Here is a 60,948-nt window from a genome sequence, read left to right as displayed (position 1 = left end):
ATAAACCGGCCCACTGTCCAAACCGGCCCTTTTTCTTAGTCCCGTAGCAGGCCGGTTTATACAGGTTTTACTGTATAGCCAAATCTTTGTATCTATGAAAGAATCTAAGAATTTTTTTTAGGGTAACGAAATCCCTGACTTAATAATTTACCAGTTATACATAGATTACGTTTATTGAAATCTAAAATATCAATTAAGACACATGCATATCAAACAATTTTGGAAATAAACACACTGTAAGAAGGGCTAAACGAACATCATCTTACAAAAAAGGAAAATAACAATAGGGAACAAAAAATTGCCTATTTTGTCATAAAAACATGATTCAGAAATTCCAGATAATACAAGTATTGTTTCCTAAAACTTTTAATTCCATTCCAAAACTTAGAAATAAACAGCTTCATAACTTTCTTTCCAACATTTAAATGCATGCTTCAGTATCAAGTCTGTATAAATTTTAAATTGCCTTTATTCATGATACCATATATGTATATATACAAATGTTTTATTTACTTTATTCATTTTCACACATGACAAATTCTATAACAAACAAACAAAGGTTTCCTCTAAAAAATATCTAAAACAACATTTATACAAGTAAAAGTTAAAAAAAATTTCTCAGTATTACTTTGTCACTTCTATACTGTATCATCTAATATTGCTTCTGACTAATTATATAACTAATGTCTCCTAAATCTCATATTGAATAAAAGTATTTTGTCAATCAATACTTTACGTTTCTGACAACCAGAAGCTAAAAAATCATGATAATAAACATTATATTTTTACATGGATTTTTAGTAATTTTTGTGTAAACAAGTCTGACAAATGAATGAAAATATAAACAACATAAGGATCACTGAAGTTATATACCCAACCAGTTAAGATGGGGTCAAAGATTTTGACATCAATAAAAGAAAGCAATTCTTTCAACAAGTTTTGAGAATCCTGAATGTAACTGTAACATTGCTAAAACTTTTCTGGATGGCAACTGTTAAACAAATAGATAAATATATCAAAGCAGATATATGATTTCGTATAGTTCAGTTCAAATGCTTTATCTTCTTTGTAAATAGCAACATGCAATTGTAATTTGACAGTATCTATATATCCAACTTCGATTGCACTTGACTACACCAAACAAAATGGCCCAGTTCCATGTACTTCATGTCTTTGAAAACATTCAAATAAGTCCAACTTTCTGTCACAACATACTTGAATCCACATCTGAAATGATAAATCAATTAGATGATGTCTGTGTAACAAAAGATTCACATTTACAAAAACGTTGCACAGCCAGGAACTATACAACTACACTAGAAGAAAATATTATTCATAGGTTTCTTAGAAATATAGACCTTCACATTAATTTTAACAATTTACACAATTCTAGTTGATTAAAATCTGTCAGCAAGCAATGCACAACTGGCAGTAATACTGAAATACATTACAACTTCACACTGAGATGACAGTAAACTGTAAGGAGGGTTGCATAACAGTATTACCATAGGTTTTTGAATGGAATTAAAATCAAAACTTAACCAGTGTCTGGTATGTATGTCACAGTATAATAATGTTGCTGAATTGTATTGTTCTTGCAGGAGAAATGGAGCTGTGAAATATACATGTATCATAATTCCCACTCATTTTGCAATAAATAATTCCTGGTTTGTCAGGATTTACCTCAAATTATTCATGTATTTTTAAGGATGGTATCATAAGACATAGATGAAGAAACAATAAGTTACTTTTCACCTTTAGGTTGCAATTCTGTAAATATAGACAATGCAATTTCCCATAGGAACTCCCTTTGTGGCTAAAACTGTGCCACTTTTAATAGGAAGTTTCGTGAAAAATTATATCCCAGAACGAAAAGTTGATATGCACTACTATTTTATTCAAAGGTCAAAATATAGGGCTGTGCGGCATATTTTCAACATTTATATGCCCTGAACTTTTAAGAGTTTAAACTTATACTAAAATTCTATACTAACCCTACCTCCACTTTTGGACCTCCTAAGAATTAAATTTTAGACGCTACCATTTTTTTCTATACTGGTAACATTCTCAAGTTATGTCTCTATGAGATGAAACACAGAGATGATATCTGGGAACCAGTACGTTAACAAATTAACATATCTATGAATATTATATATCTCTCCAAAAGAGGCTCGGCTTGTGAAACAGCTGTATTTACAAAGTGCAACCTTTAGACAAGTATAAACCGCCCAACAGAATTACAATATATAAACTGTGAGATTTGCAAGAATTTCAAATGCATTACCCTATTCCCCCATTTGTATGTTATGCAAGGGGAAAGCCGCCTAAAAACATCAGGATTAGATATTACAAGAGTGCACAAGCTGAAATGTCTCGCCTTCTTTACTAATCATTGATATTATGTTGATAGTCCTAAATATAAAGCTTTATTACAACTGTCACATAAACTTAACATTAACCAAGAAAACTAAACATTGACCAATGAACCATGAAAATGAGGTCAACGTCAGATGAACCATGCCAGGCAGACATGTACAGTTTAACAATTCTTCCATATAACAAATATAGTTGACCTATTGCTTATAGTTTAAGAAAAACAGACCAAAACACAAAAACTTAACACTGAGCAATGAACCTTGAAAATGAGGTCAAGGTCATATAAAACCTGCGCGACTGACATATAGATCATAAAATATTTCCATACACCAAATATAGTTGACCTATTGCATATAGTATTAGAAAAAAAGGCCGAAACTCAAAAACTTAACTTTGACCACTGAACCATAAAAACGAGGTCAAGGTCAGATGACACCTGCCAGCTAGACATGTACACCTTACAATCATTCCATACACCAAATATAGTAGACCTATTGCATACAGAATAAGAAAAATAGACCAAAACACAAAAACTTAACTATAACCACTGAACCATGAAAATGAGGTCAAGGTCAAATGACACCTGCCAGTTGGACATGTACACCTTACAGTCCTTCCATACACCGAATATACTAGACCTATTCCTTATAGTATCTGAGATATGGACTTGACCACCAAAACTTAACCTTGTTCACTGATCCATGAAACGAGGTCGAGGTCAAGTGAAAACTGTCTGACGGGCATGAGGACCTTGCAAGGTACGCACATACCAAATATAGTTATCCTACTACTTATAATAAGAGAGAATTTAACATTACAAAAAATGTTAACTTTTTTTTCAAGTAGTCACTGAACCATGAAAATGAGGTCAAGGACATTGGACATGTGACTGACGGAAACTTCGTAACATGAGGCATCCAGGTCTTCCACCTTCTAAAATATAAAGCTTTTAAGAAGTTAGCTAACGCCGCCGCCGCTGCCGGATCACTATCCCTATGTCCAGCTTTCTGCGACAAAAGTCGCAGGCTCTAAAAAAATGGTGGTTTAACAAAGCTATTAAGGCAATATAATATTTATTGAAATTTTCACTAAATTCCAGGCTGCTATGTATTGCAGATATAATGTCTGGATGGACAAATAAATGTAACAAGAGTGCACACACTGAAATGTCTCGCCTTCTTTACTAATCATTGATATTATGTTGATAGTCCTAAATATAAAGCTTTATTACAACTGTCACATAAACTTAACATTAACCAAGAAAACTAAACATTGACCAATGAACCATGAAAATGAGGTCAAGGTCAGATGAACCATGCCAGGCAGACATGTACAGTTAACAATTCTTCCATATAACAAATATAGTTGACCTATTGCTTATAGTTTAAGAAAAGCAGACCAAAACACAAAAACTTAACACTGAGCAATGAACCGTGAAAATGAGGTCAAGGTCATATAAAACCTGCGCAACTGACATATAGATCATAAAATAATTTCATAAACCAAATATAGTTGACCTATTGCATATAGTATTAGAAAAAAAGACCAAAACTCAAAAACTTAACTTTGACCACTGAACCATGAAAACGAGGTCAAGGTCATATGACACCTGCCAGCTAGACATGTACACCTTACAATCATTCCATACACCAAATATAGTAGACCTATTGCATACAGTATAAGAAAAACAGACCAAAACACAAAAACTTAACTATACCCACTGAACCATGAAAATGAGGTCAAGGTCAGATGACACCTGCCAGTTGGACATGTACACCTTACAGTCCTTCCATACACCAAATATACAAGACCTGTTGCTTATTGTATCTGAGATATGGACTTGACCACCAAAACTTAACCTTGTTAACTGATCCATGAAATGAGGTCGAGGTCAAGTGAAAACTGTCTGACGGGCATGAGGACCTTGCAAGGTACGCACATACCAAATATAGTTTTCCTATTACTTATAATAAGAGAGAATTTAACATTACAAAAAATGTTAACTTTTTTTTCAAGTAGTCACTGAACCATGAAAATGAGGTCAAGGACATTGGACATGTGATTGACGGAAACTTCGTAACATGAGGCATCCATATACAAAGTTTGAAGCATCCAGATCTTCCACCTTCTAAAATATAAAGCTTTTAAGAAGTTAGCTAACGTTGCCGCCGCTGCAGGATCACTATCCCTATGTCGAGCTTTCTGCGACAAAAGTCGCAGGCTCAACAAAAAATTGACCTGTATTTATTTTACTAAAGCCTTGATCAAGGGGATAATACAAATTTCAACCATTCTTTGGTCATTATAGTTTGGAATTTGATTTTACCCCATATCTTTGTGCTTTTAAAATGGAAAGATGTAGTATTTATTATCAACAGCTAATAAGATCTACTGAAAACAGTGCTAAGGGCCATCTTGAATTTGCAGTGAGTTGTGAATTTCTCTTTGCCTTGAATGCTTCACTGTAACTTAAAACACAAGAGCAGCAAAGAAAGAGCTGTTATATGCTAATGTTTTACTTATGAATACCGGTAATCATATGGTCAAATCTGTGTAGGGATTTTGTGTCATAAATTCATACACATTTTCATTAAATCAAGCAAAATGCAATGTAAAATAGAATGGAATCATTGTGAATTTAATAAATTCATTTAGTCTTAATTAATAATACAAGCTGATCAGCTATAAATTCTGTTTCAATTTTACCAAAAATTCTCTCAAAGGTTATGTATCATTTTCAAAAAGATAATTTACTATCTGAAAAGAACTACTTTATGAAAAAATTCGTAAGGGTTCTGCGGAACCCAGTGTCTCGCCTACTTTTGCTGTTAATCGCAGGCTCAACAAAAATGAGAAAAAAAATCTACAAAAATATTCCTTTAGATACTATATTTTAATTGTAAGAAGCTTCTGTCAAAGTTTGGTATAAATCCAGGATAGTTTATGAATCTAATAAATGTTTTAAAAACTTTAACTGCAGACTGTATTTGATGTTAACTGGAAGAAAAACTAAGTTCATTTATAAGTAAATCACGGATAAACAGGTACAAAATTTAAACAAAATTTCCTTCTAGATACTAGCTTTTGATCATAAACAAGCTTCTGTCCAAGTTTGGTACAAATCCAGGATAGTTTAAGAAAGTTATTAAAATTTTAAAAACTTTAACCACAGAGTGAATGTATTGTTTCCTGGCAGAAAAACTAAGTACATTTATAAGTAAAATACGGAAAAAAAATTTTTTTTTTAACAAATTTACTTCTGGATACTATCTTATTATCATAAACAAGCTTCTGTCCAAGTTTGGCAGAAATCCAGGATAGTTTAAGAAAGTTATTAAAATTTTAAAAACTTTAACCACAGAGTGAATGTATTGTTTCCTGGCAGAAAAACTAAGTACATTTATAAGTAAAATACGGAAAAAATGATTTTTTTTTTTTAACAAATTTACTTCTGGATACTATCTTATTATCATAAACAAGCTTCTGTCCAAGTTTGGCAGAAATCCAGGATAGTTTAAGAAAGTTATTAAAATTTTAAAAACTTTAACCACAGAGTGAATGTAATGTTTCCCGGCCGAAAAACTAAGTCCATTTACAAGTAAAATACGGAAACACAGGAATTTTATTTTTACAAAATTTACTTCTGGATACTATCTTATGATCATAAACAAGCTTCTGTCCAAGTTTGGTAGAAATCCAGGATAGTTTAAGAAAGTTATTAAAATTTCAAAAACTTTAACCACAGAGTGAATATTTGTGGACGCTGCCGCCGACGCCGACGGAATGTAGGATCGCTATGTCTAGCTTTTTCGACTAAAGTCGAAGGCTCGACAAAAATCAGAATGAACTATTGTGTCTTAAAAATCAAGGCAAACATGGAAAAGAAAACTGAAATTTAAATATGATCCGGGTAAACTTATCGATCCTTTAAATAAACTTATTCTAAAAGGTTACCAATTCAACACTGTAATTAGATCTTTGAATATTGTTTTTATTGGTATTAATATTGATTTTGTTATCAGTTATTTAAAATCAAACTAAATATTATTTTGATAAACATATGCACATTCATGGCTCTACAATCTGTCGATACCTGTATCTTGGCATTGCACAAGGTCATGTTTTTCTCTGACTGTTAATGACGTCTTTACACTTAATCCATTGGATGTTGGATGTGTACTGATTGATATTTTAGTCTTAGATGCTTGATTTTTTTTTATTAGTTGTTATTTGCTTTGGACTTGCTGTCAGTAACTGCAAGTACTCTCAGATCTGTACTTAGTGTCTTTTTGTTGTGGGGATGTATAAGTACCCTGCCATGTCCACTCTGTGTTTTTGTTATGTATATTTCTGTTTGTATCCATCTGATGAGTTAAGCCTTTTTCAACTGATTTTTATAGTTTGTTCTTATGTTGTACTGTATTCCAATGTCCCAGGTTAGGAGAGGATTGGGCGCCCGCTAACATGTTTAACCCGCCACATTCTGTATGTGCCTGTCCCCAAGTCAGGAGCCTGCAATTCAGTGGTTGTCGTTTGTTGCTGTGCATCATATTTGTTTTTCGTCTATTATTTTGTACTTATATTAGGCCGTTAGTTTTTCTCTTTTGAATTGTTTTACATTTGTCATACAGGGCCTTTTATAGTTGACTATGCGATATGGGTTTTGCTCATTGTTGAAGGCCGTACGGTGACCTATATTTATTAATTTCTGTGTCATTTGGTCTCTTGTGGAGAGTTGTCTCGTTGGCAATTATACCACATCTCCTTATTTTATATGAGCATACAAACTGTAAATGATATGTCAAAAGTTTCTCTCATTACTATTTGCAGATGAGCAAAATAATATATCTACTCTTTAGAATATTACATGACATTTACCTTATCATCAGTCAGTCAAGGGTGTAACTTGAATAAGTTATTAGAGAAAAATAACATACATGTGTTATTATGGATACTTTCTCTTAATCTGTAGTAACATATGTTTGTTATCAGTTAAATGTACCATAATTTTTTTTATTTTCAGTGGGCACTTGGGAATTCTTGAAACTTGCCCAGTAACTTAATACATAACCTTGAAAACTAATTTTCCAATTTAATTAATACATTTTTGATCAACCATGGTAAATCAATGAGACAAGGCTTTTAAGTAATAACTTAGCTGTAATAACAATGCTTAGTTATTACAGGCATTTAACTTATTACATGAGACACTTGGAAATGACTAGGAAGCTTGCGCAGAACCTCATTACATGCTCTTATCATTATTTATTACAATAAATTAAAATACATTGTGATATATGTAGGAGAAAAGGCTTTGAAGAGATGTAGAGAAGCTGTAATAACACCCTTTAGTTATTACAGGCATACTTTTTCTGTAATAACATGGGTGTGTTATGCATGATTGGCAAACTATGGGCTGTTATATCTTTCTAAAGTTTACTATACATAAAGACAATTATAATATCAATAGAACTAGTACACGATTTAACAAAATAAAGGATGTATAATGCCCCTTTGAAACATGTAACATACATATGTTATCACAGATTTTTGATTTTTTAGCCCTCAATAACAAATGTATGTTATTTTTCTCTAATAACTTATTTAAGTTAGACCCTTGACTGTCAGTCATTAATATAAATATTACCTGAATCAAATTCTAATTTCTTGGAAGATGATGAATCCCCTTCAATATCTATGTCACTCTCTGGGGCATTTAATGCACTTAAAGTAACATCTGGAAATATATCATATAACAATTTTATCATTAATACTATTTTTAGCAGCTAAAAGTAACACACACTCTGAAACAGAAGTAACATCAAGATTGAACACATGTTTCCCTGGTGTTCTGATAATATAGTGTAAGTCTTTTGCCTTGAATCAATTGCATATGGGCCAATGCCAAGCCTGTAATGGGTGTCCTAGACAGGAAAAAGATGGAAAATGTGTCTATGGGCCACAGATGCCCCCCGCTTGCAAATATGCATGAGTCAACTTCCACATACAGATGCAGGATTCACGTAGTTAAGACCGTTTTGTGATTATAAGCATTGTGTATAAGTATCATAACATTTGGTTGAGGCAAACTAAGGTTAGAGTACGGAAACAACAGATTTAGCAATTTTTCCATTTATAAAGAGGCATAACTCAAGAACGGTAAAAGTGACGCCACCAAATTTCAAACTTGATCTGTGTTTTGTGGTAATAAGCATTGTGTATTAGTTTCATAACATTTGGTCGAGGCAAACTAAAGATAGAGAATGGAAATGAAAAATTCTGCAATTTTTATGTTTATAAAGGAGCATAACTCATGAACGAAAAAAGTGACGCCACCCAATTTCGAACTTGATCTATGTTTTGTGATAATAAGCATTGTGTTTATGTTTTATAACATTTGGTTGAGGCAAACTAAAGAAAGAGAACGGAAACAACAGATTTAGCAATTTTACCATTTATAAAGGGGCATAACTCAAGAATGGTAAAAGTGACGCCACCAAATTTCAAGCTTGATCTGTGTTTTGTGGTAATAAGCATTGTGTATAAGTTTCATAACATTTGGTTGAGGCAAACTAAAGATAGAGAATGGAAACCAAAAATTCAGCAATTTTTATGTTTATAAAGGGGCATAACTCATGAACGGTAAAAGTGACCCCACCCAATTTCAAACTTGATCTATGTTTTGTGGTAATAAGCATTGTGTATAAGTTTTATAACATTTGTTTGAGGCAAGCTAAAGTTAGAGAACGGAAACCAATTTTGGGGACGTATGAGACGGACAGACAAGGGTAACACTTAATGTCCTCTCCGCTATGGTGGGGGCAAAACCCACAAGTACCATATCACAAAAGTTTAAAGTCTGAATCAGACTTGATTATACTATGTGAGTGATGCTTGTCTATATTTAATAAACAATAAAACTTACAACTAAATCTATTTCATATGGGCCAATATGCGTGGCATGTAATGGGTGTCTTTGATAGAAAAATTAGGTAAACAGGAAGATGATGAGTGATTCACATAATAATGCATTACAGGGTCACAAAAAGCTTGATATAAAATCTCAGAAATCCTTGATTTATAGTTATGGAGAAAAATGTAATGAAAATCTCATACATGGCCATTATGTGTAAAAATATAAAAGTATTCAGTAAACAGGAAGTTGATGAGTGATCTGAAAATGCACAATAATGTACAGCATGCTCACATTAAACATGATACCAAATTTCAAGAAGCTCTGATTTTGTAAGATGGGCAGAAGGATGGACAGATATAAACCAGTATATCTCCACTTCCTATGGCATCTCTGCTTAACCCTTGTGTTTTAATCATTTAATGTCAAAAGTTAACAAAAAAGATGACAAACTCCAAGTGATGACAATAGCCCACACTCCTGCTATGTCCAAATTGAGTTAAATGGTTCTCTAATAAATGAGTCTCATAAACATAATACAATACATACAAGGTGATTGTTAATATTCGTTCTTCTAGATGTGAAGGGAATCACTGTCAAACATTGTAATTCTGGTGATTTAGGGGGAAAACAATCTGATTAAAAATATCCATTAAAACCTACAGAGAGACTTTTCAAAGTGAATCACCTGCTATCACCATCAAGAGTAATACTTAATTAAGTGACCTTCTATGCACTTCATTCATACAGAAAAAAAGAACATAAATGAAATGTAAGGAAACTAATATAATATAAATTTGAAATTTTATAATTAAATTAAAACATGCAATTTTTATATTGATAAATGAAAGTCATATCAATATATCTATAGTTTTTAATGTTGTGAATTTCTAGGAAAACACAATAGAAAGTTAAACAACATCACTTTTGATTTGTGGTTGAACAATTTGTTGGGGGTACAGATGTTGCTTAAATTTTATCTTATTTTAAAAATGCTTCTCCGAGTTCATTAAAAAAAATTTCATTTAGTAAAATGTGCAAGCAATGACAAAATTGTGAAATGGTAAATGAAGTGTTGGACAAAAGAATCTGCATTTCATTATTATATACAGTGAGCCATAATGTCAACACTGGAAATGATTGAAAGCATGGTAAAATTATAAAAAATAGTTCAGGAACCAAAGGTAATATTACCTTACTTCCTTTTTTGTTAATATCAGTTGAAAACATAGTAATACATAAATAAATAACTAATTTGTAATACATGTAACAGAAGAAACAAACAACTCTATAACAAATATAACAATAGTTTTTACCCATTGTAGTCTGTGTAGTCATATCTGTCTAATAATACAAACTTAATCACAAACAATCTCAACAACACAAGTCATGTAAGCTATTCATTCAAATGACTTCATTTTTAACAAATACATTGATATAATTTATTTTAAATGCCACTGAAGACTTACCATGTTAATTCATAAATTGTAAAATTGTTTGTCTATTTTTTTGTTTTCTTTAAATGAAAAACAATCATATTTGTGGTATAATTTGATTTTAAAAGGTTTTAAAATCTAGTTTCATGGGAGATGACTGCACATTTATGTATCTTTGTTGCCAATTTATTTTCTGAGAACACCTTACTGTGGGAATACAAATATTTAACATAGTGCAATATGGCTCATCAGATAAGTTTTATAAGAAAAGTTTGTTATTTTCAAATACAAGAGGCTCTCAAGAGCCTGAATCGCTCACCTGTATTTCAGAGGAGAAGATTTTTAAATGTTAGCAAACTTGATGAACAAATTGTGTAAATTGTCTTTAAAGGGCAATAACTCCTTAAGGGGTCAATTGACAATTATGGTCATATTAACTTTTTTGTAGATCTTACTATGCTGAACATTATTGCTGCTTACAGTTTATATATATCTATAATAATATTCAAAATAACAAGAGTGCACACGCTGAAATGTCTCGCCTTCTTTACTAATCATTGATATTAAGTTGATAGTCCTAAATATAAAGCTTTATTACAACTGTCACATAAACTTAACATTAACCAAGAAAACTAAACATTGACCAATGAACCATGAAAATGAGGTCAAGGTCAGATGAACCATGCTGGGCAGGCATGTACAGCTAACAATTCTTCCATACAACAAATATGGTTGACCTATTGCTTATAGTTTAAGAAAAACAGTCCAAAACACAAAAACTTAACACTGAGCAATGAACCTTGAAAATGAGGTCAAGGTCAAATAAAACCTGTGTGACTGACATATAGATCATAAAATATTTCCATACACCAAATGTAGTTGAACTATTGCATATAGTATTAGAAAAAAAGATCAAATCTCAAAAACTTAACTTTGACCACTGAACCATGAAAATGAGGTCAAGGTCAGATGACACCTGCCAGCTAGACATGTACACCTTACAATCATTCCATACACCAAATATAGTAGACCTATTGCATGCAGTATTAGAAAAAAAGACCAAAACTCAAAAACTTAACTTTGACCACTGAACCATGAAAATGAGGTCAAGGTCAGATGACACCTGCCAGCTAGACATGTACACCTTACAATCCTTCCATACACCAAATATTGTTGACCTATTGCATACAGTATAAGAAAAACAGACCAAAACACAAAAACTCAACTATAACCACTGAACCATGAAAATGAGGTCAAGGTCAGATGACACCTGCCAGCTAGACATGTACACCTTACAATCCTTCCATACACCAAATATTGTAGACCTATTGCATACAGTATAAGAAAAACAGACCAAAACACAAAAACTCAACTATAACCACTGAACCATGAAAATGAGGTCAAGGTCAGATGACACCTGACAGCTAGACATGTACACCTTACAATCCTTCCATACACCAAATATAGTAGACCTATTGCATACAGTATAAGAAAAACAGACCAAAACACAAAAACTCAACTATAACCACTGAACCATGAAAATGAGGTCAAGGTCAGATGACACCTGCCAGCTAGACATGTACACCTTACAATCCTTCCATACACCAAATATAGTAGACCTATTGCATACAGTTTAAGAAAAACAGACCAAAACACAAAAACTCAACTATAACCACTGAATCATGAAAATGAGGTCAAGGTCAGATGACACCTGCCAGCTAGACATGTACACCTTACAATCATTCCATACACCAAATATAGTAGACCTATTGCATACAGTATAAGAAAAACAGACCAAAACACAAAAACTCAACTATAACCACTGAACCATGAAAATGAGGTCAAGGTCAGATGACACCTGCCAGCTAGACATGTACACCTTACAATCCTTCCATACACCAAATATAGTAGACCTATTGCATACAGTATAAGAAAAACAGACCAAAACACAAAAACTCAACTATAACCACTGAACCATGAAAATGAGGTCAAGGTCAGATGACACCTGCCAGCTAGACATGTACACCTTACAATCCTTCCATACAACAAATATAGTAGACCTATTGCATACAGTATAAGAAAAACAGACCAAAACACAAAAACTCAACTATAACCACTGAACCATGAAAATGAGGTCAAGGTCAGATGACACCTGCCAGCTAGACATGTACACCTTACAATCCTTCCATACACCAAATATAGTAGACCTATTAATATTGCATACAGTATAAGAAAAACAGACCAAAACACAAAAACTCAACTATAACCACTGAACCATGAAAATGAGGTCAAGGTCAGATGACACCTGCCCGCTAGACATGTACACCTTACAATCCTTCCATACACCAAATATAGTAGACCTATTAATATTGCATACAGTATAAGAAAAACAGACCAAAACACAAAAACTCAACTATAACCACTGAACCATGAAAATGAGGTCAAGATCAGATGACACCTGCCAGTTGGACATGTACACCTTACAGTCCTTCCATACACCGAATATACTAGACCTATTGCTTATAGTATCTGAGATATGGACTTGACCACGAAAACTTAACCTTGTTCACTGATCCATGAAATGAGGTCGAGGTCAAGTGAAAACTGTCTGAAGGGCATGAGGACCTTGCAAGGTACGCACATACCAAATATAGTTATCCTATTACTTATAATAAGAGAGAATTTAACATTACAAAAAATCTTAACTTTTTTTTCAAGTAGTCACTGAACCATGAAAATGAGGTCAAGGACATTGGACATGTGACTGACGGAAACTTCGTAACATGAGGCATCCATATACAAAGTATGAAGCATCCAGGTCTTCCACCCTCTAAAATATAAAGCTTTTAAGAAGTTAGCTAACGCCGCCGCCGGATCACTATCCCCATGTCGAGCTTTCTGCGACAAAAGTGGCAGGCTCGACAATAACAAAAAACTGCAAAATTTTGTTAAAACTAGCAATTCGGTGGCAGCAACCAAACAATGGGTTGTTCGATTTGTCTGAAAATTTCAGAGCTGATAGATCTTGACCCCATGTCAGATTTGCTCTAAAAGCTTTAGTTTTTGAGATATAAGCCAAAAACTGCATTTGACCCCTATGTTCTATTTTTAGCCATGGCGGCCATGTTTGTCGATGGATCAAAACTTCGGATACAATTTATAAACTAGATACCCTAAGGAACATTTAGTTAAAGTTTGAAGGTATTTGGCCCAGTAGTTTCAGAGGAGAAGATTTTTGAAATAGTTTAAGACGACAGACGACGATAGACGCCAAGTGATGGCATAAGCTCACATGGGGAAGGGCCCCGGTGAGCTAAAAATGAAGACAAATATTTGAACATTTTTCTTTAATAAGCACAATATACATGTAAAAACTTTTTTTACATTAGTAGTATTTTTTGCTTTTATTTCAAAATTAAACTTGAACACCAACTTATAGAAGTAAATTGGCAATACCATAACATTGCAATACGGGTCAATAAAATGTACAGTTTTTTAGGGGTATTTTTTGTACATAATTTAAAACTTTTGTTAAGTTTGAAGTGAAATAAAACAAATTACAGGCACATTTTACTTTCCAACATGTTTTTTTATCTGAGCTTTAATACAATACTATGCCAACATGTGTATTTTATTGACCAGAATACCAGTTTTAGAAAATTTCTAAATTATATCAAATTTTTAACAGAAGAAAATAAAATCCCAATTTTGAAGGTCAATTGTTTCCAATACTAGTACAGTAACCTAGTTTGATTTATTCTTGGATTTATTACTATAATCTTGTCCAAAAATTATACTAAAAATTACAAAATGAGAATACTATGTAAAAAGCATATTTGGTTTGTTAAGGTCAGGAATGTAGCACTAGCCACTTTACATCATAAACTGAATCTTTTTTTATATACACATATGAAATGATGGAATGTTTTTCAACATTAAAATTACAATAACTTTGCATGATTAAATATCATTTTATTTTACCAAAGTAAATGAGACACACTACAGCATATTTGACACAAACAATAGTCTGCTTATTCCTGTAAAGGAGGACTAGTAATTGTTAATTAAAGCTATAACAACTATCTAATTATGATTTAGTTAAAATATTTGACGTTTACATTACCATTGTGTTTTTGTTTTTTAGTATGTGTAGTATGTGCAGCACCTCCTGGAGTTGGTATTGTCTGTTTTTGCACTGCAACTTTTTTAGGGGATTGTTCTGTTGGCATAGGTACGCCTGCTTCTTCAAAAGATTTTCTTTTTAACTGTGTTTTTATTTGTGATCTGAAAACAAAAGACAAAAACTATATTAAAAAATTCAGTAATCCAATTTAAAGCTATAAAATCATTTTATTTTAATGAACCTGAATTGTTTACCTCTTCAGGCATCTAAAGAATAATGATTGTCATTGGCCATAATAAGTTAGGATATAAAGTATATCCTGCAATATGAACATTTCATTATTTAAGGTAGATCATAGGTATATATTTCCTCAGATAGAACTTTTTTATACTTTGCCAAAATAAAGATTTTTGTATGCTTTTTCCAAAAATATAATAAAAAGTATGGGTCACCGTGCTATTTTTTAAGGTACAGGTCGTACGAAATTGCACAAATTTGCTTAGATTGTTCATGAAAAAACACATTTTTGTGCATAAAAAGAAATCTATGAGACAGAATTTTGAAATAAAATATGAGAAGATAGGTTTTATAATATGCTTAAAGAAAATAAAAAGAAAAAATGGTGTCACCGAACTTGTTTTCTTGCTACTAGTAAAAAATTAAAATTTCCCTATCATGAAAAAAAGATTATAAAAAAACAATTATTTGGTATTTATTTAAACATTTTGAATAATGCAATAAATCACCAAGTTTTCTTTCATTAAATAAACAGTCTAACCTATAAATTGCCTATATGTCTCCAAATTTGCAGATTTGGGCAAAGATCTAGACCGATTGTGTACTGCGATTGTACAATCCAAGATGGCGGTATACCATGAATCTACCTTAAAGTATGACTGTAATATTTTTTTCTGTCTATGAAGAAATACCATCAAAAATGTGATACAATTTAAAAGTGTGCACCACATTTTTGAGGTTATTTCGAATAGACAGAAAAAATATTACAGTCATTCCTTTTAGGATAAAATCATGAAAAAACAATGATAACTTCACAGTCACATGACAAAATTATGTCTATGAGCTGATAGACAAAAAACTTTCAGCCAATCAGAAGACGTGTTACACCCAAAATTAAATTATATGGTAATAAAGTTATAGGATACTGCTTCATTTTGCCAAAAAGAGCAGAATCATCCCAAAGCCATGACATTTACTTTTCTCATCCTTTCTAATTTTTTTAGTGATTTATTACCAGTAGTTTTTTTACAGTATTGAAGCCTTAATTTAAATAAATATTTTTCAACTTTTAAAATTACTATAGGAAAATATTTGATAAATTTCAAATGCATTTGTTGAAAGATTTTTAGAAACAGAATTATTTTCTACATTCCAAATCCACAATATCAAGAATTGTGTGTGAAAACATGAAATCAATAAGGAGTATGGGTTATGAATAAAAGTGAAAAGTTTTTTTGTATACAGTTAAACTTAAGGAAATTTAATGAGGAGTCAAATAAATGGAATCTTTGGGCAATTTGAGATTTTTTTGTAAATTTTTCCGTACAACTGGGCACCTGTATCATCAAAACAAGCACATTCTTTTTTTAAATATTAGAAGCCAAAATGATAGCATAAATTTTGAGTTTTAAGGTCAAATCCAAAAGCAGGACAAATAAAAACCCAACTAGAAAGGGAATCCATTATTTCTCCTGAACAACCTTTAAAAATTTACTCCATTTTTTGCACTCAATTTTATCAGATGAGATTTCATTTATTTGTAGGGAAATTATAGAAATCTGTAAAACAAATAAAGTGCTGCAAAATATGTTTTGTATTTCTCTCTCTTACCCTGTATGGGAAGTTAGGAACAAAAAGACATATGTATTAAAAGTTAAGGATTTCATAAATATCATATATATATTTAATTAGTATTTTATTTGAGTATTTTTGTTTGTTTACCAATAAAGAATTAAGTGCCAATCTGCCTAAGAATCAGGCAGTGGTGAAAACATGACAAACAAAAACCCACTCAAGTTTACATTAATTTATGTTCAAAATGTATGATGGTACACAAATATAACATTCGTTTCCTTGTCCTGTTCTGGTAATTCAAGATAGAATTTGGTTGAAATGCACAAGAAATTAAAAATTAAGGGGAGCTAACTCCGTAATTTGCAATCATTCTAACCAAAAATTAATCTAGAGATTTCTCGAATTACCAGACACACAGAAAAGAAAGACCTACAATAACTAACTCAGGATGAGAGTAACTTCAAGATAGGATGGTTAGGTCAGTGGGTTTTTTTCTGTCATGTCTTGATTTTTTTTCAAAACAAAGACGTGCACTTAAATTGTTTTGGCCATATTTAAAAAAAATATCCTATTTTTTCTATGACAATGGTATAAATTTTTTAAAAGATGAAGTATAAGTGGACTTAATCACAGGAATCTTTCGACATACAAATTTATCAAGAACTTAACTTACATTGTTCTAGTTTTGATAATATTGCTAATTTTATCTAAGTCATCTCCAAATCTTTTAACTGAATTCTGAAGCATTTCTATCTCTTTTGGGGTCCATTTCCCACTGAAATGCAAAAATAAAAACAAAATACATACATGTATATAAAAAAAATAATTAGAAAAATGATAATTCTTATAACTTTAATAAGCAAGTATAATAACAAAGTATATATTTTTTTAATCTGTTACTAAAAGCTATGCACATATATGCTGATCACATTTGGATTTTCATCTTTGGTCAAGAAAATAGAAACCTGGTTAATTGAAAAGTACATTTTCATTACATGACCCCCCTCTTTATTTGGGTGACTCCCCAATTTTCCCCACATGTTTCCTATAGGTACATTATTTCCGTAAGTTCCCCTTAAAACCTCGGTTTTGAGTTTTGTTATTAGCTAGAAGTATTCAAATTTTGTACATCATTTATACATTAAAAATCACCAGATTCTTGTAACAATCTTTTAAAACATCAACAGAAAAAATACCATTTATATTACAATGACCTTTAAATAATGCAGGAAATCTAAGATAATAAAGTTCACCTTGTTCCAATTGGTTTGCTATTACTTACATAACAATTCAAACAGCTATCAAAGTGAAATTTAGCTTTATTATGGAAAAGAACTGACTGCAGATCACTTAGTATCTATGAGAAATGAATTAGGACCTCACCTTAATACCAATCAATGAAATGTAAATTATTTGTCAATGTGATATTTCCTCCTATAGAATTTTCTTATACTTAGAAGAAAATGTAGATTTTACCATGGCTTTTTCTTAAATATAATAAAAAATAAGAGTCTTTATTTCTTTTTTATACATGAAAAAACACTTTTTGTGAATAAAAAGAAATCTATGTGATACAATTTTGAAATAAAATATGAGAAGATAGGTTTAAAATATGCTTTATGAAAATAAAAAGAAACTAGAGGCTCTAAAGGTCCTGTGTCGCTCATCTTGGTCTATGTGCATATTCAACAAAGAACACTCTCCAACATTGTAGACAAGAATAGAATTCATGACAAAAATCTGTTTTGTTGTTCTTGTACTGCTAATCATTTAGTCTGTTTAGTTTCTCTCTATATAATTACTATATTCTTTAGTTTTTGCTCAAAACACAAAAGAAGGTAAAAAAAAATTCTCATTTAAGGGCAATCACTCCTATAAAAAGTGAGTCTACTTACCATATCTGCAAAATTTGGCTTGTGAGTAGATCTTGCCTTGCTGATCATTTTTGTGATTCAAAGTGGATATTTATCTATTATAATTTTTATCATATAAGGCAAAACACAAAGATAATGTTAAAAATCGTCATTAAAGGGCAATAACTACAATTAGGAGTCAACAAACGATTTCCTCAATATTGTCTTAATTGAAGATCTTGTCTTTCTGGTCATTTTTGCTTCTTTAAGTTTCAATCTACACAATGTATCTATCATAATTGTTAAGATATAAGGCAAAAACGCAAAAAATTGGTTAAAATGGTCATCAAAGGGCAATAGCTCTAATAAGAAGTCTACTGACAATTTAGACCATTAGACTTATTTGTGAAACTTGTCTTGCTGATCATTTTTGCAATTTAAAGTTTCTCTCTATCTATTAGAGTTTTCAAGATAATAGGCAAAAATAAAACATCATAGTAAAATTTGTCATTTATGGGAAATAGCTCCTTTTAGAAGTCGTCTGACAGTTTTGACGTATATGGACAATTTCTAGAGATTCGGAACATTTTTGCTCATGTCTGATTTTCTCTATTTATAATTTATATAACGGTTTTCAAAATAATAGACAAAACTTGCATTTTACCCCTATGTTCTATTTTTAGCCATGTTGGCCATCTTGGTTGGCAGGCGAGGTCATCGGACACATTTTTTAAACTAGATACCCCAATGATGATTGTGGCGAAGTTTGATTTAAATTGGCCCTGTAGTTTCAGAGAAGAAGATTTTTGTAAAAGTTAAGGACGACGACAACAGACGCCAAGTGATGAGAAAAGCTCACTTGGCCTTTAAGGACAGGTGAGCTTAAAATGGTGTCACTGAACTAGTTTTCTTGCTACAAGTAAAAAATTAAAATTTCATTACATTATTTTATGAAATTTTTACTAAGAGTTATCTAGATCTCCCCTTATATGGGTAAGATGAAAAATTGAATCGAACAAAATCAAATATTTCGTATTTGTTAAAACAGAAAATAACCTGGTAGGACTAGGTTCACTGGTAGGATGTAACTGCATTGTTAAATCACCAAGTTTATTGAATGCAACTCCTGCTGCTGTAAATATTTCTCCAACCTGTCAAAAAAAATAAATAAACACATCATAAAAATAGGGTCATCCACAATGTTTTTCCTGTATACATCATTAAATAGAATTGAGAATGGAAACAGGGAATGTGTCAAAGAGACAACCCACCTAACAAAGAGCATAAAAACAGCTCAAGGCCACTAATAGGTCTTCAAAGTATCAGGAAAATCCTGAACCCAAAAGGCAGGCTTCAGCTGGCCCCTAAACAATAATGTATACTAGTTTAGCAAAATGGACGCCACAAAACTTCCAAACATATAAATGAACCAAAACTAAATTTATATAAAGACAGAAAGATTAACATGATTAAAGTTGTGTTCTAGATGAAAATATACCACAAAAATGAAAAAAATATTATGCAGATCGTCACGTGGTAAGCCCTAAAACATCAGTTGTTAAAGTTTTCCACTACCAACTACATGTAGGTAACAGATTGATAAAATCAGGACAAACACATTTTTCAGCATGGAAAAGTTTGGCCAAAAATGTCTCATCGTAATTGATAATCTTTCAAATATTCATTTTATTGCAGTTGTAAGAATGAGGGTCTTTCATTTCTATATTCTTTTTATATTTAAGGCATTTTTCTTTACCTTTAAAAGTAACGCTTATTCTGTAAAATTCTCATGAAAAAGATTTTACGATTTAAATTTTCTGTAATTAGATGATTTGTTTATTCTGTACATGGTTCATTTCTGTGGTTATAGGAATCTCAGATGTAACCATGCAGTTTGAGAATTTACCCTACAGGTTGACTTTGCAAGTGTTTGTGAACATAGCATAACTCATAATTGTTGTACATAAGAGAACTGATGCACGATAATCTGTAGCGAAACTAGATACATGTCGTAAAACAGGTATCATTATTTTGTCGTGTGTTACATGAAGTTCTTTTCCAGTGGTTATCAATGTGTGTAGGTACGTGGTTTAGTCAGTAATTCTGAAGTAACAAGACATACGTATAACCCTTTCAGTTTGTTTTTTTTTTTTGGTTTACAATTTCTGTATTAAATCAATATATTGGTCAAAATATAATAACTCTATAATTGAAAATGTATTATATCTTTTTAAAGGTTCACTTTAAATTCATCATATACTTTGTAATTTTGTAAATGGCTAGCTATTACCATGATTACCATGACTTCCAAAGAATTTGAAAGGTATTAACAAATGTATATATATATGATGACATATACTTCTGCATAAATAAACGGAATACATATTTTAGTATTAACATTTTAATAGAATTTCAACTTCACCAAAACCATCAGATTATCTAAATTTTTGATAAAGATATCAATTTAGGTAAGCAGTCTAACAATTACAATGTATTAATAAAGTGAAAATAGTTCAAATAGACCTTTTACAAAGTTTTTTTTTGGGGTCTTTTTCACACCATGTGAAATATGTATTGCCAGGTTCTATAATTATAAGTTAACCTCAGTTATAGAGTGGTCAGGGTATCTAAGGAAAAACTTCACCTACAGTGATGCCCAGATGCTGTATCTAACGAGCTAAATCCTTGCTGAGACGTAAAATACTTCTAATAATATGTATTAATACATTATATGTTTCTATTTTCAGAGGCGGATTTAGAGGGTTTTCCAGGGGGCCCGGGCCCCCCTTTTGTGGGAAAAATTTGGTTGCTTATATAAGGAATCACTGAAGCATGACTTGAGCGGGCCCCCTCTTAGGCAGTCAATGGGCCCCCCTTATGAAAATTTCTGGATCCGCCACTAATTTTTACGTATAAATCATGTTTTTAATTAAATGCAGTTACTTTCTCACAACAAATTATGCTGGAAATTTGTTTGCAATAAATGTTTATATATATAAATCTGCTGTTAACAGGGTATCGTAAAGTATTCTAAAGGTTTTCCGACTTTGTCCACTTTCAAAGGTAACACCTGCCTCATATTATTTTTTGCTCTTTTCTTTATTTTTTTTTTTAATTTATTCTCTTTTCTGTAGTGTAAACCCCATCCAGACCTTCAAGATTGTACTAATCTAAATACATTTATAAATAAAAATATAGTAACAGATCGGAGTAGTAGTGAACGCAGTTACGTGTCCTATAAATGTATGCGCTTGTGGAGAAGTGATCAGCTGTTTAGTGTTTGAGTGTGGTAATACATTTTACTATAAGAAATATATTTTTGAATGCAATATTCAATACCTTGCTTGCAGAACTCATTTCTGCAAACAACAAGTCGTTTTCGCCGCTAAAATAATTCACCGGATGTTGACACTTTAAACCGGAAACTGTCAAACAATCTTTAATCTTTAATATTATCTTTTTATATTTAATGTTGCCTTTACTATAGTTTCAATGAAACAAATATTTTAATATCAGAATTTCATTGCAAGTAATGTGTTTCTCCATTTGTGTAAGATTTTTTGGAGACTATTTTATTTATTTTCTATTTTTAGATTGAAAAATCATGTGATTCTGTCATTCTGTCACAAGCGAATCCACCAACACAAAAGTTACCAAAATGTCAGAGAGTGAAAAGAAACCACTGTTAGGGACATCTGACGAAGAAGATAAACTAACAGGATGTGGAAAAACACTTTGCTGCAACCCGTTCAGATTTTTACACAGATATTTGATTTTGATTATCATGTGTTTCTTAAGCTTTGGTTTGTATATATAACTTATATTTTTTATATTAAAGAAATAATTCTTTCTTGCCATGCTCTATGCTCATTTTAACATGGGTATAGGCATTATATTTGTCAATACATTTATACAGAGCGTTAGCGAGGTGTGAAAAAATTACGACAAATATAAATACCTACCCTTGTTAAAATTAGCATAGAACATGGCATGATCATGATGATAGAATTATTTCTATTCTAATAGGAAAATTCAGAATTTTTATACTTAGAAGCGGACCTATAATACGCGTTCAAAAGGCATCCATTTTGATTTGTTGAACTCAAATTGTTATAGAAAATGAACCGTTTCACGATAAACAAATGAAGAGATACATGTAAACAATTACTTTTTAGAATGATTTTATTGTCGAGCCTGCGACTTTTGTCGCAGAAAGCTCGACATAGGGATAGTGATCCGGCGGCGGCGGCGGCGGCGGCGGCGGCGTTAGCTAACTTCTTAAAAGCTTTATATTTTAGAAGGTGGAAGGTCTGGATGCTTCATACTTTGTATATGGATGCCTCATGTTACGAAGTTTCCGTCAGTCACATGTCCAATGTCCTTGACCTCATTTTCATGGTTCAGTGACTACTTGAAAAAAAAGTTAAGATTTTTTGTAATGTTAGATTCTCTCTTATTATAAGTAATAGGATAACTATATTTGGTATGTGCGTACCTTGCAAGGTCATCATGCCTGTCAGACAGTTTTCACTTGACCTAGACCTCATTTCATGGATCAGTGAACAAGGTTAAGTTTTGGTGGTCAAGTCCATATCTCAGATACTATAAGCAATAGGTCTAGTATATTCGGTGTATGGAAGGACTGTAAGGTGTACATGTCCAACTGGCAGGTGTCATCTGACCTTGACCTCATTTTCATGGTTCAGTGGTTATAGTTAAGTTTTTGTGTTTTGGTCTGTTTTTCTTATACTGTATGCCATAGGTCTACTATATTTGGTGTATGGAATGATTGTAAGGTGTACATGTCTAGCGGGCAGGTGTCCTCTGACCTTGACCTCATTTTCATGGTTCAGTGGTCAAAGTTAAGTTTTTGAGTTTTGGTCTATTTTTCTAATACTATATGCAATAGTTCAACTATATTTGGTATGTGCGTACCTTGCAAGGTCCTTATGCCCGTCACACAGTTTTCACTTGACCTCGACCTCATTTCATGGATCAATGAACAAGGTTAAGTTTTGGTGGTCAAGTCCATATCTCAGATACTATAAGCAATAGGTCTACTATATTCGGTGTATGGAAGGATTGTAAGGTGTACATGTCTAGCTGGCAGGTGTCATCTGACCTTGACCTCATTTTCATGGTTCAGTGGTTATAGTTAAGTTTTTCTGTTTTGGTCCGTTTTTCTTATACTGTATGCTATAGGCCTACTATATTTGGTGTATGGAATGATTGTAAGGTGTACATGTCCAACTGGCAGGTGTCATCTGACTTTGACCTCATTTTCATGGTTCAGTGGTCAAAGTTAAGTTTTTGAGTTTTGGTCTTTTTTTCTTATACTGTATATATGCAATAAGTCAACTATATTTGGTGTATGGAAATATTCTATGATGTACATGTCAGTCTCGCAGGTTTTATTTGACCTTGACCTCATTTTCACGGTTCATTGCTCAGTGTTAAGTTTTTGTGTTTCGGTCTGTTTTTCTTAAACTATAAGCAATAGGTCAGCTATATTTGTTGTATGGAAGGATTGTAAGCTGTTCATGTCTGCCTGGCATGGTTCATCTGACTTTGACCTCATTTTCACGATTCATTGGTCAATGTTTAGTTTTCTTGGTTAAGTCTGTTTCTTAGAAACTATAAGCAATAGGTCAACTATATTTAGTGAATTGAATGATTGTAAGGTGTACATGTATTTCTCGTTTGGTTTATATGACCTTGACTTCATTTTCTTGGATCATGTTAAGTTTATGTAATAGTTGTAGTAAAGCTTTCATTTAGGACTATCAACATAATATCAATGGTTAGTAAAGAAGGCGAGACATTTCAGTGTGTCCACTCTTGTTTATATTTCCTAGAGAGCAACACCAAAACAAATATCCATTTTGATTTCCAGCATTGTTCAAAACGCAGCTGATGTTGCAATTTCAATTGTGACATTAATCACGTGCAGCCCATATTTTATTGGAATTAGAACATGGCTTTGTTTCCAAAGTGAAAGAAGAACGTCAAATTAGAATTAAGTATTTTGAAGTTTTATGTTTCAACTTTTTCTTGCTCAGTTGCTTAAAGACAAGTTTATAGTGACAAGACTTTTATCGTATTTTTATACGACCGCAAAAAAATTTTGCGGTCGTGTATTGGTACGACGTTGGCGTCGTCATCAATGTCCGGCCTCGTCGTCGTCCGAAGACACATTGGTTTTCGCACTCTAACTTTAGTTTAAGTGAATGGATCTCTATGAAATTTTACCATCAGGTTCAATACCACAAAAGGAAGATTGGGATTGATTTTGGGGGTTATATATATGGTACCAACAGTTATGGAATAAGGGGCCAAAAATAAGCATTTTTGTAACTTCCAGACATAACTTGTGTGTTAGTGTATGGATCTCTCTGACATTGTACCACAAGGTTCCATATCACAAAGGGAATGCTGGGATTCATTTTGGGGGTAATTGCCTCAAAATTTTAGGAATTAGGGTCCAAAAAAGGGGCAAAAAACAAGCATTTTTCTAGTTTAATGATAATAACTTGTGTATAAGTGTATTGATCTTTCTGAAATTGTACTACAAGGTTCCATATCACAAAGGGAAAGCTGGAATTGAGTTTGGGGTTAATTGCCCAAAATGTTTAGGAATAAGGGGCCAAAAAGGGGCCTAAAAGAAGTATTTTTCTAGTTTCCAGACAATAACTTGTGTTCAAGTGTATGGATCTCTCTGAAATTGTACTGCAAGGTACCATACCACAAAGGAAAGGCTGGGATTGATTTTGGGGGTAATTGCCTCAAAATTTTAGGAATTAGGGGCCAAAAAGGGAAAAAAAACAAGCATTTTTCTTGTTTTAGGACAATAACTTGTGTGTAAGTGTATGGATCTTTATGAAATTGTACTACAAGGTTCCATATCACAAAGGGAAAGCTGGGTTTGAGTTTTGGGGTAATTGCCCTAAACGTTTAGGAATTTGGGGCCAAAAAGGGGGTTAAAACAAGCATTTTTCTAGTTTCCAGACAATAACTTGTGCTCAAGTGTATGGATCTCTCTGAAATTGTACAGCAAGGTACCATACCACAAAGGGAAGGCTGGGATTGAGTTTGGGGGTGATGAATCATAAGGGGGTTCAAAAAATTTGGGGGAGGGATTTTTTTCCCCTTTTTTTCCTTTTTTCTTTTCTGTAAAATTTTCCATTTTAAATTGGTTATTTCTGATTTATATAGAAAAGCAAATAATAATGATATCGTTTGAATAGGTAAATTAAAAATTTTTAAGTTCTTAGACCACATTCATTCTGTGTCAGAAACCTATGCTGTGTCAAATATTTAATCACAATCCAAATTCAGTGCTGTATCAAGCTTGAATGTTGTGTCCATACTTGCCCCAACTGTTCAGGGTTCGACCTCTGGGGTCGTATCAAGCTGCGCCCCAGCGGAGCATTTTATTTGAGAGTATGACAGACTTGTTTTCTACATATCAAATTCAAAAATTCAAATTCTTCATTTTCCTAATCACAGGGCCCTTTTTCTGGTATAACAAATTTTGACACCTTCATTCACATTGTCATACCACTCTTTTTCACTCCGCTCACTCTGATCTTAAAGCTTTGTTATAGGAACACCAAACAACTGAATGATTAGTTAAATAGGCTTTGCATTGCTACCTAAATTTAACCTGATCCATAGCATTGTATTACATGTCATACATATGCATGTACGTCAGATTCCAAGTTCAATTTTATGAAAATGTGTCATGGGAAATTGTGATGGGAAGATATTTGCTTTGTTTTAAATTTTTCCTAGAAAAAGCACCAGTTGGAAGATCATGAATTTGAACTAAAGGTGTGAAGAAAATGCTACTTTTTCATGTTAAAATTTATTTAACTTTTTTGTGGGAGGATGTGGGGGGGGGGGGGGGGTCTCCTATATCATCATGTATATTTACTCTTTAAAAGTTCTAGCTGGTCATGCTTTTAAGTTCCTAGTAAGGAGAATAGGATTTACCTATATTCATCGTTATACAAGTACATGTATATACTTTGAATTTTATAATTATTCATGGGATACCAATTTTCCTTAATTTTTAGGGCAAAAGTTAACGACAAATTGAGGTGTTCAACAAAATACAAATTTTCAATGTACTTTTTATACGCCCGTTTACGGGACATATTATGGTATACCGTTGACCGTCTGTCCGTCCGTCTGTCTGTCCATCTGTCGTCAACATGTCGGACATGAACTCAAAAAAGCTTCAACCAATATGCATGAAACTTTGGTGAATTGTTTATATCTATTGACGTGAGCTCCCTTTCATTTTTTATAAATTTCAGATTTACCGTTTTCGAGTTTTGGGGTTTTATTCATTAAAAAAGGGGAGATTTTCCAGTTTTCCGACAATATTATAACTCAAGAATGCTTTCACCAACTTGTAAGGAATTTTGGTGAATTGTTTATATCTATTGCCATGAGCTCCCTTTTGATTCTTATAAATTTTAGATTTTACATTTCGGAGTTACAGGGTTTTATTCATAACAAAGGGGGATTTTCCAGTTTTTGGACAATAACTAAAAAATGCTTTCAGCAGTTCTCATGAAACTTGGATGAATTATTTATATCTGTTGATGTAAGCTCCCTTTAGAATTTTGTAAATTTTAGATTTTACATTTCTGAGTTATGGGATTTTATTCATTAAAAAAGGGGGGATTTTCCAGTTTTTGGACAATAACTCAAAAATGCTTTCAGCAGTTCTCATGAAACTTAGGTGCATTATTTATAGCTATTGATGTAATCTCCCTATTGATTTTCATAAATTTCAAATATGACATTGAGAAGAAATTGAACTTTATTTGTTTATAGTCTGACAACAGATTTACTAAGTATTGCACAACAGCAAGAAATCTTTAATTGAATATAAATTCAATTCATATAACCAATTTCAAGTTCTTTGACTACATTTATTCAGAAACCTTATAATATGTCAAATATTTAATTATAATCCAAATTCAGACCTGTATCAAGCTTGAATATTGTGTCCATTATATTTTTGCCCCAACTGTTCAGGGTTGGACCTCTGCATGCTCTGCGGGCGTATCCAGCTGCGCTCAGCGAAGCAGTTTATATTCTTTAATCCACTAAACTTGATACCCACAAAAATAAATGAATTCACAATATTGCACATCCAGATCTATTTGTCCATATTTCAGTAAGATTTGTTGTGGAAATGATATATTTATATATATACATATGTATATGAAAGTATATACAATGTATTTATATTAAGTATTTGGTTTTGCCTAAAGTGATTGAAATTATAACATGCATGACATATAAGAAATGAAAACAACACGTTGTAAACTTCATGTGTCTGAAGCACTTTTCTGGATTTACCCTCATCAGGAATGATCAAAGCCAAATATGTGAAAGCCAAGGATGTATAAGCACCAAAACAGTTGAAGAGCTATATGATGAAAAAGTACATAAAAAAAAAACAAATCCATCTTTGCCTGAGGGAGTTGAAACCTTAGTTTCTTTATAATTTCAAAATTTATAAACAGATCATCTTTTAAGATAGGTAAGGTATGGCTTTAAAACACTATCAAATGTCCTTTTCATGCAATATATATGTGCCCAATGTACAATGATGTAATTGTACTAACTTTGCTGTGTTAACTTGCAGTTATATTCTTTCAATTTCTTTTTAGGCAGCTACTTTTGCTATGACAACCCAGCTGCCTTGCAAGACACCATGATAAAAGATCTGAAGATATCTGAAAGTGCCTTTATGGGATTTTATTCCTGGTACTCATGGCCAAATGTTATACTTTGTTTCTTTGGAGGTTTCCTAATAGACAAAACGTTTGGTGTACGACTTGGAGCAATTATTTTCAGTCTGTTTGTCACAGCTGGTCAGGTAAATACTGGTTATGCATGTTATGTATGGGGATATAAAATATTGTGATAAATCCCTGTGTTGATGTTACGTTTTCAAAGAACATGAAAAATTGAATGCTAATTTGTTACACTAATAAATCTTAATATTTTTGGAAATTGCCAATTTTTCTATTGTTGATAAAAAATGAAGAAGAAATTCCAATAGGGAAGATGTTTTACATTATTGTAGTAATTAAACCATTTTTATGTTGTTTTCATTTGAATGATTGCGAAAAGTGACTTGTCTACCATCATTGACCATCTAGGTTGGAAGGATAATATATAAAGAAACTGAAGAAGGTCAGAAATGTCTTAAAAATGGTTGAATTATTACAATAATATAGAGTTGACAGTAGATGTAAAATATGTATACATGTATAAAGAAGAGAATACATGTATATTATAATTTATATAATGTTTTTATAAGGGTTAATTTTTATTATTATATTTTGCCTATTTTATACAGATACTTTCATATTTAAATTTAATTAATGATTTCATGAACAACTTCAGGCTGAGATCATAGAATAGATCCATGTGGATATATGTGGAAGTTTTTGTAGTACTATTTATTATCTCTTATGACAAGGCTGTCATGCATGTTATGTGTATTATGAATAATATTAAATATGTATTTTAACATGGATGCTACTTCACTGACACTGGCTTTCCCTTTTTAGTTAAAATGTTAAGGTAAAATCTGACTAAATAATGTACTAAATTGTGAATCTTTATATTAATCACCTTTTAGTAATTGTCACATAAATGATTCATTCAACTTGAAGTTTAAGTGATCTTGTTTAATTGAAGATATTCATAATACAACAGAAGATTAATCATACATTTTGTACTTGATCAGTATATTGTACACAAGGAATTGAAAAAAATAAAAGATTTGATACAGATATATATCATGTATATATTGAAGCTTGCATACATAGTCTTGGAGGAAAATGTTTTTAACAAGATAAATTAATTTACATTTTTGTCGAGCCTGCGACTTTTGTCGCAGAAAGCTCGACATAGGGATAGTGATCCGGCGGCGGCGGCGGCGGCGGCGGCGTTAGCTAACTTCTTAAAAGCTTTATATTTTAGAAGGTGGAAGGTCTGGATGCTTCATACTTTGTATATGGATGCCTCATGTTACGAAGTTTCCGTCAGTCACATGTCCAATGTCCTTGACCTCATTTTCATGGTTCAGTGACTACTTGAAAAAAAAGTTCAGATTTTTTGTAATGTTAGATTCTCTCTTATTATAAGTAATAGGATAACTATATTTGGTATGTGCGTACCTTGCAAGGTCCTCATGCCTGTCAGACAGTTTTCACTTGACCTCAACCTCATTTCATGGATCAGTGAACAAGGTTAAGTTTTGGTGGTCAAGTCCATATCTCAGATACTATAAGCAATAGGTCTTGTATATTCGGTGTATGGAAGGACTGTAAGGTGTACATGTCCAACTGGCAGATGTCATCTGACCTTGACCTCATTTCCATGGTTCAGTGGTTATAGTTAAGTTTTTGTGTTTTGGTCTGTTTTTCTTATACTGTATGCCATAGGTCTACTTTATTTGGTGTATGGAATGATTGTAAGGTGTACATGTCTAGCGGGCAGCTGTCATCTGACCTTGACCTCATTTTCATGGTTCAGTGGTCAAAGTTAAGTTTTTGAGTTTTGGTCTTTTTTTCTAATACTATATGCAATAGTTCAACTATATTTGGTATGTGCGTACCTTGCAAGGTCCTCATGCCCGTCAGACAATTTTCACTTGACCTCGACCTTATTTTATGGATCAGTGAACAAGGTTAAGTTTTGGTGGTCAAGTCCATATCTCAGATACTATAAGCAATAGGTCTTGTATATTCGGTGTATGGAAGGACTGTAAGGTGTACATGTCCAACTGGCAGGTGTCATCTGACCTTGACCTCATTTTCATGGTTCAGTGGTTATAGTTAAGTTTTTGTGTTTTGGTCTGTTTTTCTTATACTGTATGCCATAGGTCTACTATATTTGGTGTATGGATGATTGTAAGGTGTACATGTCTAGCGGGCAGGTGTCATCTGACCATGACCTCATTTTCATGGTTCAGTGGTCAAAGTTAAGTTTTTTGAGTTTTGGTCTTTTTTTCTAATACTATATGCAATAGTTCAACTATATTTGGTGTATGGAAATATTTTATGATCTATTTGGCAGTCACGCAGGTTTTATTTGACCTTGACCTCATTTTCAAGGTTCATTGCTCAGTGTTAAGTTTTTGTGTTTTGGTCTGTTTTTCTTAAACTATAAGCAATAGGTCAACTATATTTGTTGTATGGAAGAATTGTTAGCTGTACATGCCTGCCTAGCATGGTTCATCTGACCTTGACCTCATTTTCATGGTTCATTGGTCAATGTTTAGTTTACTTGGTTAATGTTAAGTTTATGTGACAGTTGTAATAAAGCTTTATATTTAGGACTATCAACATAATATCAATGATTAGTAAAGAAGGCGAGACATTTCAGCGTGTGCACTCTTGTTGATAATTTAAGGTTACAGGTATCTTTCATTTTAATTAAATTGCAATACAATTATTTCTTTCCTTTTTCAGGTAGTGTTTGCAATGGGGGCATTAGTTAATAAAGTATGGTTGATGGATGTTGGAAGATTTATCTTTGGGTATGTGTATTCTTGTCTTGCCATGATGGAGTCAAAATGCGAGACTTAGATATGCTGTTCTGACAGCGGCATGAAAATTTTTTTTAAAGTTTGTGATTAGATCAGTTTAAGGGGAATCACTTATGATAAGTCATTGATATTTGGAACACAGTTGTATTAGCATAGGGAAATCTTATTTAAAGGGAAATCATTTGGTCCTGTACCTTCAGTCATGGTTCATTGACTTTTAATATTTTGCATATTTTACATGTTATAGTATTGCTATTTTAAATTAAACATTTGCATTTTACTATCAAAATGACACAGAGGCGAGAGGCGAGACATCTCTCTGTGTCAACAGTTTATTTACCTATCTTTGATAATTACATATGAATATAAAAAAAACCTTTATAGACTTGAATGCTGTTATAAAAGTTTTATCAAATGAAAGAAAATGACCTTAGCACATTTATCATGTTTATTATACAGAAACTTGGAATATCCAGTAATAATGATAGATTTTTTGGGGGTAATTAATTTGGTTCAAAAAGTTAAAAAATAGTTTAGAGGGAATTAATAAGTATATTGAAATATAAAGTACAATCTTGGTTATAGAATTGGTGGTGAATCATTAGCTGTGGCACAAAATACATATGCTGTGAAATGGTTTCAAGGGAGAGAACTTAACATGGTGTTTGGATTACAACTTAGTTTTTCTCGTGTGGTAGGTATATTTTTTTTTTGACATCAGTAACTTTGTCAAACCTTTATAGAATTTTATGAAATTTTGACAGAAGCTTTTTGATGACCAAAATAGACAGTATCCAGAGAAAATTTTGAAAATATTTTTTACATTTTTTCCGTATTTTATTGATAAATGGATTTTTTTTTTTAAAGTTAATATTCAGATTTAGTCTAGGGTTAAAGTTTTTCAGTCATCAATAACTTTGTCAAATCTTCATGGAATTTTACTCAAGTTAGACAATGGCTTTTTCATGATCAAAAGTCAGTACCCAGAGCAAAATAATGAAAATATGTTTTTCTTTTTTCTGTATTTTACTGATAAAAGGAATTAGTTTTTTGCAGTATACAAGTAGATACAGTCTGGGGTTAAAGTTATTTACACATCAATTACTTTGTAAAACCTTCATAGAGTTTCATGAACGTTTGGCAGAAGCTTTTTTATGATTAAGAGATAGTGTCTGAAATAAAATTTTGATAATATTTTTTTCTTCTAATTTTCATTTTTTACTGATAGATGGACTTTTTTGATGATGATAAATTTGTAAACCTTCATGGACTGTTATGAAACTTGGACAGAAGCAAATCTTTAAGATCAAGAATTAGCATCTAAAGAAATGAAAGAAAAAGTTTTATTTTATTCTCTATTTTGCTGATTAATGGAGTAACTTTGCTTGATTATGCTTATTTATATTGCTTGATTAAGTGCCACTATATATAAATATATGTGAATGCCTGTCAATCAACGAAGAAGAAAAAAATAAATTATAAAAAAAAATATTAAAAAAATGGAGTAGCTTTGTACAGACAACATTACACTTTTAAACTAAAAACCAAAAAACTGTACCTGACAAAAAAAAAACTGATATTTCAAATCAAGACCACAACTTTTGCACCAATTGTGCTTCTGTATTTTTGATAAATTTTCAGGGCAGTACAGTGAATATGAACATCATGCAGCCAATATATAAATTTGTCAGTAACAGTGGACATAAAGGATATGAATGTTTGGGCATTGTTTTATTTATAGGTATGTTTAGTTATTGTACAAAATCTATTAGATGTACATGTACATAATAAGTATGTGCAATTAATTTTGGGATGAAATTAAGTGGTTCACAAAAAAGTGCAAAACACATTGTATATATAAAATTCAGGATATGATTTCCAATGAGACAACTATTCAACAGAGTCCAAATGACATGAATGTCAGCAACGATAAGTCACCTTACGGCCTTGAACAATGAGTAAAACTTGTTCTGTATAAAATCTATAATAGGCCCCAAAGTGACAAAGCATGAAACAATTCAAACCAGAAAATCAACTGCTTGATATATGACAAAACAAACAATAAAAAAATATGACAGACAGCAACCAATGACAACCACTGAATAACAGGCTCCTGACTTGGGATTAGTATGATACAACTTAGTCTTATAATTAACTAACCTAAAGATAGCGATCAATTCAGCATTATATTTATTTACAAAAATGTATATGCCCATCTTTTTCAGGTGGTATAATTTGTATCTTATCACTCATATGTGCATTAGCTTTAGGATATTTTGACAAAAGAGCAGACAGAATATTGCAAAGAAAACAGCTTACATCAGGTAAATTACATTTTAAAGAGATATTTCTGAAAAATAATTCCAGTTACAGGAGGATAATAAAACATGTTATTTCATACCCATCTTTTTTTATGGTAATAATATATATAAAGCAAACAATGTTCTGAATTGTCAATCAAATCCTACTTTTTTTGGCTAAATAGACTAGTTTATTGAGTAATTATTGTACTGTTATTGTAATTATTGTATCTGTGACTTTTCAGGATTCATTTCAATTTATGTATCTTTTGTTTGAAACAAGACTAAAAGATTTGTTTTTTTTTCTTCATTGAAATTTTGTACGTTGAACAATATCATGTCTTCCTGCACTGCTCATGACATTTATGTATGATACTTACTTCAAAGTAAAGCTGCCAATGTTAACATTATCTATTTTGTTATTTAAGGAATTTGGTGTAGAAGGAATATATGTAAAAGTCTCAGTTAAATTTATTCATAGTATTTGTAGACTCAGGTCAATTAAGAGCTTTGCATACAATATAATAACTTTATAATACCAAATATTGAAATCTTAGTGTTGTTATGTTCCTGTCTCTCTGATGTTTACTAAGTATTCTACATCTCCTGTTCTCTTAATGTTCCTATCTCTTTGATGTTTACTAAGTATTCTACATCTCCTGTTCTCTTAAGGTTCCTGTCTCTCTGATGTTTATCCTACATCCACTTTTATTTAGTTTAGACAGGTTTACTGTAAATATGACTCAATTTTTTTTGACAAGCATATGTGGATAATTGATTGTAGAAATTAATACTGGATTATGATTTTTATTCACAGAAGAAACAATAAGAATAACAGATGTAAAAGATTTTCCTGCCACAATGTGGTTGTTATGTATTATTTGTGTCATGTACTATGTAGCAGTATTTCCATTCATAGGCTTGGGTTTGTAAGTATTAAGATATCTTTTCCTTATATGTAGGTGAATTCTGAATGACCTATTTAGCTCATCTGATTCTATGAGCCAGAAAAGCTATTGCCATCAGTTGGCGTTTATCATCATCATTGTCCTGTCTTGAAGAGTAAGATAAATTGATGGACTTGTTCAGAAATTATGAATATATTTACAGAAACTGTAAACAGTGTAAATGATCAGCAATACAATGATCTACAAAAATGTCAAAATGACTGAAACCATTACTTGACTTCTATATCAACTTTTAGTAGTCATTGCCCTTAAATGATGGTTTGAAACCAAATTTATTGTAAAAGCATATTATTTTGAAAACTGTAGACAGAAACAAAAATAACTTGCTTCCTTGTAAATACACTCAAAATAGCTGTACATATGAAAATAAAGAATGACATTATTTTTTGGGAAAAGAATAATTTCGATAATGATGAAAATAAATATCAAGATGTCATATTTGTGCCAAGTTAGTGATCTAGGCTCTAAGCAGCCTCTAGTTCATGATTTGAAGAAATGTCATTGTTTAACTTATATGTGCCATTTACTGATCATGTAGAGTTTTAATCATGTTTATACTTTATTCAGGATTTTATTTTGTACAGTTCAAACTCATCAATAGAAGATTGATTTTCCAAATTTATTAAAGGGGAGACAATTATTGTTCTGTAGACATGAATGGATTTTTTTTCACCTTTGTCTATATTTGGGGGTGGGGTGTCTCTTTTACACTTCAATTATCAAACAGTATTTTTGCCTTTTAAAAAAAATATTTTTCATTAAAATGTATGAGTTCATCACTATTCTGTATTTATGAATATAAATGAAAAAAGAAAAACAACATAAAATGAAAAAAAATGTTCAACTAGAAAAAAGTATTCTTCATTTGACAAATATTATTCATGGTTTTTTTCAGAGTATTTTTTGAAATGAAATGGGATTTTGATCCTAGTCTAGCAAATAATGTGAACAGGTATGTACCTTAAGTCTGATGTAATTTAATGTTTATTGCTTAACTTAAATCTTATGAACACCAAATATTTTTATGAAATAACTTCACAAGTTAGGGCTGTTTCATATAAACATACATGGGACCCAGGGAAGGCACTTCCAAATCTCAACTATTGGGTAGTTGTCTATGTTTTTGCATAGTGGAAATGTAAGTGAAATTTTAATTTGCCTCTACAGGTGGTTACCCCATTTGTAAAGTGCCTTCCCTGGGTACCATGTATTTTTTAATTGAACAGCCCTTAGTTATTATCTTTTCTGTGATTGGAATCCTAATCCTGTGATGACAACCATGTAAATAATTTGTATAAAGCTTTACATCTAAGAAGGTAAAAAATCTGGATATTCCATATCTTAAATCGAGAGGCTCTATGCTCTGAAGTATCTTACTGGCATATGTCTATTGTCCTTCACCTCAATTGTATGGTTTAGGGAATGCATTAAATAACTTTAGGATTTTGTTTTTCTCTCCTCTGAGACAATACAGTTAATTCTCAAATACTATAAGTAATAAATCAATATAATTGTTCAATAGAATAATTGTAAGGTGTACATGTAGTTTTTGCTGTCAGACTAAGCAACTGAACAAAATGTTTTTAAAATGTCCTTGTAAAAGCCTTAATTCATGATGTAAAATTGATGGTGACATTAGTTGTAAAAAATACTTATGTTGCTTTTTTCTGTAAAAATTACCTTCTAATTTTAATTTTAAAATCTCAAGAGTTAATATAAATAAACTTCATGATAAGGCAAATTGTACCTTCATAAACTTAAGTTTGTAATTAAAACCATGAATTGTTCAAAAATTATAAATTTAAAATTCTGTGAAACTACAGGTAAATAGAGAAAAAAAAAACTGCAGGTTATACTGCATTTAGCTTTAGAAAGTATTACAGAATGGAGTAAGAAATGGGTTCAAAATTAAAAAAAATATACTTTTTATTAGTATGAGATACTAGAGGATATATATACAGAAAGAAGTGACTGTAGTACCTATGTGTTAAACTTATGTCTGTTCTATTTCAGTTTAGTATACATCATATCTGCTGTAGCTTCACCAGTGTTTGGATTTTTGATAGATAAAACTGGGAGAAATGTTTTCTGGGTAATTCTTGGTACAACAGTAACCATTGGTTGTCATGCTTTATTAGCATTCACATTTATTAATCCATATGTTGCTATGGTAAGTTTTTTTTCATTATTTACAAAATAAGATTGATAAACAAACTTGTTCAGAATTATTACTTTCAATGAGGATTAAAAACATCAGAAACTTATATCACATGAATTTTTTTAATATGCTTATTAAAAAAAAAAAGAGGATATATCGGTTGAGCATGAATTCGATGAGTATATAACCTACAATTTGTTAAATACTATATGGTAACCTGAGCAACCACAGTTATAAATTATAATGAAAGTGCATGCTAAAGAATCCATAGTGGAAATAATGTCATGTAAAAAAGAGGCGAAAGATCAAACTCGTAAGTCACAAATAAACTGACAACACAATGCCAAAAAATGAAAAAGACCAAAAGAAATACAACAGTTAACAAAACAAAACATAGAAAACTAGAGACTGAGAAAAATCAACCCCACCAAAAACCAGGGTTGATCTCAGGTGCTCCAGGAGGGTGAACAGATCCTGCTTCACATGTTGCACCTGTCATGTTGCTCAAGTAAGTACAAACCCGGTGATAAGTCTAATTCGGTAGGCCCCTTTTAGTTATATTTCTGCTTTCAAACTTAAATTCATGAATGTTTTTTATTTACAGATTACAATGGGATTTGCCTATTCTGTCTTAGCCAGTGCTTTATGGCCAATAGCAGCACAAATAGTGCCCAACAATCAACTAGGAACAGCTTATGGAATGTAAGATCATTTTCATGTTATTTATTGTCTCAATTGGTCATAGGTGTTCTAGGGTAATTATGTACTAGTTGTCATGTTAAAACAATTCAATAATCAGTTTTTTGGGCAAGGTCTACTCACTCTACTGCTGCATTTCCTATTTTTTCTCACCTTGACATTGCTTGACGGAGTCAAAAAGCAAGACATAGGTATGCTGTTTTCGGCGACAACAATGTATTAGTTTGTGATTAGGTCTAGTTCATGGTGAACCACTAGTGGTAGGTCAATGATATTTGGTATGCAGTTGTATTAGCATTGGCACATCTCATTACCATGGTGATTATTTGGCCCCCCGCCTCAGTCAAGGTCTATTGACCTTGAAACTTTACTTAGTTTACATGTATTAGTTTGTGATTAGGTCAGTTTATGGGGAACCACTAGTGGTAGGTCATTGATATTTGGTATGCAGTTGTATAAGCATTGGCATATCTCATTTCCATGGAGATAATTTGGCCCCGCCCCCTCATTCATGGTCTATTGACTTTGAAACTTTGCTTAGTTTTCATGTATTAGTTTGTGATTAGGTCAGTTTAAGGGGAACCGTAAGTGGTAGGTCAATGATAATTGGTATGCAGTTGTATAAGCATTAGCACATCTCATTTCCATGGAGAATATTTGGTCCCTACCCCTCAGTCATGGTCTATTGACTTTGAAACTTTTGCTTAGTTTACATGTATTAGTTTGTGATTAGTTCAGTTTAAGATGAACCACTAATGTTAAGTCAATGATATTCAGTATGCAAATGTATTGGCATTTGCAAGTTTCATTTCCATGGAGATTATATAACCCCACCCCCTAATTATGGTTCATTGACTTTGAAACTTTTATATAGTTCACAAGTTAATGTTTGTGTTTAGGTAAGTTTAAAAGGAACGACTTATGAAAAGTCAACGGTATTTGGTTTGCAGTTGTATTAGCATTGGCACATCTCATTTCTGTGGAGATTGTTTAGCCCTGTACCTTCAGTCATGGTTCATTGACTTTGAATATTTGCATAACTTACATGTTAAAGTATTGCTATTTTAATTTCAACATTTGCATTATCAAAATAACAAATAGGCGAGACATATATCTGTGTTAACAGTTTATTGTCATTATCTGAGTTATTGCCCTATTTAAATGACTAAAAGGCAAACTATATATGGTTGTGATAATTTTCCCACAGTTCAGATATGATTCGAAAGTTGATTGATGCAGTTGCATTAAATTCAAAAATGTTTTTTTAATTAATTTTTTAAAAGTTATGCCTTGTGACTGCAAATCTTGTAACTTTCAGACATTTGTGATGTAAAATAATAGAATGTTTACTTTACATTTCTTCTGAATTATGTATATTTGCAGAACTCTAGAATATATGTCAAACTAATATTAGATATCCCTGTTTATTTTCATTTTTTCAATGCAGAAATGTCTTGATTCAATGAAATTAACAATGGAATTATGAGTTATTTTAGTGATGTGAATGGCATCAGTTTAATATTTTGTATATTTTACAGGATATTCAGTAAAGTCTAAACATTTTTTTTTGTCAAATAGCATGGGGTTAGATACAAAATTTTTGTCTAAACATCAGAAACTTAGTTTATTTATATTATAGAATGCAAGCTATACAGAATTTAGGATTAGCAGTAGTAGCTATTATAGCAGGTGCAATAGTAGATTCTAAAGGATATCTGGTGTTAGAAGTCTTTTTTCTGGTCTGTCTCTGTGGTAAGTTTGTACATATCATTGAGTAACTCATAGTATTTTGAAATATTTGCTTTATGATTTCAAACTTTTTGCATATATTTCAAAACTGGAAAATCTGCCAAAATAGTATCATTTTGAGAGCTTGTCATTATAGGTATACAATAAAAATAAGAAGATGTGGTATAATTGCCAATGAGAAACACTTCACCAGAGACCAAAAGACATAAAAGTTAACAACTGTAGGTCACCATACAGCCTTCAACAATGAGCAAAACCCATACTGCATAGTCAGATATAAAAGGCCCTGAAAGGACAAATGTAAAACAATTCAAACTAGAAAAAAATCAACTGCCTGATTTGTGTACAAAGCAATGAATGGAAAATAAATATGATATACAGCAAAAGACAACCACTGAATTACAGGTTCCTGACTTGGGACAGGCACATACAGAATGTGGCGGTGTTAAACATGTTTGCGGGTTCATCTCTCCCCTAACCTGGGACAGTGGTGTAACAGCACAATATATGAACATACTATAAAATCAGTTGTAAAGGGCTTAACTCATCAGATCAATACAAAGCAGAAAAACAAATAACAAAAACACAGACCAGACTAGCAGGGTATTAAACATGAACTCAACAAACAAGACACTAAGTACAGATATGAGAGTACTCGCAGTTACTGACAGCTAGTTCAAAGCCAATCACGACATTGAACTAATAAAAAAATCATGTATCTAAGACTAAAATATCAATCAGTACACATCCAGCATCCAATGGATTTAGTGGAGAGACGTCAAAAACAGTTAGAGAAAAACATGACCTCGTGCAATGCCAAATTACAGGTATCGACAGATTGTAGAACCGTGAATGTTATATGACAATAATATTTAGTTTGGTTTTAATTTACTGATAACAAAATCAATATTTATACCAATAAAAACAATATTTAAAGATCTATTTACAGTGTTGAATTGGTAACCTTTTAGAATAAGTTTATTTAAAGGATCCCTAAGTTTACCCGGATCGTATCTTAATTTCCTTGCTCTTTAACCAACATCACAGTAAAAATTAGGATGTGCTATACAGTTTGAAATAAGTTTTCTATAGGTACAGCCAAACTTACAAACCAAATCTTTGTATCTATGGAAGAATTTAGTAAAGGTTTTAAGTAATTTGTGGTAACGAAATAATAATAATTTACAAGTAATACATAGATTATGTTTATTGAAATCCAATTTGTCACTACAGACACAGGCATAGCAAACAAGTTGTAATATATAATTACCATAAGACGGTGGCAAAGGAGCATCACCATCCAGAAAAGGAAAAGTAACAATAGGGAAAGAAAAATCGTCCCTTTTGTTGTAAATTTTAATGTAGTGTTTTCCACGTAAAACTGAAATACTACCACATCCTTACTGAAAAAGATATTTTGCTAAGAGATGTCTTATACAAAAATGTTAATGTGGGTAAAATATTTTTTTGGGGTAAAGCCTTGGTCATATATATTTTTTGGAAAAAAAGTATGTGTATAATGGTCAATTTAGGTCAAAAATAACAATTCCAACTTGTCATGGCATCCAAGTGACATCACAGCTGACAGTTTCGTTCAAATGTGTTGAGATCATATCATCCTATTAATTATCAATAGAAACTAATGTAGTTGTGAAATGATTGAATATTCTTTTCAATTTCAGGGTCCAAAATATGGCTTTTATAATATCTCCCCCTTTTCTTTATTTTTCAGTTGCTTTGATAGCTGCTGTATTGTTATATCTCTTAGATGCTTCCAGAGGTAGGAAACACATTTTGATTTACAAAAACTGCAGTTTAACTTGTTTTTATCAAATGTTTTTCATTGTTCAGAAAAAAGAAGGTCCTTTGGAGGATTTCATTTTAATGTTTTTATAAGGTTTCTGGTCATAGGAAAACAGGGAAAACTCAATGAAGTTTTGTTACTGAAGTTCATCAAACTCACATCCTACAACCTTTCTACTGACATATATTTTAAGAATCTAAGCGCCTTGAAAAAAATGATGAATAAAGTTATCAGAGACTTATCAAAATTGCAAAGAACAGATGTTACTTGAGGAAGAAAAAAATCAAGATATCACTTCAATACAAGTACTGACAATGGTCTGTCAAGAAGCAGAGTGTGAAGACATTACTTTCTAAAGTGATGGAATATGTCTTTACTTTTAAAACAAGAATTGGAGGAAAGAGAAAGACATGGATATTGTTGAATGAAAATATAGGCTGTTTTCTGAATTTTGCATATTAAGAATACATCTGAAAACTAATGCCATTTCATACAACAGTAGTTGATACTTAGTTCATCTTAGATTATTTGAAGTGAAATGTATCATTAGTAAAAAAAACAATGGATATTGGGGCATGTGTTCATGTTACTTCAGAAATCATTGGCAAAGAAAAACTGAAAAAGATGTGCACTATAAAATCTTTGTTATGACATTTTAAAGAGTCTAGGGTTTTCAAAAATAAGGTCAACATTCATATCCCAAGAAGTTAAAAAAAAAAGCCAGCAGACTTCTAGTTCAGTCTTAATTTTGATAAGAACCATTTGTATGGTGTTTGTGTATTTGTATATGTACATTTCTTTATAATTTCTGTCTTAAAGAGTCCTCGAATCTGACAAATTTATAATAGTCTTCCTACAATGGTCATTATACTGTGATCCAGTCATCTATTGGATAATTATTCAAACAATGATCACATTGTAATCAGATTAAACATTGTAATACAAGGCTAATTGTCAATCTTAGGTGCATGATGTTAGAAAAGCATGCTTTACTGGATAATATGGTACTGGTATTAAAAATTAAAAGATAGAATAGCTTAAGTCTTAAGTTTTTTTTTTCCTCATGCAACTGCACTCCACTTTGTGAAAAAACATAATTTCTACATATTTAGAAGATAAATTCAGATTAATTTAGACTTGTGTAAGAATATTTTAATCCTTTGACAGGTGGAAAACTAAATATGAGTGCTAAATTGCGTCAAATAATGAAGGAAGAAGCAGACAAAGAAAAGGAAAAAGAAGAGTAAGTCATTTTAAACGTAAAAAAAAAAAAAAAAAACAATATTAGTGATAATATGAAAAATTTACCAAAATTGAAAATAAAGTGATATGAGAAATATTGACAAGTATAAAAGGGGATGTAGGGTATACATCAATGAGACAGCAACCCAATGACACAAATAACCAAATGAGGTCTAGATGTCAACATCAATGAGACAGCAGCACATTGACACAAATAACCAAATGAGGTCTAGATGTCAACATTCAGTCTTCAATTAATAAATTGGTATCTATATACTAAATCGCTTTAAATTTAAAAAGTTCTGAAAAATTTAACAGAGAAAATCAAAGATCTGCCTGAAACACTGTCAGCTTTCAAAAAGTCTATTTCCAGGAGCCAAGTAATGGCTCTTATCATACCTCTTATTTTCCATTTCATAAAGGAAAAGGTCCGGTCCAGTAGGGGCTAATTTTGGCCTACATTTTGAAGTACATCTGATGAAAGATTTTTGACATTTTTTATACACTTATGGTCAGATCATATGTTTTCCTACGTCATATGTTTTCCTACGTCATATGAATTCGTACTATGCATGCTTTTTCAATGGAAATTGTGACGTCGCTATGCATTCTTAATAGCACGAAAACCCATGAGACGAGGATAAGTGTCGATTCAATTAGTTTATGTCAAAGATTTGAACTGATTTGGTCAGTAAAGGGGCTCAATTTCAAGCTTAAATATGAAAAGTCTATCAAATATGCCACAAAACGTCACTTTTCAGATGGTTTTGGTCTAAAATGGTAGTGGCCGCATTCGTGTTCAGTCTTAACCTTTATATATGTTATGTATTATCATCAAATACAACATATATTTAAATTTTAAAACTGAACACAAGTGCGGCCACTTCCATTTTAGACAAAAACCGTCTAAAAATTAGCACTAGCACAAATGCTAAAATAGTGAAGATTTCAGTAATTTTGCATGAATTATTAAATGATGTTAGTACCTGATGCATGTGTATTGTATTGTCATAAAAAAGCCCATATTTGTGTGACAAAAGTGTTCTACTTTAATTCCTATTAATAGCTAAAAATTTACATTTTTAAACATCCAAAATTTACATTTTTAAACATCCAAAATTTTCAGTCAAAACTAACCTATGATGGTTTTGGCTGTTTTGGTAAGTTCATTTTGGTTAGCTGTGTTAGATTTTTGTCATTCCAAATTTATCCAAGAAACTTGTCAGTATCATATATATTTTTATGACAGAAGAATATTGTTATTCCTTTTGTGTATGTGCTACTACTAGCACTCAAGATGCAAAAACAGGGTCTGTCTTTTAGCTGAAAAAGAAGTTTAAACTTCATGAAATTTCTATTAAAGTATGAAATATGTTTAGAGTCCATCAAGTCTCCACTTTTCACTCTTTCAGAAAGATGTGACTTACCATAAACAACATAATGGTAAAAACATGCACTTTTTTTCTTTTTCAGGAAGAAGCCTTTATAAAAGAATAGAATTGTTGAAATAAAGAAACTGTCAAACCAATGTGCCAAAAAAACATTTTGATATAACATTACAATATTATAGAACAAGGCTGTATCTAAGTTATCTCTCTTGTGTGTGCAATATAAGATAACATGACAGTATTTAAAATTTGTATTATACCTTGATAATAAAACAGTAGGTGAGCAAAGGCCTGTAATTATGAACTGGTTACCATGATTGTGATGTATGTTTCTATTTGCCCATAGTAGATAAGAACAGACAATTCTTGTATTAACTTTCGTAGTTCAAAAGATTTATAGTAAAAGGAAGATACCATATGTCCCTTATTTTAGTACATAAAGTGAGCAATGAAATTAAATTTTACAAATATGTTATTAATTCATATCATAGATCAATTACAAGCAAGTTTTGTAAACACTTGAGTTTTATGCAAAAGTGAACATAATTATGAAAATTGTTACTGTATTTTTCTTAAAAACATTCCTTCATTTAATTTAAAGTTATTTGGATACTGGTAATAATGTATGTCAAGAAGGGCAGTTATGAATAGGTGCTGTAACTATTTACAGATATTTAAAGGTGCTATACAAGATTATTTATAGTAGTAAAGAAAATTGTTGCTCAAATTTACTAAAGCAAATGGCAAATGTTCATGCTATAGTATCCATTACTACAATGTATTATAGAATGACCCCAAAAAATAACAGTTGCATAAACAAAACATAATTCCTTATAACACACTACTCAACACGTTTACTGTAACAGCGTTAATTGAATCTTGAAAAAACAAAATTGCAAAAAAGAATTAAAAAAAAGATATTTTCAAGATAAAGAATGCAGGAGTATTAAAATAGATTTTGCACAATTTTAATAGTTTCAAAACCAAAAGGAGCTAAATAAGATAATAAATTACACTTTACATGGTACATAGAATCATTTAGTCTGTCCTACACAATTTTGTGCTGCTTTGAGATACACTTTAACATTCCAGGTCAACATGTTGTGATTGTATAATACTGCATTTAGCATAAGACCTTTATCATAATAAGTTTGGACATAGTGACCAAATCAGGTTGTTACTTTCATTATATTACAGTTGTAGATTTGTAAAAGATTGTAGGAACTTTATCCTTTAAACAACGTTTAACTGCAAAAAATATTAAGTATATAGATTTAAGTAATTTTTAATAAAAAAGATAAGAATGTTGCAAATATTTATCATGATTTTATATATTTCCTCTGTTTTGAACCAGTTAATAATAGAATGCTTTATTAAAAAAAAACATTTCATCAATCCTATTAATTTGGTTAAGTTTGGAGACGTCCTTTTTAGTTATTCACACATTTGTTTTATGAAATACTGAAATTGAAATAATTCTTCATCCATACATTAATTTGTATGTACATGTTTTACCTAGATTTTACATTTTGTTAGAAGAAAATTAAAAATGTAACACCGTTTTATTTTTTTATTTCAGATCAAATTTTCCAAAAATGTCAAAATGACTAGAAGCAAGCATTAAAATTGTTTTCATAGTGCTTTTTATACGACCGCAAAAAAATTTTTGTGGTCGTATATTGGTATGACGTTGGCGTCGTCGTCGTTGTCGTCCGGCGTCGTCGTCGTCGTCGTCGTCGTCGTCTTCCGAAGACACATTGGTTTTCGCACTCTAACTTTAGTTTAAGTGAATGGATCTTTATGAAATTTTACCACAAGGTTCAATACCACAAAAGGAAGGTTGGGATTGATTTTGGGGGTTATGGTAATAACAGTAAAGGAATTAGGGGCCAAAAATAAGCATTTTTGTAACTTCCAGACATATCTTGTGTGTTAGTGTATGGATCTCTCTGACATTGTACCACAAGGTTCCATATCACTAAAGGAATGCTGGGAATTGATTTTGGGGGTAATTGCCTCCAAATTTTAGGAATTAGGGGCCAAAAAAGGGGCAAAAAACAAGCATTTTTCTAGTTTCATGACAATAACTTGTGTATCAGTGTATGGATCTTTCTGAAATTGTACTACAAAGTTCCATATCACAAAGGGAAAGCTGGGTTTGAGTTTGGGGGTAATTGCCGTAAACGTTTAGGAATTTGGGGCCAAAAAGGGGCCAAAAAACACATTTTTTTCTAGTTTCCAGACAATAACTTGTGTTCAAGTGTATGGATCTCTCTGAAATTGTACTGCAAGGTACCATACCACAAAGGGAAGGCTGGGATTGAGTTTGGGGGTGATGAATCATAATGGGGGTTCAAAAAATTTTGGGGGGGGATTTATTTTTTTTTTCCTTTTTTTTCTTTTTTTCCTTTTTTGTTTCTTTTAAAATTTTCCATTTTAAGTTGGTTATTTCTGATTTATATTTAAAATCAAATAATAATGATATGGTAGGAGATACACACCAAACAGGATGTGTAAATTATTATATAATAAGTATTGTGCAATAGCAAGAAATTTTCAATTGCACAGTATTGCACAATAGCAAGAAATCTTCAATTGCACAGTATTGCGCAATAGCAAGAAATCTTCAATTGCACAGTATTGCGCAATAGCAAGAAATATCCAATAGCACAATATTGCGCAATAGCAAGAAATTGTCAATTGTACAGTATTGCGCAATAGCAAGAAATATTTAATAGCACAGGATTGTGCAAAAGAAGATACTTCCTATAAATTGCTTATTTCTTGACCAATTTCAATGGGGTTTTATTCTTGATTTCATGGGGTTCTTTAATATGCTGAATCTAACCGTGTATTTAGTTTTTGGATTTTGGGCCCCGTTTTTAAATTGGTCCACATTGAGGTCCAAAGGGTCCAAAATTAAACTTTGTTTGATTTCATCAAAAATTGAATTATTGGGGTTCTTTGATATGCCGAATCTAACTGTGTATTTAGATTCTTAAATTTTGGTTCCGTTTTCAAATTGGTCTACATTAAGGTCCAAAGGGTCCAAAATTAAACTTAGTTTGATTTTAACAAAAATTGAATTCTTAGGGTTCTTTGATATGCTGAATCTAAACATATATTTAGATTTTTGATTATGGGCCCAGTTTTCAAGTTGGTCCAAATCAGGGTCCAAAATTAAACTTTGTTTGATTTCAACAAAAATTGAATATATGGGGTTCTTTGATATGCTGAATCTAACCATGTATTTAGATTTTTTATTTTTGGGCCCCGTTATCAACTTTGTCCACATTGAGGTCAAAAGGGTCCAAAATTAAACTTTGTTTGATTTCATCAAAAATTGAATTATTGGGGTTCTTTGATATGCCGAATCTAACCGTGTAATTAGATTCTTAATTTTTGGTTCCGTTTTCAAATTGGTCTACATTAAGGTTCAAAGGGTCCAAAATTAAACTTAGTTTGATTTTAACAAAAATTGAATTCTTAGGGTTCTTTGATATGCTGAATCTAAACATGTATTTAGATTTTTGATTATGGGCCCAGTTTTCAAGTTGGTCCAAATCAGGGTCCAAAATTAAACTTTGTTTGATTTCAACAAAAATTGAATATATGGGGTTCTTTGATATACTGAATCTAACCATGTATTTAGATTTTTGATTTTTGGGCCCCGTTATCAACTTTGTCCACATTGAGGTCAAAAGGGTCCAAAATTAAACTTTGTTTGATTTCATCAAAAATTGAATTCTTGGGGTTCTTTGATATGCTGAATCTAACCATGTATTTAGATTTTGGATATTGGACCATAATAGGTGAATGTCCAATTTAAAATTTTTAAGTTCTTAGACCACATTCAATCTGTGTTAGAAACCTATGCTGTGTCAAATATTTAATCACAATCCAAATCCAAAGCTGTATCAAGCTTGAATGTTGTGTCCATACTTCCCCCAACTGTTCAGGGTTCGACCTCTGCGGTCGTATCAAGCTGCGCCCTGCGGAGCATTTTATTATGCAATGTACATGTATTTCATTTTAAAAACTTTTACAGTGAAAAGACTTAATACAAATAGTAAAACAAAATGAATTTTCAATAGCAGTATCATGGGTTTTTTCCTGACAATTAACTGGTTTGGGAAAATGATGAGTAGGAATTTTAAATTTAAAAAATCTAGTATTGATCCATCCATTTTTCTAATTCTACGGGTGTTTCTCTGTCCTTATTTTACAGGTTTCAGTCTCATAATCATTTAACATAAAATCAATTTCATTTTCTTCTAGGTTGTAATATCTCATAAAAATGTATGTACATTCAATTAATTTGATTTGATCTGAAGAATAAACAAATTTTGTTCTTTTAATTTGATAACCAATGAAATTTGAATTCAGTGATTCAGTTAATTAATTGTAAGATTTAAATTACATAATTTAAAAATATTTTTGTTAAAAACAAAATATACATACTCATTGTTAAAATACATAAGCTATATGGGTGTTTTTAACTTGTGTAATCAAATGATTAATTTTATACCGAAAATATGAAATTAAATTTGGTCATAAACATTTAAATATTTTGAAAATATTGTACATTGAATCAGTAGGAGCATTTTTGTCTAGCCTTGCAGAAGTGCTGGAGGTGAGATTTAGGCATGCTGTTTCAGCTGGTGTTGACAGCAGCATCAACAATTTGTTAAAATTTGGAAATAGGTTAGTTGTAGGGGAACAACTAATGGTAAGTCAATGATATTTGGTTGTATCAGCATTAGTACAACTCATTTTCATGGGGATTTTTTAGCCTGTCTATCATGGTCTATTTACTTTGAAAGTTTTGCATAGTTTGTTTTATAAATTTGTAAGTATGTCAGTAAAAGGGAAATTACTAATGGCAAGTCAATGATATTTGGTATGCAGTTGTATTAGCATCGAATTTCTATGGAGATTATTTTACCCAGCTCCCTCAGTCAAAGTCTGTTGACTTTGAAATTTTTGCACAGTTTACATGTAAAAGTTTGATTAGGTCAGTTTAAGGGGAACCACTGATGATAAGTCAATGATATTTTGGTATGCAGTTGTATTATCATTGGCATATCTCATGCACCCTGAGTCAAGGTTCATAGACTTTGAAACTTTTGATTAGTTTACATGTTAAAGTGTTGCCACTTTTATTTCAACATTTGCATTTAACTATCAAAATTACATACAGGTGAGAAATATCTGTGCATCAACATTATATTTTATTTTGTATATTTGTAATTCAAATATTGTAATAAATTTTAAATTATTATGTGATTTTCTATGATTCAAATTTTTATAAGTGTGTGACCTACACAATAAGGGGTCCAGATTTTTATACGACCGCAAAAAAATTTTGCGGTTGTATATTGGTATGACATTGGCATCATAGTCGTCGTCCGAAGACACATTGGTTTTCGAACTCTAACTTTAGTTGAAGTGAATGGATCTCTATGAAATTTTACCATAAGGTTCAATATCACAAAAGGAAGGTTGGGATTGATTTTGGGGGTTATGGTACCAACAGTTAAGGAATTAGGGGCCAAAAAGGGGCCAAAAATAAACATTTTTGTAACTTCCAGACATAACTTGTGTGTTAGTGTATGGATCTCTCTGACATTGTACCACAAGGTTCCATATCACAAAGGGAATGCTGGGAATGATTTTGGGGATAATTGCCTCAAAATTTTCGGAATAAGGGGCCTAAAAAGGGGTAAAAAACAAGCATTTTTGTCGAGCCTGCGACTTTTGTCACAGAAAGCTCGACATAGGGATAGTGATCCGGCGGCTTCGTTAGCTAACTTCTTAAAAGCTTATATATTTTAGAAGCTAGAAGACCTGGATGCTTCATACTTTGTATATAGATGCCTTATGTTACGAAGTTTCCGTCTGTCATATGTCCATTGTCCTTGACCTCATTTTCATGGTTCAGTGACTACTTGAAAAAAAAGTCAACATTTTTTGTAATGTTAATTTCTTTCTTATTATGAGTAATAGGATAACTATATTTTGTATGTTCGTACCTTGCAAGTTCCTCATGCCCGTCAGACAATTTTCATTTGACCTCAACCCTTATTTCATGGATCAGTGAACAAGGTTAAGTTTTCGTGGTCAAGTCCATATATCAGATACTATATTTGGTATATGGAATGATTGTAAGGTGTACATGTCCAACTGGTAGGTGTCATCTGACCTTGACCTCATTTTCATGGTTCAGTGGTCAAAGTTAAGTTTTTGAGTTTTGGTCTTTTTTTCTTATACTATATGCAATAGGTCAACTATAAATGGTGTATGGAAATATTTTATGATGTACATGTCAGTCTCACAGGTTTTATTTGGCCTTGACCTCATTTTCACAGTTCATTTCTCAGTGTTAAGTTTTTGTGTTTTGGTCTGTTTTTCTTCAACTATAAGCAATAGATCAACTATATTTGATGTATGGAAGGATTGTAAGGTGTATATGTCTGTCTGGCAGGTATCATCTGACCTTGACCTCATTTTCATGGTTCATCGGTCAATGTTAAGTTTTCATGGTTAAGTTTTTTCTTAGATACTATAAGCAATAGGTCAACTATATTTAATGCCTAAATTGATTGTAAGGTGTACATGTCTGTCTGGCATGGTTCATCTGACCTTGACCTCATTTTCATGGTTCATTGGTCAATGTTAAGTTTTCTTGTTTAAGACTGTTTCTTAGAAACAATAAGCAATAGGTCAACTATATTTGGTTTATTGAATGATTGTAAGGTGTACATGTATTTCTCGTTTGGTTTATCTGACCTTGACCTCATTTTCTTGGATCATGTTAAGTTTATGTGTTACTTGTAGTAAAGCTTTGTTTTTAGGACTATCAACATAAAATCAATGGTTAGTTAAGAAGACGAGACATTTCAGCGGGTGCACTCTTGTTCTAGTTTCATGACAATATCTTGTGTGTAAGTGTATGGATCCTTCTGAAATTGTACTACAAGGTTCAATATCACAAAGGGAAAGCTGGAATTGAGTTTGGGGGTAATTGCCCAAAACGTTTAGGAATAAGGGGCCAAAAAGGAGTCAAAAATAAGCATTTTTGTAGTTTCCAGACAATAACTTGTGTTCCAAGTGTATGGATCTCTCTGAAATTGTACTGCAAGGTACCATACCACAAAGGGAAGGTTGGGATTGATTTTGGGGGTAATTGCCTCAAAATTTTAGGAATTAGGGTAAAAAAACAAGCATTTTTCTAGTTTCAGGACAATAACTTGTGTGTAAGTGTATGGATTTTTATGAAATTGTACTACAAGGTTCCATATCACAAAGGGAAAGCTGGGTTTAAGTTTGGGGGTAACTGCCCTAAACGTTTAGGAATTTGGGGCCAAAAAGGGGCCAAAAAACAAGCATTTTTCTAGTTTCCAGACAATAACTAGTGTTCAAGTGTATGGATCTCTCTGAAATTGTACTGCAAGGTACCATACCACAAAGGGAAGGCTGGGATTGAGTTTGGGGGTGTTGAATCATAAGGGTTTTCAAAAAATTGGGGGGGGGATTTTTTTTTCCTTTTTTTCCTTTTTTTTTCTTTAAAATTTTCCATTTTAAATTGTTTTTTTCTGATTTATATATAAAAGCAAATAATAATGATATGGTTTGAATAGGTAAATTAAAATTTTTAAGTTCTTAGACCACATTCATTCTTAGACCACATTCATTCTGTGTCAGAAACCTATGCTGTGTCAAATATTTAATCACAATCCAAATTCAGTGCTGTATCAAGCTTGAATGTTGTTTCCATACTTGCCCCAACTGTTCAGTGTTCGACCTCTGCGGTCGTATCAAGCTGCGCCCAGCGGAGCAATTTATTCAGATTAAATTCATTTTTTCAATGTTAGGAATTATGATAACTTGAAGATATTTTGTGTCAGGCACGTTTATTTCAGTACATATGATATTCAACTTGTTAACAGGGAAAACATTGTCTTATGATTGGGAAGGAATGTTAGTGTTGTACAGTGAGCAAAAATGTTAATCGTCAAATAAATTAAAAAAAAAGCAATTTCTGAATTATTGTCTGGGTGACAATAAGTATATACAGAGGTCACCCTTATACAAGCTGAGTTTGATTGACCCAAACAGTCTGTTTCCTGGAGTATCTACAGATAACAGGTATATACATTCATAGTGGCCTGTGGATAGACACACTTTGGACTTTAGAAGGAGTATGGTTAAAAAAATGGTTTAAAGATATTAAGGAGTTTAAATTTCTATTTTATTGAGTATACTTATTTATGAACAAATACAACCAATTTAAAAAAAAGACGGAAGATACCAAAAGGAAGTCGAAAACGAACTGACAAATGAATAAAAAACGAAAAACCACAAAAAGACAAACAGCAGTATACAAAACACAACATAGAAAACTAAAGACTGAGCAACACGAACCCCATCAGAAACCGAGGGTGATCTCAGTTGCTTCGGATGTAAGCAGATCCTGCTCTACATGTGGCACCCATCCAGTGGAAAATCCGGTGATAAGTCTAACTTGGTCGGTCACATTCGACAAAAAGAGATGGGGATTGTGGTTACGACAATTGGAACATATCCGTCTTCTCAAGTGAAATAAATATTTCATAGCGGTCAACCAACTCATGACCACTTGGAACTCTTGGTTTAATAGTTTCTTTGTAAGCAGCAAACCTCTATCAACGATATCTTGTAAGGAAATGGAAGGTCTGAAATATCGTATCAGTTGGGTGATTTATACTTAACACACAGGCGCTGCTGGAATGATTCTACATAGAAATGGAAAGTTAATAATTGTAAACTGATATCATCTCTATTGTCGTAAAATGTTGTTCTCATTCGACCATCATTGACAATTTCTAAATGTAAGTTAAGAAATGAGACAAACTTAATTGTATCTACAAGTTTGAGCTTTCTAAAAAGCTGTGGACTGCTTCGCTCTATCCTTATTTAAGGTAATATGTGTGCATGTAGTTGTTGATTTAGTATTGGAAATGTGGTATTTTTAGATATTGATTGATATAAAATGGATGTCTTAGACTTGGAATATCAATTTTTAAAGGCAGTGCTTTAATGCCTTTCTAGTTGCCGTGTTAATCTTTCTTTCCGCGATATCAAACTTATCTACGTGGGGGGTCATGAGGCTCCAAGTAGATCCGGAAAATGTTGATTCTCTCCTCTTCTTATTGTGATATAAAATGTTTTTTGTTTCATTTCATTTACATTGGGAAATAGAGAAATGATCATTGTGTTTTGTTAGTTTTAAAAACTTTTGATATATTTGTATTTTACATTATAAGCAGTCAACCGATTGACAAACTAGAATTATTTGAATTCCGTGTGTAAAGAGGTCGGGTTAATTTCGAGTGTTATCTGCAATCTAGATGTTTATAAATCATTTCAGTCGTTGATATAATAATTAAAGGTCGACTGAACATGAATTATATTATACAATTTAAAGCGCATTTCTGTTTATGCACGCGAACCCGTCTAACGTTATTGTTATTTCGCAGTTATATAAAGTGGCAACTTATCGTTCCTGAATAGGTGGCGCCGTGGTAGCCGATCCTGTTCTTCAACTTCCGGTTTCTGCACTGTGCAAATACAGTTGCATTTTTATCTGGATCTGAAACAGGTGGCGCTGCTTACGATCAGCTGTTCTGAATCGAGCTCCGTATATTTTTCAATATTTAAATAGTTTTTAGTAATTTTAAAACTTAAAAGTTGGGATTATTTATCAACTTTGAACTTTTGGAGGATTGTGTGATTGTTTATAGAAAGACTTTCTGTGACTTTTGCAAAGAAAAAGACATATCTTGTGAACTTGTATGGGATGCGTCCATAGTAACATCCGTACAGAAAGAAATATTTATTTCTATTCTTATTAATGTGTGATTTATTCAGTTTGGAAGTGTAGGACAATTATTTTTAAATTCTTCACTCCGGTAAGACAAAATTTTCTTAATATTTTATTAATTTATTTATTTTTCATTCAATGAGAAATTATCCACTCCGTTGTTGATAAACATTCATTGTGACGTCATCATTTTGTGTGCACATTCTACACTTCCGGTTTTAAAAAATAATCAGAAAGATTGAAGAAATTACAAAAGAATACCAGTCAAGGTAATATTTTTAATTTACAAAATATTTGTGTACAACAATGTACTCATAACATATCTGGTCATGTTAAGAAGAAGTCAAAGAACGAAAAAAGACAAAAACCATTTCACCCCTTCAAAAACAAATCTCCAAAAACAACATAGAACTCCGATATGTCCAGATATTGATAGTGACACAACAAACAATATAAGCGTAAACGTCTCTGAAAATAACAAACCAAATACACTGAAAGATTACGAAATATGCATTGGATGTGGCAAGGACAAAACAAACTTTGAAACTGATTGGATTGAATGCAATACTTGTAGATGCTGGCGGCACTGTTCCTGTGCAGGTATCAACAACAGAGACTCTATTAAATATACTACATACCATATAAAGTATTCCTGTGCATTCTGCATAATAAGAAAAGAAAATATATTTGAAAGAGCAATAAACATCACTGAACAAGTTAATAATCAACTGAAAATTACAAACATAGTATATCCAACATCACAAGCCACTGTAAATACTATCAATCAAACATCACAGCAATCAATTAATATTACATGTAAACCTAAAAAAAAATCATTCAAGGAAATAACAGAGGATATTCTCATTGTGGACAACATCAAGGAACCTGAAAAGTGTAAAAATAGTACAGATATAAGAAGAGAAATTAGCAAAAAAGAAAAGGGTTCAAATAAAATTCAATTTTCATATAAACTTCCCTTGGGAGGAATTGCTCTCCATTTCCCATCATCAGAAGAGAAGAAAAAATTCAAAGAAAGAGACGCTAAAGAAATATTTGGAGAAGACAGTGTTGCACATAGTCCAGCAAATCATTTTCATGACCAAAATATAATAGGTTTTGCTAAAAATATACCATTAAATATACAGTTGGATAAACTCAAATCAGAAATTGAATATCAAACAGGAGGAAATATTTCTGAAATTTGTAGACTCCATTTTTGGGATACAAAACGTCCTATGAGAGTAGTTAAAATCTTCTTTGATAGCCCATCTGATTTAAATAAATCCCTAAATATAGAAATTGCCAATGTTTCCAGTAACATCACCAAGAAAATCAAAGTTGAAAAAAAAAGAAACGTCAAGTTTGTTAGATGTTATAATTGTCAGTATCTTGGTCATCCTGCTAACCAGTGTCAGGACAAAAAACATTGTCACAACTGTGGATCCAATTCCTGTGCAGAATTTTACTGTACAAAACCAGCAACCTGCAGAAACTGTGAAGGAAATCATAAATCTTCATCATCTCACTGCCCAGCCTTCATTCGCTTCATCAATCAACATAAATTTAAAAACTGTATTTAACCATATAGACGTAGTCAACATGAAAATCTTATTTCTAAATACTCAATCTTTTAAAACAGCAACTGGACTCAAAGACATTTGTGAAAAATATAACATTGACATCCTATGTATAAACGAATCATTTGAATCCGAAAAAAATCCACTCTCTTTTGGTGATTGGAAACCTATTACCTCACCTAGACCAAACAAAGCAAGGGGAGGATCTGCAATATTTTTAAAGCCAAGCATTCATTTCATAGGACAAAGACAGGACCATTTTGAATTAAAAGAAATTGAAATGGTCAGTATTGAAGTTAAAGACAGCAAAAATAAAACATTTCATCTTTGGGTACCTTACATCCCACCAGATAAACCAGAGTTAATGAAAAAGCTTTGTACACATATTCAACAAAAAAATTTGAACAATTTAATATTGGTAGGTGATCTAAATGCTAAATCCTTTGAATGGAACAATACTGTGGAAAATAAACATGGAGAGCTTCTAGAACATTGTATGACAACAGCAAAGCTAATATGTGTTAATGATGGACAGGCTACAAGAAGAGCAAGCAATTCTGTAATTGACTTATTTCTAGTTTCCAGGCAACTATTTAATGATGTAAAAACTTGTATAACATTAACTCATGAAAAGGTACAATCAGACCATATTGCAGTATTGTTAGATGTTAATGCGGGAAATCCTCATGAAGAGAATACATCAGAACAAGAATATTGGAATATCAAAAAATGTGATTGGAACGCATGGAAAGAAACAACAAAAGAATCATTTTCAAAATTATCCTTTCCTCAAAATGAAGATATAGAAAATAACTACAGCCGATTTGAAGAAACTTTAACAAATTGTATGACAAAATGTATTCCCTTAGTCAAACCAAAGAAAAAAACAATAATACAACACCCTCCATGGTGGAATGATGATGTTAGAGAAATAAAAGGAAAACTAAACAAAGCCCAAAAGAAATTTAAATTAAAAAGTACACCAGAAAATTTTGAATATGTTGTAGAAGCAGAAAAGGATTTTGAGATGACAAAAAAAGATGCCCAAAATAAATGGTCTGAAGACTTGTGTGAAAAAATTGGAGAAGCAAAATCTTTATGGGAAAAATGGTCAAATTTTAAAAAACTAACTAAAAAGAAATCTGAAAATTTAGTACATCCATTGCAAGAAAATAATGGAAATATTCTTTTCAATGAATCAGAAAAATCAAACATCCTTACAAACACCTTCTTTGAAGGTTACCATTTAAAGGCAAATGAGTTTAATCAACAATTCTATGATGACATCACACAGCAATACATCAACATTAGTACTTCTAATCAAGAAGAAAATACAGATAACATCAAGTACAATGATTATATTACCATGGAAGAGTTGGAAGGATCCATCTTTAAATTAAAAAAAGAATCAGCTCCAGGTCCAGACTTCTTCTTTACAGAACTCTTCATCAATGGTGGAAGCCAATTAAAATCCAAACTTTTAGAAATCATTAACCAGTCATGGGAAGAAGGAATTATCCCTTTAAATTGGAGAAGAGCAAATATCAAATTTATAAAAAAATTATATAAACCAAATTACAATTTACCGTCATCTTACAGACCTATCAGCTTAACTAGTGTAGTGGCAAAATTAATGGAAAGAATTATAACGTATAGATTAGAAGGATTTGTAGAAATGAATAACATCATGGACCAAGAGCAAGAAGGTTTCCGACATTTTAGAGGTACAACAAATGCCTTATTATCTTTAACACAATCTATTTTTGATGGATTTAACAAAGACAAAACCACTATTGTAATTTTTATCGATTTTGAAAAAGCTTATGACAGCGTTTGGAGAGAGGGTCTAATGGTAAATTTGTACAACAACGGCATCAAAGGAAAAATGTGGATGTGGATAAATGCCTTCCTCAGTCACCGAGAAGCTAGATGCATGGTAAACAATTACAAAAGTCCTTGGTTCCAAACCAGTATTGGTTTACCACAAGGATCTGTTATCTCTCCAATCCTGTTTAACATCTTCATAAAAGATATTTTTAAATCCGTGTCTGCAGACTGCTGTAAGTTTGCAGATGATGCAACTATTTGGCATACACATTCAGATCCAAAAGTTATACAAGAAAAACTGCAAAAAGACCTCAATCAAGTACTAAAATGGAGCAATGATTGGAGAATGAAACTAAGCATTCAAAAAACAGAGTACAGTATATTCAGTAAAGAAAAAAATAAAGTCCAAAATATCAAACTAAAGCTTGGTAACACAATTTTAAAATACAACCCTAATCCGGTTATACTTGGATTAAAATTAGATGAACAATTAAATTTCAATAGTCACATAGAATTAACAGTAAAGAAAGCCAAAAGATCTTTAGGAATTATAAGAGAAATCAAGGGAATAGCATTAATACCAACCAAGACACTTATTCAAATATATGACAGCTTAGTATGTTCAATTTTTAATTATGCTAGCAGCATTTGGCAATCCAGCACTTCTGGTCATCTTGACAAATTGAATGAAATACAGAGAAAAGGGTTAGCAATGTGTTTAGATTTACCATCTCACTCATCTCTTGAAGCATTAGAAGTACTTAGTGGAACATTACCAATAGATTTAAGAAGAGAAGAAATGGCCATCAGAGAGTTAGGAAAAATTAATTCATACAGTAATAATGTCCCAATTAAAAGAAAATTTGAAATTTGGAAAGAGGAAGAACATCCAGAAAAATTTATATCACCATTAGGAAAAATGTATCAACAAACAGAAGACATGAGAGACACAGAATTGGTTGATATAAACAAGATCGAACCTCAGTATGAATACCAAGGTCTGGTATCAATTATCAGAGCCCCTGACTACTGGCGTAATATAGGCAGCTCAAAATCCAGAACAACATCCCAAATAGAAGAAGGAAAACAAATTATCTCTGAACAACTCAAATCTCAAACTCCAAACACAGCAGTCGCATTTACAGATGGGTCATGCTTGGGAAATCCAGGCCCATGCGGTGCTGGAGCTATAATTTACATCAATGATCAAGAAGAAAAATTAAAAAGACCTGTCTCTAACAAAGGATCAATCTTGTTAGCTGAACTTATAGCAATAAAAATTGTACTTGATTACATAGAATCTTTTTCAAAAACACAAATTGAAACTTTAACTATATTTTCGGACAGTCAAACGGCATTAGGAATCTTAACTCTAAATTGGAAAAGTGACAACTATCATCAAACCATTAACGAAATAAAAGGAAAAATAAAAAATTTAAGTGAACATGGAATTTTAATCAACTTAAACTGGACACCAGGCCATGCCAACATAAAAGGAAATGATGAGGCAGACACCTTGGCAAAAGAAGCTGCTAAAGAAGCTGAAACACTAGCAGTTGATGACATAGTATTTACAAAACAAGATGTAAAAAAGGCAGCTAGAAATTCCGTTACAAAAAAATGGCAACGCAGATGGGAAAACAGCAATGCTGGACGTCATTATTTCAGATTTCATCCTGAAGTTAAAAATAAAGTAAAAAAAGACTTCCCGTCAAAAAAAATGTACAACATAATCAACAGTTTACGAACAGGTTATTCCAAATTAAATGCATACCAATTTATAATAAACCAGCACATTAACTCTGAAACCTGTGATCACTGCAAACAAAAAGAAAATGTACAACACTACCTTTTTGAATGTGATCTGTACTCAGATGCTAGATACAAATTATTTCATCAAATATACTTCATAACAGGACATATTCCAACCGATTTAGACAATTTATTAACAATCAATTTGCCAAATGCAGAAAATATCACCCAACTATTAGCGGAGTACATAGAGGAAACAAACCGTTTTAGTGGATAATTTATTTTTCATGTCATTTCAATTATCTGATTAACCAATTTCTTCTTTTTTTTTTTTTTTTTTTTTTTTTTTTTTTTTTTTTAGTACATTTTTTCTTTAATATTTTTTTAAAAAAGCGCCACCTACAATATCTAAGTACAAAGGAGAAACTACATTAGTGATTAAAATTTTACAAGAGAGGATAATTTACAAGAGAGACTACCCTGTCATCACGACAAAGATTGAAGATTGAAGATTAATTAACGATGCCATGTACTTGTTGTTGTGTACCTGGATGTCATTTAAGAGGAGGACATGCATTTCCAAATGACTTAAAAAGAAGGAAAAGTTGGATCAACGCCATGGCCCATACGCAGATTGGACGAGAACACGGTGAAATCGTGGAGTCCATCTCAATCAGCTGTTGTTTGCAAGGCACATTTTACTGAAAAAGACTACGTGCAGGAAACTATTCATGGTAAAACTCTATTTTCTTTTTAAAATATATAGTTATATATGTAATCGCCATGCGAATAAACCAAAGTCTGTTTACAACCGCAATTATCGTTTTAGAATAAAAGGGGGTGGTTAATTCAAGACGTCATAATTTTTTGGATTACGATTCAATGTGATCTGTTTGAGATTTTTTGGTGCTTGCTACTATTATAATGATTTCTTACAAGAGGTATATCATACTGATAATTATTTTAGCAGTAATTATGCTAATGTAGTAATGACAGGAATGCATAAGCTATGCCTCATAGACTTTCTTGAAAAATATCAATGACAATGTTAACAGGAACAAAACAATGACATGCTCTCATCTATATTATAGTTATTTAGGTACAAACAATGTATGTTTGTTGCATACGTCTCTCATTGTCCTTTGGATTTACATAACATACATTTTGATGTACATTGAATCAGGCTAACATAGTTTTATCCAGATTGTAATGAATAAATCTAGTTAATATTTTGCCAGGTAGTACAAAGTATGCATTGCTAATGGAAGTTCATTTAATTATCAAAAAACTAATTAATGTTTTATAACCTTTTTCAGAGCGCAAACCCTCCATACAGAGACTTAAGTCTACTGCCATTCCCAGCCTATTTTCCTGGATCAAGCAAGAGACTGAATCGTCCGCAAAAAGAAAAATCAGGGCAGTTTCCTCTGAAAACAAAAGAACTAAACTTGATGAATATTGTAGTAGAAATCTAGAGGAAAGTTTTGAATGTAAAGTTGGTTTTCCTGAAGAAGTCATTCATACTGCAGACAGGATTTATGGCTGTCCACCACCAACTGCCGAGCTAATGTTGAGCTTCACAGATGGAATTACGCAAACACCATCAATGCCTATATTTTCAGCAGAGAATTTTGAAATGAAGACACGTGACACAGCCATGCATTTTTATACCAGTTTAGAGTTGTATACTAAATTTTGTTTTGTTTTGACCACACTTGGTCCAGCAGCACATTCATGACATTGTTTGAGATACATATATTTTCAAATTGATAGGGTGTCATTTGAAAATCATTATTTTTATGACTTTGATGAAATTGAGGCATTATACAACCACCTTTGAACTGTCTAGATTCTAGATTGAAACTGGTGTTAAGAATATTGTGTAAACATGGATTGTTTTTATGTCTAAACAGTGGCGTGAGGCTAACACTTGGCCATTTAGTGGTTTAGTCAGGTATTTTTCGCCATCCAACTTCAAATTAAAGTTTCCTACAACTTGGATTATTATTGACAGCACAGAATATCCCGTGATAAAACATAAAGCTCCTAGAGCTCAGGCAACCTTTTCATCATATAAAAACAGAAACACTGAAAATACTTGTATGTTCGACACCTGGTGGTTTAGTCAACTACAAAAATGTATGTCTCTAATGCATATGTTGGTTGTACCAGTGACTGTGAAATAGTTGAAAGATGTAGAATACATGTGTAGTTCAATTATGTGATCCAGGTGACAGTGTGATGGCAGACAAAGGTTTAAATGTGCAAGATTTGTTTGCCCACTTTTTTCAAAAAAAGAAACAGAATTAGTTCCAAAACTCTTATACGGGATAGAAAAGTCTCCAATTAACACGTGCAAATAGAGCTAATTATTGGACTTGGCAAAACATGCAAAATTCTAATAAATCCTATGAATGGAACTGAAACAAAACTTTCATCTGAAATAACATTTAGTTGTTTTATGTTGTGTAATTTTAGAACTTGTATTGTGCCAAAGGATGCATAAATAAAAGTGACGCAATGAAG

General features: G+C 31.9%; 2 protein-coding genes and 3 long non-coding RNA genes across 6 annotated transcripts; 3 read left to right on the top strand and 2 right to left on the bottom strand.

Annotated features, from left to right (window-relative positions):
* Positions 1-451: 451 nt before the first annotated feature.
* LOC127737734 (chromatin complexes subunit BAP18-like) lies at positions 452-21,926 on the bottom strand. The gene is made up of 6 exons (XM_052248600.1): positions 21,853-21,926; positions 19,570-19,664; positions 17,334-17,435; positions 14,849-15,009; positions 8,024-8,113; positions 452-1,227 (listed from the first exon to the last, which is right to left on the bottom strand). The coding sequence occupies exons 1-6, from the start codon at positions 21,868-21,870 to the stop codon at positions 1,205-1,207; spliced, it is 489 nt and encodes a 162-aa protein (XP_052104560.1). The 5' UTR covers positions 21,871-21,926; the 3' UTR covers positions 452-1,204.
* LOC127737735 (uncharacterized) lies at positions 11,341-13,474 on the bottom strand. Of its 2 annotated transcripts, XR_007999790.1 has the most exons (4): positions 13,184-13,474; positions 12,492-12,877; positions 11,904-12,344; positions 11,341-11,756 (listed from the first exon to the last, which is right to left on the bottom strand). It is a non-coding gene; the product is annotated as an uncharacterized LOC127737735 (long non-coding RNA). The 2 variants fall into 2 exon arrangements; XR_007999789.1 differs by having other exon boundaries at positions 11,342-12,344.
* Positions 21,927-22,102: 176 nt separating the features above from the next.
* Positions 22,103-44,711, top strand: LOC127737732 (major facilitator superfamily domain-containing protein 1-like). Its single transcript, XM_052248598.1, has 14 exons — positions 22,103-22,316; positions 28,203-28,411; positions 31,020-31,087; positions 31,682-31,790; positions 32,738-32,837; positions 33,322-33,420; positions 34,214-34,325; positions 35,260-35,316; positions 36,378-36,534; positions 37,127-37,224; positions 38,861-38,973; positions 40,703-40,750; positions 41,942-42,017; positions 43,490-44,711. The coding sequence occupies exons 1-14, from the start codon at positions 22,172-22,174 to the stop codon at positions 43,503-43,505; spliced, it is 1,407 nt and encodes a 468-aa protein (XP_052104558.1). The 5' UTR covers positions 22,103-22,171; the 3' UTR covers positions 43,506-44,711.
* LOC127737736 (uncharacterized) lies at positions 22,690-24,356 on the top strand. Its single transcript, XR_007999791.1, has 3 exons — positions 22,690-23,183; positions 23,331-23,602; positions 23,750-24,356. It is a non-coding gene; the product is annotated as an uncharacterized LOC127737736 (long non-coding RNA).
* Positions 44,712-45,126: 415 nt separating the features above from the next.
* LOC127737737 (uncharacterized) lies at positions 45,127-48,683 on the top strand. Its single transcript, XR_007999792.1, has 2 exons — positions 45,127-46,703; positions 47,101-48,683. It is a non-coding gene; the product is annotated as an uncharacterized LOC127737737 (long non-coding RNA).
* The last annotated feature ends 12,265 nt before the right edge of the window (positions 48,684-60,948 follow it).

The sequence above is a fragment of the Mytilus californianus genome, unplaced genomic scaffold, assembly GCF_021869535.1.
Source record: "Mytilus californianus isolate M0D057914Y unplaced genomic scaffold, xbMytCali1.0.p SCAF_4, whole genome shotgun sequence".
Taxonomy (NCBI): domain Eukaryota; kingdom Metazoa; phylum Mollusca; class Bivalvia; order Mytilida; family Mytilidae; genus Mytilus; species Mytilus californianus.
This window is presented reverse-complemented; position numbering and strand designations above follow the sequence as displayed.

What these genes read in the sequence shown, in the direction of transcription:
- LOC127737734 (XM_052248600.1), bottom strand. An exon ending in ATTATCAAAACTAGAACAAT is followed by an intron (nt 15,010 to 17,333) that starts GTAAGTTAAGTT and finishes TTTTGTTTTCAG; the next exon opens with ATCACAAATAAAAACACAGT. An exon ending in TAAAAAACAAAAACACAATG is followed by an intron (nt 8,114 to 14,848) that starts GTAATGTAAACG and finishes ATATATTTCCAG; the next exon opens with ATGTTACTTTAAGTGCATTA.
- LOC127737732 (XM_052248598.1), top strand. Translation starts at nt 22,172, where the DNA reads ATGTCAGAGAGTGAAAAGAAACCACTGTTAGGGACATCTGACGAAGAA. An exon ending in TGTTTGTCACAGCTGGTCAG is followed by an intron (nt 28,412 to 31,019) that starts GTAAATACTGGT and finishes TTCCTTTTTCAG; the next exon opens with GTAGTGTTTGCAATGGGGGC. An exon ending in GGGCATTGTTTTATTTATAG is followed by an intron (nt 32,838 to 33,321) that starts GTATGTTTAGTT and finishes CATCTTTTTCAG; the next exon opens with GTGGTATAATTTGTATCTTA.